At 47.6% G+C, this 60,948-nt stretch overlaps 3 protein-coding genes across 3 annotated transcripts; 1 reads left to right on the plus strand and 2 right to left on the minus strand.

Annotated features, from left to right (window-relative positions):
* Nucleotides 1–9,364: 9,364 nt before the first annotated feature.
* Nucleotides 9,365–9,733, minus strand: LOC135877791 (large ribosomal subunit protein eL20-like). The gene has a single exon (XM_065403343.1). It carries the CDS (start codon nt 9,731–9,733, stop codon nt 9,365–9,367), a length of 369 nt encoding a protein of 122 aa, XP_065259415.1.
* A 45-nt stretch (nt 9,734–9,778) lies between these two features.
* Nucleotides 9,779–10,385, plus strand: LOC135877792 (large ribosomal subunit protein eL20-like). The gene has a single exon (XM_065403344.1). It carries the CDS (start codon nt 9,852–9,854, stop codon nt 10,383–10,385), a length of 534 nt encoding a protein of 177 aa, XP_065259416.1. The 5' UTR covers nt 9,779–9,851.
* An 18,253-nt stretch (nt 10,386–28,638) lies between these two features.
* LOC135878314 (p53-induced death domain-containing protein 1-like) lies at nt 28,639–54,413 on the minus strand. The gene is made up of 15 exons (XM_065403943.1): nt 54,149–54,413; nt 51,679–52,092; nt 50,522–50,725; nt 49,632–49,686; nt 48,806–49,007; nt 47,366–47,494; nt 44,951–45,130; nt 41,723–41,870; nt 35,382–35,517; nt 34,524–34,674; nt 32,886–33,009; nt 31,503–31,621; nt 30,904–31,011; nt 29,492–29,697; nt 28,639–28,876 (listed from the first exon to the last, which is right to left on the minus strand). Exons 1-15 carry the CDS (start codon nt 54,411–54,413, stop codon nt 28,639–28,641), a joined length of 2,679 nt encoding a protein of 892 aa, XP_065260015.1.
* Nucleotides 54,414–60,948: the final 6,535 nt, after the last annotated feature.

Here is a 60,948-nt window from a genome sequence, read left to right on the forward strand (position 1 = left end):
CCCCTTCTGCCTTTAAACTCTATTAATGAATCATAAGAACGGCCACACCGGGTCAGACCAAAGGTCCATCTAGCCCAGTATCCTGTCTTCCGGCAGTGGCCAATGCCAGGTGCCCCAGAGGGAATGAACAGAACAGGTAATCAAGTGATCCATCCCCTGTCGCCCATTCCCAGCTTCTGGCAAACAGAGTTTAGGGACACCATCCCTGTCCATCCTGGCTAATAGCCATTCATGGACCTATCCTCCATGAACTTACCTAGGTATTTTTTTAATCATAGATATTAATACCTATTTAATTCAAAAGCCTAACAGACTAGAAAAAATCTCTCTCTGTTAAAGATTGAACAGAAACCCTCATTCAATTAAGGGATGAGAAACTTCCTCTTCTTTCCAGCCAAAACAGGGAAACAAGACTGGATATCCAAGAAATTAGAACAAAATAAAATGCAAGAAAAACTCTTTCAGGCCTCCTTTATTAATCATAAAGCAGCAAAAAAGGGCATGGACTCTCAATGTTCTCCCCTTTGTAGGTGACCTTTAAAACTGAACCAGCAAGATCCAAATTCACTGTGGGTGCCCTATGAATCTGCATGATACCACCACAAAAGTAGCACCCAAGTTGGCCTGTAAAATGGGCAGCTCCCTCTGAAGGAGCAATATGCACACTACAAATACCCAAGTAAACATTTAAGATGTAACCATAATCTCCAGGACTGTATATATTGTGGAAGCATCAATAGGTCCAGTTACAGACCAGGGCCCCCGTTGTACTAGACCCTCCCCTTATCTTTATTGAATTTCATCTTGTTCATTTCAGACCAAACTCTCCAATTTGTCAAGGCCATTTTGAATTGTGTATCTAGTATCTATAGTGACTGCCTTGCATGGGACTCCTGGGTTCCCATAGAAATTTTGATGGGCAGCAAAAGGGTTGATTTTTTCCCCTCTTTTGATATTCTCAAGTATTGCTCCACATGCAGAGAGATGCCAACAAGGAGTCCCACATGCAGGTTAGAAAGAGAAATAAACAGTGTTCTCCACTGTGCTCTTATCTCCCCATCCCAGATAAAGAAGTTAAGCAGTTTGTTTTATTGAGTGCTGATGAATGGAGTTGTCTTGGCTGAGAATTTGGGCTCAGGTTCCCATTCCCAAAGCATGGAGTTGGAAGCAGTGTACTGCCACCTATTGTCAAGAGGGTGTTAGTTCAAGCCTAATCCTTTGATGCATCCATTTGGTTTATTACTTTGAAGAGGGATAGGAGGTCCAAGTTAGGCCCAATACGGAGATCACTGAAGTGCAAGCCTTTGACTTTTGCTGAGTGGAGCAGCAGAGGGAATCCTGCCCTCTTTAGCTGTTGTCATTGTGTACCAGAAAGGAAAGAAAGGAATTCATTAGCGATTCACAGGCCACGTTTCCACCACAGCTGCAGTCCAAAACACTCTCCTCTTGCCCAGACTTTGTCTTGTCCCGACCCTACTTGACCCCAGAGAGAGGGAGTCAAGTGTTGCAACATTTCACTCAGCAGGAGAGATGATAGGAGGGCATCACAGCGCTGAAGGGAAACCGGACGTCCTTGCCACTCCTCAGAAGTGCTGTAGCAGGTGAGGGGAAGGATGGTTCTGAAAAGGAGATCCGGGCCCTCTAGCCAGCATGGAGACCGCCATGAAACCACAGCTGGAGGTGGCTCCCAGAAGGGGAAGGAACAGAGATAAATTCCTTTTGGGAGAAAACAAGCTGTGAGTTCCACTGTGGTTAGTGCAAGAGAGAGGATTTTCAAAGGTAGAACGCCCATTGACTTCAAAAGGAGCGGGGTTAGGCCAACAGTGAGCGCTTTTGAAACACTCCCCCACCCCATAGGTCCTAATCCTAAACCCACAGAGTGAGCCTTTAACTACCCTCTCGTATGGCCCCAAATGAAGCAACACTGAGTACCAGTCTGGAAAGCACACATTAAAGAACTCCATGCATGTCCACATATTTATCCACAGAGCTTGAAAAGCATTCTGGGTAGAGCTATGCAAACAGGCATTCCAAGCCACCCACTTGGCTTTAGGACGTCCAGATCCCGATCTCCATCCCTTTCTGGAGCTTGTTTGTGGATCTCTCATTCAAGCAGCTGGTAAGTAATGAGGGAAATTTGTATTCAAAATGAACGTTATTAATGGCACAGGGAGGTGAGTTTGCTCCACTGCTGTTAAAACAGGAGTCCCAGAAGCAGAAGTTTAAAGCACCCTCTGAAAGTGAAATAGTGTAACCCGTACCTTTGTGGGGCTAAGCTACACCTGATGCTCCAAGCCAGCCTTGGTCCCAGTGAGCCCAGGAGTGAGACAGAAGGGGTGCCCACAGTTATTTCCATGCCCTCTTAGTTTGAGCTCCCAAGCCCCTGCTTTTAGAAGCTAATGGATTCATTTGTGACCATCTTGGTCCTCAAGCCATTGCTGATACTCAGCAGCTGTCCATTGCACCATGTACTGTTTAAGCAGCAACATCCTCATTTCTGTGCTTGGGCTATTATTGTAAGGGATATTTGGTTAGGAGCTACTGTACAGTTGCTTGGCTCAGTACCCACTGAGCTATACGGAGAGGGGGAATAAAGCATGGCCGGGGGATCAAAGGATTTCTTCTCTCCCTCTCCCCCACAAACTCCTATATCAGCACAGCAAGGCTGCACTGGGAGTCCAAAAGAGAGTCTTCCACAGGGGCTAGAGACATATGAGGCAGCAGGTGCTACCACCGCCAGTAGTGCAACAAACTGTTTTCACTTTCAGCCCAAACTACAGGACAACCCAACCTCATCCCAGTGCAGAAAATAAAAAACACACGTTTTTCTTTTTCTCCAGACTGCACCCTAGAACATTGCAGGTAAGTCAAAACCATGGAGACCTGGGTGAAGGGTTGGAATCTGGGGGAAGCACGAGCAGTTATAGCAGGGACAAAGGAGAGGCAAGAGGGAACATTGGGGGGAAATCAAAGCAGTATGTTAGATGTCTGTATACTAATACAAAATGTATGGGGAATAAACAGGAAGAACTAGAAATACTAGTGAATAATCACAATTACGGCATAATTGGCATCACAGAGACATGGTAGGATAATTCACATGACTGGATTATTGGTATAGAAGGGTACAGCTTGTTCAGGAAGGACAGCCAGAGAAAAAAGGGAGGAGGCGTGGCCTTGTATGTCAAAGATCTATACACTTGCACTGAGGTTGAGATGGAAATAGGAGATAGTCTTGTTGAAAATCTCTGGATAAGGATAAAAAAGGTAAAAAAAACAAGGGTGATGTCATGATAGGGATTGTCACGGAGTTTGGGGGGAGACAAGGCCCTGGACCCCCGGCTTCCTGCGATTCACTGTGACTCTCAGCCAGGCAGTAGAACAGAAGGTTTATTAGATGACAGGAACACAGTCCACACCAGAGCTTGTAGGCATAAACAGGACCCCCTTAGTCAGGTCCTTCTGGGTAGTAGGGAACTTAGCCCCCAACCTCAGGGTTCTCTACGATTCCCCAGCCAGCCCAAGACTGAAACTCTCCAGTCCCTCCTTACTGGCCTTTTCCTCTTTCCCGGGCCAGGAGGTCACCTGATCTCTTTGTTCTCCAACACCTTTAGCTATCCCCTTCCAGGGGGGGAAGGGCCCTGGCCATTAGTTGCCAGGAGACAGAGTGCCAGCCATTTATGCACACTGGCCCTTTGCTCTGCAACAATCTCACCCCCTAGAGACTTAAGAAATGCATAGGGGAAACTGAGGTACCCACACAGTATTCAGAGGAAACATTAAGAACAGTCCCACTTCGTCACAAGGGGTCTACTCCAGACCATAGGCACTGACTCCGTGGGTGCTCCAGTCCTGGAGCACCCACGGGGAAAAATTGGTGGGTGCTTAGCACCCACCGGCAGCTCTCCCCCCCCAGCTCACCTCCGCCCCTGCTCTGCCTCCACCTGCTCCCCTGAGCGCACTGCATGCCAACTTTTCCCCCCTGGCTCCCAGTGCTTGCGCCGCAAAACAGTTGTTTCGCGTGGCTGGGAGGGAGCGGGGAGATGGGGAAATGTGGCACGCTTGGGGAAGAGGCAGGGCCGGGGCACTGATTTGGGGAAGGGGTTCAATGGGGCAGGGAGGGGGCGGAGTTGGGGCAGGGACTTTGGGGAAAGGGTTGGAATGGGGGTGGGGCAGGGGTGGGGAAAGGGTGGAGTCGGGGCGGGGGGGCACGGGCACCCACCGGCGCCGGGGAAAGTTGGTGCCTATGCTCCAGACCACCTAACTAGGAAGAAGAGATGGATGAGGCTTTTAAAAAACAAAACAAACTAACAATCATCCAAAGCACAGGACTTGGTGGTGAGGGGGGACTTCAACTACCCAGACCTCTGTTGGGAAAATAACACAGCAGGGTACAGATTATCCAACAAGTTTGTGGAATGCATTGGAGACAATTTTTTATTTCAGAAGGTGGAGAAAGCAACTAGGGGAGAGGCTCTTTTAGATTTGATTTTGACAAACAGGCAGGAGCTGTTGAGAATTTGAAAGTGGAAAGGCCCTTGGGTAGAAGTGTTCATGAAATGGTAGAGTTCACAGTTCTAAGGAATGGTAGGAGGGAAAAACAGCTGAATAAAGATAATGGATTTCAAAAAGGCAGACTTTAGCAAACTAAGCAGTTGCTAGGTAGCATCCCATGGGAAGCAAGTCCAAGGGGGAAAACTGTTTTAGAGTTTGAAAAACTGCCACGAGACATTATTAAGGGCACAAGAGCAAACTATCCCACTGCGTATGGAAGTATGGCAAGAGACCACCCCGGCTTAACCAGGAGATCTTTAATGATCTGAAACTCAAAGAAGAGTCCCACAAAAAGTGGAAGATTAAGCTAGCTAGAGACATGAAGGGTAACGAGAAAACATTCTACAAACACATTACAAACAAGAGAAAGACCAACGACAGGGTAGGCCCATTACTCAATGAGGGGAGAAAGATAATAATAGAAAATGGAAAAATGGCAGAAGTGCAAAATGACTTTTTTGTTTCAGTTTTTACCAAAAGGGTTAGTAGAGATTGGACATCTGACATAGATCCTACCTCATTTTCACTGGCATTCACTGAGGCTAAAATAGAGAAAGAACAAGTTAAAAATTACTTAGACAAGTTTGATGTCTTCAAGTCCACAGGACCTGATGAAATACACCCTGGAATACTCAAGGATCTGACTGAGAAGCTATCTGAGCCATTAGCAATTATCTTCGAGAACTCATGGAAGATGGAAGAATTCCACAGGAGTGGGAGAGGGTAAATATAGGGCCAATCTATAAAAAGGTAAATAAGTGCAACCTGGGGAATTACAGATCAGTCCGCGTAATTTCAGTATCCAAGAAAGAAAATGGAGCAAATAATCAAACCACCAATTTGCAAACATCTAGAAGATAATAAAGGTGATCAGTAACAGTCAGCACGGATTTGTCAAGAACAAATCATGTCAAACCAACCAAACAGCTTTCTTTGACAGGGTAACAAGCCTTGTGGATAGGGGGGAAGCAGTAGATGTGATATATCTTGACTTTAGAGTAAAGCTTTTGATACGGTCTCCCATGACCTTCTCATAAGCAAACTAGGGAAATATAACCTGGATGGAACTACTATAAGGTGGATGCATAACTGGCTGGAAATCCGTTATCAGTGGTTCATAGTCATGGTGGAAACGCATAATGAGTGGGGTCCCACACGGATCAGTCCTAGGCCCAGTTCTGTTTGATATCTTCATAAATGATTTAGATAATGGCATAGAGAGTACACTGATAAAGTTGGCAGATGACACCAAGATGGGAGGGATTGCAAGTGCTTTGGAGGACAGGATTAAAATTCAAAATGATCTGGACAAACTGGAGAAATGGTCTGAAGTAAATAGGATGAAATTCAATAAGGACAAATACAAAGTACTCCACTTAGGAAAGAACAATCAGTTGCACACATACAAAATGGGAAATGACTGGGAAGGAGTACTGTGGAAAGGGATCTGGGGTCATAGTGGCTCACAAGCTACATATGAGTCAACAGGGTAACACTGTTGCAAAAAAAGCAAAATCAGTCTGGTATGTATCAGGAGTGTAGTAAACAAGACACAAGAAGTAATTCTTCCACTGTACTCCGTGCTGATTAGGCCTCAACTGGAGTATTGTGTCTAGTTCTGGGTGCCACATTTCAGGAAAGATGTGGACAAATTGGAGAAAGTCCAGAGGAGAGCAACAAAAATGATTAAGGGTCTAGAAAACAGGACCTATGAGGAAAGCTTGAAAAAGCTGGGTATGTTTAGTCTGGAGAAGGGAAAACAGAGGGGACACGATAACAGTTTTCAAGTACAGAAAAGGTTATTACAAGTGTGACGGTGCCCCCCATAAGGCTTTATGGAAATATGCTTATGAATGTATATATAACATAACTAGAAAATGTTTTATGCTACATATGCCATGTAACATATCTCTGTAAAGGTTAAGATCTACTGAATCTATTAATCCTATTTGTATGCATGTATCATTTTTGTATTCGAAGTTATGAATATTGGCTGTGTACTGGCTTGATTTTTAAGTAGCCTTTGTAAAGCATTTGGTCAGCTTCGTGAGAAAGGAATGTGCAAATTAAGTGCCCAATCAAGAAGCACTTAAGGGACAATGGATCTTGGAAGGCTCCAATCAACATAAGAAGTCTACATGAGGATGTTCAAAGTAGCAGGTAAGCAATGGCTGCTGACTGTAAAAACTGAGTCATGCATGGACATGTGACTTCCCATGTGACTCCAAAACTCCCTCTTGGAGCTGGACTTTGCATAGGAGAGAGGAGGGGGTCTCCACCCACAAGAGAAAGTCTATTTAAGCCCGTGGGAGACTCCTCCATTTTGTCTTCAGCTGGCTAAAGAGATAGCCTCTCCACCCCCCAAGGATACCTGAAAGAAACTGGAACAAAGGACAGTAACCACAGGGGGTGTGAGTGATTGCTGGACCCAGACTAGAAGGAGACTAGTCTGTAAAAGGAAGCTTACTGGAATTCCTCTAAGGGTGAGGTTTTTATCTGTACTCAGTTTTCTTACTGTATTAGACTCAGACTTGTGTGTTTTATTTTATTTTATTTTACTTGGTAATTCACTTTGTTCTGTCTGCTATTACTTGGAACCAGTTAAATCCTACTTTCTGTATTTAATAAAATCACTTTTTACTTATTAATTAACCCAGAGTATGTATTAATATGGGGGGGGGGGGCGCAAACAGCTGTGCATATCTCTCTATCAGTGTTATAGAGGGCGAACAATTTATGAGTTTACCCTGTATAAGCTTTATACAGGGTAAAATGGATGTATTTGGGGTTGGGACCCTATTGGAAGTTGGGCATCTGAGTGTTAAAGACAGGAACACTTCTTAAGTGGTTTTCTGTTAAGTCTGCAGCTTTGGGGCATGTGGTTCGGACCCTGGGTCTGTGTTGGAGCAGACTGGTGTGTCTGGCTCAACAAGACAGAGTGCTGGAGTCCCAAGCTGGCAGGGAAAGCAGGGGCTGAAGTAGTCTTGGCAAATCAGTTGGCAATTCCCAAGGGGGTTTCTGTGCTCCAACCTGTCATAACAAGGAGGAGAGTGAAAAATTGTTCTTGTTAACCTCTGAGGAAAAGACAAGAAGCAATGGGCTTAAATTGCAAGGAGGTTTAGGTTGAACATTAGGAAAAACTTAACTGTCAGGGTAGTTAAGCCCTAGAACAAATTGCTTAGGGAGGTTATAGAATCTCCATCATTGGAGGTTTTAAAGAACAGTTTAGACAAACACCTGTCAGGAATGGTCTAGTTATTACTTAGTCCTGCCTCAGTGCAGGGGACTGGACTAGATGACCTACTGACGTCTCTTCCAGTCCTACACTTCTATGATTAATGTTCATTAAGGCACCACTGCTTAGAACTGGCTGTAGTCAAACTTATTCCTTCCTCTGCTCCCATTACCCTGTATTCATAAGTGAATATAGCAGTGATCCGATTGTCTCTGGATTCCCGATCACCATAGAAGCTAGGCTATTGGGGGTGCAGAAAAGTAAGGTGCCAATCTATTGGACCTCAGAGAAGAAGAGGGGGCCCTGGAAAGTGCTCACTCACAGGAACATCATTGGTTACCCCTCAGAAGAGGGACAGGACAAAGGTACAGGAATGGGCATGGGGTCAAAGGGACAATACAAGGGAACCACTGGGGTCTCCAAGCATGGAACTCTCCAAGCCTGGCCTATCTGAGCTCTAGTAAATGGGCAGAGCCCCCAAAGAAAAAAATCCAACCACCTCCCTCTTGACAGAGGGGCAGGGCCATAACACAGAATTCAGCTAAATGCAGGGGACAAAGAGAAACAGCACAGGGATGAGCGGGCCGGTCAAAGGGCCAAGGCAAGGGAATGAGAAGAGGGCCCTTAGCAGAGTATCCAGGATGGGGAAAGGTGCCAGACTGAGGGCCCCAGAAGGCCTGTATTCATCTACAGCATGTGTAGTGTCAGCCAGCATGACCCATGACCTCTAGGGGGCAGAGGAGAGTTCAGCAATTGTAACGGTAAGTTTAATGACTGGGATGCCTGTTCACTCCGAACTGCACCCAGGGCACCAGCTCCTCACACACTGACCCCCCAAAACAGGCATCAGTTGGGGATTTCCCGTCAGTACAATCAGGGGCTGAATGCAAAGGCACTACACGGCGCTGAAGGGCTCCATCTCCACCATCCTTGCTTCCAGTGAATACCACAGTAGTAACACCGCCATTATTCTGAGGCACTTAACTCTCTCTGGGGGAATTGCCTTTCCATAGCCATACCTTCATGAGCCCATTGTTTTCCTCCTCAGCCCACACCCTAATTCCAGCAGTTTTTCCACCAGGCATCAACTAAATGGGGGGATTTTGTTGTTGAAAGTTTAATGGTAAAAATCATGGCAGAAGGAAACCCACATGGAGCCCAGCTGAGTGATGGGTGCCAGAGAACCCATCTCTGCCCCATCTTTCCATTTGGTGGGGATTCCCTTTCTCCTCTCCCAGAACCTACAGATCTATCTTTCCACTCCCTGCAGTCATACAGTACAACGGCTAAAAGGCCAGCAGAGGCTCCTCGGGGCATGAGCCCAATCTGCTCCTTGGAGCATCTGACCTGCACGTGGAAGATGTCCAGCTAACATGGTAGATTCCATGGATGTCCAGAGATGAGGGTGCAATGGAACCTAAATCAGAGTTAGCTGGACACAAGGCAGTTTCCATAGGAAGGGTTGGTTGGGAGCATATGGGCCTCACTGGAATAGTAACAGACTGCTGGGGGCAGGGAAACAAGCATCCAGAAGCAAGAAGCAGGATGTCATTCCTGCATGCAGAGTTACTATGGTCACTGGATTTTCGAATCATGGAATTGCTTGACTGCAGGTCTACGGCACTTGCTAGCAGCAATCTCCTCAACCTTCATGATCTGAATAGAGTGAGCACGGGCACGATGGCGGGCACCCATATCACGGTAGCACTGTGTAACAGCACCAGGAGTTGTCAAGTCCCTGTATTCCCTGTACATGTTGTGGGTTCCACTACGAGAATCATAGCGTAGCCAGATACCAAAGTTTTTCACCCGCAAAGGGGACTTTTCAAATACCTGTCCACAGTACACAATTTCTCCAGAAGACTTCTTCATCTTCTTCAGCTGAGACACAAAGTACCAGAAATGGGACTTGGCAACAACATGATTAGGAGCAAAGATACGCATCCGATAGAGGGGTGGTGTTGGACATTTAGGAGTAGGAAGGCATCGCCCAACAACTTTGTACTCCCTCAGGGTGCCCGACGCCTTCATAGTGCTGCCTCGCTCGCTGCCACCCAGCACTATGAAGGCGTCGGGCACCCTGAGGGAGTACAAAGTTGTTGGGCGATGCCTTCCTACTCCTAAATGTCCAACACCACCCCTCTATCGGATGCGTATCTTTGCTCCTAATCATGTTGTTGCCAAGTCCCGTTTCTGGTACTTTGTGTCTCAGCTGAAGAAGATGAAGAAGTCTTCTGGAGAAATTGTGTACTGTGGACAGGTATCTGAAAAGTCCCCTTTGCGGGTGAAAAACTTTGGTATCTGGCTACGCTATGATTCTCGTAGTGGAACCCACAACATGTACAGGGAATACAGGGACTTGACAACTGCTGGTGCTGTTACACAGTGCTACCGTGATATGGGTGCCCGCCATCGTGCCCGTGCTCACTCTATTCAGATCATGAAGGTTGAGGAGATTGCTGCTAGCAAGTGCCGTAGACCTGCAGTCAAGCAATTCCATGATTCGAAAATCAAGTTCCCTCTGCCACACAGAGTTCTGTGTCGTCAGCACAAACCACGTTTCACCACCAAGAGACCAAATATGGTCACTGGGTGAGGGATAGGGACCCAGAGCCCACAGTGGAAGCTTGACAGAATGGAAATGGCAGAATTATCAATAGTAATAATATAGAAAAGGCAAAAGTGATCCATAAATATTTCTGTAATGGATCTGGGGAAAAACAGATGATAGTCTCATCATGTGATGATGATGATGATGATAACACTTTCCATTCCACTGGTATTTCTGGAGGATGTTAAACAGCAGCTATTACAGTTAGACATTTATAAATCATTTATAAATCAACGGTGTGATGTTGCACTCCATATGTTTTATGGAAATATGTTTATAAGTGTGAATATGATGTAACTGGAATATGCTTCATGCAAAAAGTCTCTTGTAAGGTATCATTACAAAGCTTATAATCTACTGAGTGTATTCGTCCTATTTGTATGAATGTATCATTCTTGTATCTAAAACTAGAAATAGGAAGTATTACTCTGAGGTCCTATTGTAATTATGCAAAGCATTAATGGTGGCTTAGGATCTTGATGGCTCCCATTATCTATAACAATTGGTTGTAAATGGCTCTATTTACTTGTAAGCCTTCCTGTGTTTGTGAGAGTCAGGCCGGAAAGAATGGAGGCTTGGGGTCTCACAGGATATGTGACTATGTCACCTGGTACTGTAATACATCTTAAACCTGGTATTTTTCCATTTAGGAGGAGGGGTGGGGACCCAGAGAGACAAAAGATTCCTAAAGCTATAAAAGGGTGTGGAACAGAACAAAGGGGGCTGCAGTCATGAGAAAACCCCTAGTTACCACCTGAACTGGAACTAACAAGAACTGTACCAGAGGAAAGGATTGGACTTAGACTAAGAAGGAGTCTAGTCTGTGAAAGAAGCTTATTGGAACACCTCTGAGGGTGAGATTTACCTGTATTCAGTTTCTTAACTGTATTAGGCTTAGACTTGCATGTTTTGTTTTATCTTGCTTCGTAACTTACTTTGTTTTGGTTCCAGAGTGGTAGCCATGTTAGTCTGTATCAGCAAAAAGAACGAGGAGTACTTGTGGCACCTTAGAGACTAACAAATTTGCCACAAGTACTCCTCATTCTTTTTACTTTGTTCTGTCTGTTATTACTTGGAACCACTTAAATCCTACTTTTTTATACTTAATACAATTACTTTTGTTTATTAATTAACCCAAAGTAAGTAATTAATACCTAGGGGAGCAAACAGCTGTGCATCTCTCTCTCTCAGTGTTATAGAGGGTGGACAATTTATGAGTTTGTCCTCTATAAGCTTTATACAGAGTACAACAGATTTATTTGGGGTTTGGATCCCATTGGGAACTGGGTGTCGGAGATAGGTAACCTGCTGAGTGGTTTTCAGTTAAAGCCTGCAGCTTTGGGGGCGTGGTTCAGACCTGGGTCTGTGTTGCAGCAGACTAGTGTGTCTGGCTCAACAAGGCAGGGTTCTGGAGTCCCAAGCCATCAGGGAAAATGGGCTCAGAGGTAATTTCAGCATATCAGGTGACAGTCCCAAGGGGGTCTCTGTGACCGAAGACATCACAAACAGGTCTGGATAACTTGCATCCAAGAGTTTTAAAAGAGCTGGCTGAGGAGCTTGCTGGACTGTAAATGTTGATTTTCAGTAAGTCTTGGAACACTGAGGAAGTTCCAGAAGAATGGAGGAAAGCTAATGTTCTGTTCTATTCATTTGCTCTGAAGCATCGGGCACTGGCCACTGTCAGAAGAAAGGATACTGGGTTAGACTGAGCATTGTTCTGACCAAGTATGACCAGGCTTATGTTCTTAATGTTTTACCAATATTTAAAAAAAAGGGAAAATGGGATGACCTGGGTAATTATAGGTCTGCCATTCGGACATCAATCCTGGGCAAGATAGTGGAGCAGATGATAACAAGACTCAATTAATAAAGAATTGAAGGAGGATAATATAATTAATAATCAACATGGGTTTATGAAAAACAGATTCTGTCAAATTAACTTGATATCTTTTTCTATGGGATTACAAGTTTGGTTGATAAAGGTAATAGTGGTAATGTAATATACTTAGACTTCCATAAGGCATTTTACTTGGTACCACATGACATGTTGATGAAAAAAAAAGCTAGAATATAAAATTAACATGGCACATATTAAATGGAGTAAAATTTGGCTAACTGACCGATCTCAAAATGTAATTGTTAACTGGGTAATCATCATTGAGATGGTATGTTTCTAGTGGGGTCCCATAGAGATCTGTTCTTGGTCCTATAACATTTTTACCAATGAGCTGGAAGAAGACAAAATCATCACTGATAAAGTTTGCAGAGGACACAAAAATTGGGGGAATGGTAAATAATGAGGAGGCTGGTCACTAATTCAGAGCAATCTGGATCACTTGATAACCTGGACACAAGCAAACAATATGCATTTTAATATGACTAAATGTAAATGTCTACATCTAGGAATAAAGAATATCGGCCATACTTACATGATGGGGGACTCTATCCTGGGAAGCAGTGACTCTGAAAAAAATCTGGGGGTTGTGGTGGATAATCAGCTGAACACGAGCTCCCAGTGCGACGCTGGGGCCAAAAGGGCTAACATGATCCTGGGATGCATAAATAGGGGAATCTCAAATAGGAGTAAAGCAGCTATTTTATCTCTATATTTGGCACTGGCGTAACCACTGCTGGAACACGGTGTCCTGTTCTGGGGTCCACAATTCAAGAAGGATGTTGATAAATTGGAGAGAGTTCAGAGAAGAGCCGCAAGAAAAGGATTAGAAAAACTGCCTTATAAATGATAGACTTAAGGAGCTCAATCTATTTAGCTTAACAAAGAGAAAGTTAAGGGGTGATTTGATTACAGTCTATAAGTAACTACATGGGGAACAAATATTTAATAATGGGCTCTTTTGTCTAGCAGAGAAAGGTATCGCACGATTCAATGACTGGAAATGGAAACTAGACAAACTCAGACTAGATACAAGACAAATTTTTAATGGTGGGCGTAATTACCCAATGGAACAATTTATCAAGGATAGTGGTGGATTCTTCATCGCTGACCATTTTGTATCAGAATTGGATGTTTCTCTAAAAAGACAGGAATTATTTTGGGGAACTTCTATGGCCTGCAGTATACAGGCCTGACTAGATGGTCGCGATGTTCTCTGCTGGCATTGGAATCTACGAATCTAGTCCCACTACAGCTACCAGTGATAGAGTAAGAGGTTATCCTTAGCTGAACAATGATACCAGAGACATTTTTTGGTGAGTGCATTTAATGCTCTTGGAACTGAAGTTGAGCAGCTCAATCATAGGCGCCAACTTCCCCGCTTTCCGGTAGGTGCTCAACCCCTGCTCTGCCCCCAGCCCCCCCCACCTCTTTCCCCTCTTCCCACCCCTTCCCCCAAGTCCCTGCCCCAACTCCCCCTGCCTGCCAATATTCCAACTCCTTCCCCAAATCCCCACCCCAGCCCCGCCTCCTCCCCTGAGCACGCCACATTCCCACTCCTCCCCCTCCCTCCCAGAGCATGCTAACGCTGCCAAACAGCGTTTGGCAGCGGCCGGGTGGGAAACGCTGGGAGGTAGGTGGAGGAGTGGGGACATGGTGCGCTCGGGGGGGGGGGGGGGAGGAAGAAGTGGGGCGGAGGAGGAGGGGAGCTTGGCTGCCGGTGGGTGTAGGGCACCCACTAATTTTTCCCTGTGGGTGCGCCAGCCCGGAGCACCCACGGAGTCAGCGTCTATGAGCTCAATCCAATACCAGAACGGGGTTGACCCAAAGCCCTGGGGACAGTGAAGGTGGCTTCATGCCACCATTGAATCTCCTGAATTGGCTGAAGGCCACTTTAGTTTTTGGCAGCCCTCTTAGCATTATTAATGATTTCACATCAAGGATGCCTTCCATCCTATACTCCCATTTCATTGAGTAGAAGTTATTGTATGCCTGGTGACAGTCCCAATGAATACAATAGTTTATATAGAACCTCACTAGATGGCATTGTTGCGCTAGCAAAATAAAAGCTCTTCAGCAAGTGATATCAGCCTTCAGCCAATGCGATGAGAGCTGGTCAACAGTTTGCGAGAGGAGCAGTTTGTAGAAAGCTTTGCTGCTCCAAAAATGAGCTTTTTGGTAAAACTAAAATTATTTGTGGAAAAATTTCAAGTCCTAGGACAAAAATATCCCCCCCATGGGAATTTCTAAATAGAAATTTTTGTTTCAACTGTGACAAAGTTCCTCCTCTACCTTGGTGTGTCCTGCGCTTATTGGCGGATTTTCTCGCCTCACAGATTCACCATGTGGGTCGGGAAACAGCCCAGAGACCTTCCCCTCTGGTAGAAGCCACAGTCCAGGTCAATTCCTCCTGTCTGATCAGGAGTTGGGAGGAACCCGGGCCCGCCCTCTACTCCGGGTTCCATCCCAGAGCCCTGTGGACTGCAGCTGTCTAGAGTGCCTCCTGATACAGCTGCGCGACAGCTACAACTCCTGGGCTACTTCTCCATAGCCTCCTCCCAACACCTTCTTCATCCTCAGCACAGGACCTTTCTCCTGGTGTTTGATAATGCTTGTACTCCTCAAGGTATGTCTACATTATGAAATTAGATCGAATTTATAGAAGCCGGTTTTATAGAAATAGGTTTTATACAGTCGATTGTGTGTGTCCCCACATAAAATGCTCTAAGTGCATTAAGTCGGCGGACCGCGTCCACCGTACCGAGGCTAGCGTCGACTTCCGGAGCGTTGCACTGTGGGTAGCTATCCCACAGTTCCCACAGTCTCCGCCGCCCATTGGAATTCTGGGTTGAGATCCCAATGCCTGAATGATGCAAAAACAGTGTCGCAGGGGGTTCTGGGTACATGTCGTCAGGCCCCTCCCCCTCCATCAGAGCAACGGCAAACAATCGATTCGCGCCTTTTTACCTGGGTTACCTGTGCAGACAACATACCACGGCAAGCATGGAGCCCGCTCAGCTCAGCTCACCGTCACCATATGTCATCTGGGTGCCGGCAGATGTAGTACTGCATTGCTACACAGCAGCAGCTAATTGCCTTTTGGCAGTAGACGGTGCAGTATGACTGGTAGCCGTCATCAGCTATCTGGGTGCTGGCAGATGTGGGGCTGCATTGCTACACAGCAGCAGCTCCTTGCCTTTTGGCAGTAGATGGTGTATTACGATTGATATCCGTCATCGTCGTATTCCTCAGTGAGTTCAATCAGAGGCACCTGGGCAGACATGTTTTGTCTCCTGGAGACCCTATTGAACTGTCTTGACGATGATGGCTAGCAGTCGTAGTACATCATTTTCTGCCAAGCACCCAGAAGATGCCGATGGCTATCAGTCATGCTGCACCGTCTGCTGCCAGCTTAAGATGTAAAAAATAGATGGACCAGATTTGTTCTTTATTCATTTGCTTCCCCTCCCTCTGTGAAATCAACGGCCTGCTAAACCCAGGGTTTTGAGTTCAATCTTTGGGGGGGCCATTCTGTGTGACAGTTGTTTGTGTTTCTCCCTGATGCACAGCCACCTTTGTTGATTTAATTCCCTGTACCTGTAAGCCATGTCGTCACTCGCCCCTCCCTCCCTCCGTCAGACAATAGTTTCGCGCCTTTTTTCAGCCCAGACGCCATAGCACTGGGATCATGGAGCCCGCTCAGATCAGCGCGGCAATTATGAGCATTATGAACACCACGCGCATTGTCCTGGAGTATATGCAGAGCCAGAACATGCCAAAGCAAAACCAGGCGAGGAGGCGATTGCAGCGCGGCGACGAGAGTGATGAGGAAATTGACATGGACATAGACCTCTCACAAAGTACAGGCCCCAGCAATGTGCAAATCATGGTGTTACTGGGGCAGGTTCATGCCGTGGAACGCCAATTCTGGGCCCGGGAAACAAGCACAGACTGGTGGGACCGCATCGTGTTGCAGGTGTGGGACGATTCCCAGTGGCTGCGAAACTTTCACATGCGTAAGGACACTTTCATGGAACTTTGTGACTTGCTTTCCCCTGCCCTGAAGTGCCAGAATACCAGGATGAGAGCAGCCCTCACAGTTGAGAAGCGAGTGGCGATAGCCCTGTGGAAGCTTGCAACGCCAGACAGCTACCGGTCAGTCGGGAATCAATTTGGAGTGGGCAAATCTACTGTGGGGGCTGCTGTGATCCAAGTTGCCAGGGCAATCAAAGACCTGCTGATATCAAGGGTAGTGACTCTGGGAAACGTGCAGGTCATAGTGGATGGCTTTGCTGCAATGGGATTCCCTAAGTGTGGTGGGGCGATAGACGGAACCCATATCCCTATCTTGTCACCAGAGCACCAAAGCACCGAGTACATAAACCGCAAGGGGTACTTTTCAATGCTGCTGCAAGCCCTGGTGGATCACAAGGGACGTTTCACCAACATCAACGTGGGATGGCCGGGAAAGGTACATGATGCTCGCGTGTTCAGGCACTCTGGTCTGTTTTGAAAGCTGGAGGAAGGGACTTTCTTCCCGGACCAGAAAATAACCGTTGGGGATGTTGAAATGCCTATCGTGATCCTTGGGGACCCAGCCTACCCCTTAATGCCATGGCTCATGAAGCCGTACACAGGCAGCCTGGACAGTAGTCAGGACCTGTTCAACTACAGGCTGAGCAAGTGCTGAATGGTGGTGGAATGTGCATTTGGACGTTTAAAAGCGCGCTGGCGCAGCTTACTGACTCACTCAGACCTCAGCGAAAAGAATATCCCCATTGTTATTGCTGTTTGCTGTGCGCTCCACAATATCTGTGAGAGTAAGGGGGAGACATTTATGGCGGGGTGGGAGGTTGAGGCAAATCGCCTGGCCGCTGATTACGCGCAGCCAGACACCAGGGCGGTTAGAATAGTACAGCAGGGCGCGTTGCGCATCAGAGAAGCTTTGAAAACGAGTTTTGTGACTGGCCAGGCTACAGTGTGAAACTTCTGTTTGTTTCTCCTTGATGAACCCTCCCCCCCCCCCCCCCGGTTCACTCTACTTCCCTGTAAACTAACCACCCCACCCTCCCCTCCCCACTTCGAGCACCGCTTTCAGAGGCAATAAAGTCATTGTTACTTCACATTCATGCATTCTTTATTAATTCATCACACAACTAGGGGGATAACTGCCAAGGTAGCCCGGGAGGGGTGGGGGAGGAGGGAAGGACAAGGACACACTGCAGTTTAAAACTTTAAAACTTTAACTCTTATTGACGGCCAGCCTTCTGATGCTCGGGCAATCATCTGGGGTGGAGTGACTGGGTGGCCGGAGGCCCCCCCACCGCGTTCTTGGGCGTCTGGGTGAAGAGGCTATGGAACTTGGGGAGGAGGGCTGTTGGTTACACAGGGGCTGTAGCGGCGGTCTCTGCTCCTGCTGCCTTTCCTGCAGCTCAACCATACGCTGGAGCATATCTGTTTGATGCTCCAGCAGCCGGAGCATCGACTCTTGCCTTCTGTCAGCAAGCTGATGCCACCTATCCTCTTCAGCCCGCCACTTGCTCTCTTCAGCCCGCGATTCAGCCCGCCACCTCTCCTCTCGTTCATATTGTGCTTTTCTGTAGTCTGACATTGACTGCCTCCACGCATTCTGCTGTGCTCTGTCAGTGTGGGAGGACATCTGGAGCTCCGAGAACATATCATCCCGAGTCCGCCGTTTTCTCCTTCTAATCTTCACTAGCCTCTGTGAAGGAGAAACATTTGCAGCTGGTGGAGGAGAAGGGAGAGGTGGTTAAAAAAGACACATTTTAGAGAACAATGGGTACACTCTTTCACGTTAAATTTTGCTGTTCACATTACACAGCACATGTGCTTTCGTTACAAGGTCGCATTTTTCCTCTTATATAGAGGGCCTGCCGGTTTGGTGTGAGAGATCACTCACGCAGTGCCAGGCAACAGATTTCGGCTTGCAGGCAGCCATGATAAGCCACAGTCTTTTGGCTTTTTTAACCTTCTTAACATGTGGGAATGGTTCAAACAGTAGCGCCCTCATTTCCCATACCAAGCACCCGTTGGGTTGGCCATTTAAAATGGGTTTGCAATGTAAAAGGAAGGGCTGCGGTTTCCTGGTTAACATGCAGCACAAACCCAACTACCCCCAGCCACACACACACCCAATTCTCTGGGATGATCACTTCACCCCTCCCCCCTACCGCGTGGCTAACAGCGGGCAACATTTCTGTTCAGCCGAGCAGGAACGGGCACCTCTGAATGTCCCCTTAATAAAATCACCCCATTTCAACCAGGTGATCGTGAATGATATCACTCTCCTGAGGATAACAAAGAGAGATAAGGAATGGATGTTGTCTGCATGCCAGCAAACACCGGGACCATACGCTGCCATGCTTTGTTATGCAATGATTCCAGACTACGTGCTACTGGCCTGGCATGGTAAAGTGTCCTACCATGGCGGACGGGATAAGGCAGCCCTCCCCGGAAACCTTTTGCAAAGGCTTTGGGAGTACATGAAAGAGAGCTTTCTGGAGATGTCCCTGGAGGATTTCCGCTCCATCCCCATACACGTTAACAGACTTTTCCAGTAGCTGTACTGGCCGCGATTGCCAGGGCAAATTAATCATTAATCATTAAACACGCTTGCTTTTAAACCATGTGTAATATTTACAAAGCTACACTCACCAGAGGTCCCTTGTGTGCCCTCAGGATCTGGGAGCACGCCTTGGGTAAGTTCGGGGGTTACTGGTTCCAGGTCCAGGGTGATAAACATATCCTGGCTGTTGGGGAAACCGGTTTCTCCACTTCCTTGCTGTGAGCTATCTTCATTGTCTTCATCATCATCTTCCTCGTACCCCGAACCCGCTTCCCTGTTGCGTGATTCTCCATTGATGGAGTCAAAGCTCACGGTTGGGGTAGTGGTGGCTGCACCCCCTAGCATAGCATGCAGCTCCGCGTAGAAGCGGCATGTTTGCGGCTCTGCCCCGAACCTTCCGTTTGCCTCTCTGGCTTTGTGGTAGGCTTGCCTTAGCTCCTTAATTTTCACGCGGCATTGCTGTGCGTCCCTGTTATGGCCTCTGTCCTTCATGGCCTTGGAGACTTTTTCTAATATTTTGCCATTTCGTTTACTGCTACGGAGTTCAGCTAGCACTGATTCATCTCCCTATATGGCGAGCAGATCCCGTACCTCCCGTTCTGTCCATGATGGAGCTCTTTTGCGATCCTGGGACTCCATCATGGTTACCTGTGCTGATGAGCTCTGCGTGGTCACCTGTGCTCTCCACGCTGGGCAAACAGGAAATGAAATTCAAAAGTTCGCGGGGCTTTTCCTGTCTACCTGGTCAGTGCATCTGAGTTGAGAGTGCTGTCCAGAGCGGTCACAATGAAGCACTGTGGGATAGCTCCCGGAGGCCAATAACGTCGAATTCCGTCCACACTACCCCAAATCCAACCCGCAAAGGCCGATTTTATCGCTAATCCCCTCGTCGGAGGTGGAGTAAAGAAACCGGTTTAAAGGACCCTTTAAGTCGAAAAAAAGGGCTTCGTTGTGTGGACGTGTCCAGGCTTAATTCGATTTAATGCTGCTAAATTCGACCTAAACTCGTAGTGTAGACCAGGCCTCAGTCTTCCAGCAATAGGTCTTCGCACTCTCAGCTCCTCGTGCCTCTTGCTCCCAGCTCCTCGCATGCACACCACAAACTGAAGTGAGGTCCTTTTTAAACTCAGGTGCTCTGATTAGCTAGCCTGTCCTAATTGATTCTAGCAGTTTCTTAATTGGCTCCAGGTGTCTTAATTATCCTGCCTGTCTTAATTGGTTCTAGCAGGTTCCTGATTACTCTAGTGCAGCCCCTGCTCTGGTCATTCGGGGAACAGAAAACTACTCATCCAGTGACCAGTATATTTGCCCTTTACCAGACTCCTGTACCCCACTGGTCTGGGTCTGTCACACAACTTAAAATATTGTTTTGGGTTTTAGAAGTTGAAAATTTTCCTTTTCTTGTTTCGGGGATTTCCTCCCTTTCTCCCCTTTGTACACCCCATTTTTCTCCACTGGAAAGAGGTGGAGAAAGGTTAAAAGAGTGTCAGAAAAGGGGTGAATAAAACTCAGCAAAAATCCCAAACCTAAATATTCTGTTTTAAAATTTCCTGTGTATAACCATTTTTTACTACAGGAAAAAGAGGTGGGTTGTTTCACGAGCTCTCAGTGCAGCCTTGATTACACAAACCTTGCTTTTTGGAAGCAGAGCTACGGTCCCCAATTTGAAGCTGCAGACTTCAAAGAGGTGATGCTCGGTAACTAATCAGGGAGGCTCAAGGACCCACCTGTTCCTGATGCTCCTCCCAAGCTCAGATGTACCATAGCAGCATCCCAGACTCCGCTGGTCCCAGTCACGTGAATGTTCTGGGTGGTGGATATCACAGACGTACTGTATGCAGTTTGTATATGGAACACTGCACACTTGCTCTGCGCTAGTCATCTGCAGCAGAGCACTTTACAAAAGGCCAGATGATGCTGACGATCACGTTAGAGCACAGGAGTTACAAGTGCATTGCCAATACATAATTCTAACTGGAGCTGGCTGTCGTATTTCCGTTCAGAAGGTGGGGAGGGAGTTAAGTGAAAAATAGCTTTTATGAAAAATGGTTCAAGGAAAGCTTGTGTGTTTTCAAAAATTGACCTCAAATTATACAATTTTAATTTTGGTTTGTTTCTAAACAAACAAAACATTTTTGTAGGATTCCCTTCCTTCCCCCGCAATTCTCTCTTTTTTTCCTTTGTCCTCTCCTTTATCAGTGGAAAAATAAATTGGGAGGTGGAGGGAGATGGGGATCAGAATTTTTCATTTAGATTAGAATCAAAATGATTTTTTTTTGTTTGAAAACAAACAAAAAAAATTCAAAAAGAATAAAAAGTTTTCATTTCATGCAATAGTTTTCCTGGAGAATATTTACTATTTTTCGAGCAGTCTCACTTGTAATGGCTTTTGTCATTTTAAGGGATTTGCTATAGCGGTGGTTCTCAAAGTTCTGCATTGGTGACTCCTTTCACGCAGCAAGCCTCTGAGTGTGACCCCCACCCCCCATAAATTAAAAAAAACCACTTTAAAAAAATATTTAACATTATAAATGCTGGAGGCAAAGCGAGATTCGAGGGTGGAGGCTGACAGCTCGCAACCCCCACGTAATAACTCACGACCTAATAGTCCCCCAATATGGTTCAGTTCTTATAGGGGATGATTTCATTAGAGTTAACCCAGGCTCTTGCTTGAAGATTACTTCTAACTCCACCTCCCATCCACATACACAGCCTCTCACCTGAATTTAGTGGTGATTTAAACCTGGAAAGGCTGGCATGTGGGGGGAGGGTCTTGGTTCATTAGACCTCAGGTTCTGTTTTCCCTCAAGCTAGCAACCCACCTGTTTTGCAACGAGGACGCAGGCTGTCACCTGAGTGCCAATAATCCTCCGGTGCCCTTCACATGATTCCCGTGTGCCCAATACGACAGACACGTTCTCCCACAATTCACTGGGAAAGTATCATAGGAACAGCTCAGCTCACTGCAGCACAAAAAACATGGGATGTGACTCCGAAAGTCCTAGCAACACACAGGGGTGAGTGCAGCACCAAGGATGACACAAATAACTCAGGTTGTGGGGATGGGAGACAGAATGAACCACACATGACAGATGTTAATCATGGTGGTTAGTGCACGACCGGAAGGTGCTCAGATACTACAGGGAAAAGGTGGTATAAGAACCTAAATAGAATATATTTACAATCAGCGTACACAAGGAGGAGTTTGGTTTAACCTTGTTTCAGCAGGGTTTACTCACCACAACTCAGCCCGGTCTATACTGACTGCTAAGAGGGATTTAGCATCATGCGGGTTACCACAACTCATCAAAATCATGTTCTAACACTACCTAATTTTCCTCGTGAAGACAAGCCCATTACAGGGATGGGGACTGAATAATACTTAACAGGGTTCCTGAAACATGTGCCAGCCTTTGGGCTGTAATGCAGACCAGGAACATAGTCAAAGCACAGCTCACTCACCTCTACAAGACAAAGACATGTCGTAACCAGATCCCACAATGCAACTGTCTATAGCAGGGGTCTCCAAAGTGGGGTGCGTGCGCAAGAAGATCCTTCGGGATGCGCAGCAGGAGGAGTGCCGCCGGAGCAGCGCCGCTTTTTTTTTTTTTTTCCCCTTCGACAGTTCGGCCGGGAGTCCGAGCGGCTTTTTTTTTTTCCCCCTCCCTCGGCAGTTCGGCTACATTTGGACTACATTTCTGCAGTGCTGACAGTTTATTGCCACATCATGCAGTATATTTAGATTCAAACCCCATAAAGGAAATACCTGAGAAAGGAACACAGCTTCTAAGAATACAATTCTACTTGATAGTACAAAATGGTGAATTTCAGAAGTAAACTATTCATCATAAATCTGTTCTGTTGTCCTTTTGTTAATGATATGGTTAAAACAAAAGCTAGTATGTCCTAATTTTGACACCCTCACTCATGTTGCTTATCACCTTACTCTAAGAACAGTCCCATTGCAATCAGTGATGCTACAAAACATAAGAGCTGAATAAGGGGATCAGTATCTAATCCTCAATAAACATCAGTACGATAGTTTTGTATTCAATTTTGATTAAAATTAATTAGATAAATTTAAGAAATTACAAAAAACCACCATAAATTCTTAAGATTTTTCTTTTTTTTTTGTTTAAACTAAAAACAAGAGGATCCTTCGGGGTGCGTGGCAGGAGGAGCGCCGCAGGACCAGTGCCGCTTCCCCCCCTCCCCCCTCGACAGTTCGGCCGGGAGTCCGAGCGCCTTTCCCCCCTCCCCCCCCCCCGGCAGTTCGGCTGGGAGTCCAAGCAGCCTTTTTTTTTTTGCTTCAACAGTTCGACCGGGAGCAGGAGGTGCGTGCTCAAAATTTTTTTACTGATGGGGTGTGCGATCAAAAAAGTTTGGAGACCACTGGTCTATAGCACAGACGGCCTTAGCGTGCCTTCTCTAGAACAGACTTGTGAGCTAGACTTGGGTAAGTCCTTACGTGATTAGCTGCTATATATACTGCAGCCCATGCTGAGTTGTTACCCATCATGTACTTACAAGATACAACATGATTAAAGTTTCTTTTATTACAAATTAGGGCAACATGCCCAAGTGCATCACTCCAAAGCTGGAGCAAAGAACAGTAACTCCCCAGACCAGACAGAAATGACACACGACATATTACAAAACTAACAGGAAGAAGAGGTTAGTCATTTTGTGCAGTAACTGCAGTTCTTCAAGTTGTCTCCCTCAGTGGGTGCTTCACTTGAAGTGTGCTTGCGGCTCTCGAGCCCTTGATCGGAGAGTTTCAGTTAGCAGTGTCCATTCAGCCCACGCATGTGCCCTATGCCTCCTCATACTGTATACCGAGGCTATACAGGGGTGTGCGAGTGAACTGCCCTCGATTCCTTCTCCACCCAGACATCACCTAAAGAACAGTTCAAAGAAGAGGGAAAGGGGCAGGGGAGGCGGGTAGTGGAGCACCCATAGAGAGTGACATCTCAAAGAACCATAATTACTGCACAAAGTGAGTGACCTCTTCTTTGAGGCGTGTCCTTATGGGTGCTCCACTCCAGGTGACTTCCGAGCAGTCTCGCCAGATGGAGGAGGGAGTCCCCCTAGCCCAGTATCCTGTCTTACGAAAATGGCCAATGCCAAGTGCTTCAGAGGGAATGAACTGAACAGGGCAATTATCCAGTGATCCATCCCCTGTCATCCACTCCCAGCCTCTGGCAATCAGAGGCTAGGGATGCCCCAGAGCATGGGGTTGCATCCCTGACCGTCTTGGCTAATAACCATTGATGGACCTTTCCTCCAAGAACTTATCTAGTTCTTTTTTGAATCCCATTATAGTTTTGGCCTTCACAACATCCCCTGGCAACGAGTTCCAGAGGTTCATGGGGCATTGTGTGAAGAAATACTTCCTTTAGTTTGTTTTAAACCTACTCCCTATTAATTTCTTTGGGTGACCCCTGGTTTTTGTGTTATGTGAAGGGATAAACAACACTTCCTTATTCACTTTCTCCACATCAGTCATGATTGTATAGACCTCTATTATATCGCTCTTAGTTTCCCCTTTTCTTAGCTGAAAAGTCCCAGTCTTTTTTAATCTCTCCTCATACGGAAGCTGTTCCATACCCCTAATAATTTTTGTTGCCATTCTCTGTATCTTTTCCAATTCTAATATATCAGTTTTGAGATGGGGTGACCAGAACTGCACACAGTATTCAAGGTGTGGGTGAACCATTTGTTAGCTTTTTTGACTGCTGCTGCACATTGAGTGGATGTTTTCAGAGACCTATCCACAATGACTCCAAGATTTCTTTTTTGAGTGGTAACAGCTAAGTTAGATCCCATCATTTTGTATGAGTAGTTGGGATTGTGTTTTCCAATGTGCATTACTTGGCAGATGAAATTCAATGTTGATAAATGCAAATTTGTTGCCCAGTCACCCAGTTTTGTGAGATCCCTTTGTAACTCTTTGCAGTCTGCTTTGGACTTAACTATCTTGAGTAATTTTGTATTGTAGGCAAAATTTGCCACCTCACTGCTTGCCACTTTTTCCAAATCATTTATGAATATGTTGAATAGCACTGGTCCTAGTACAGATTCCTGGGAGTGGCATGCAAGGTTGGTTCCACCACCCTTGATAATGAGCTCAATCTTCCCTATGCCTTTCAGAAAATGGGTTCCTGAAGGAATATGCTAGAACTCTGAACAGAAATAGAAGAAACTGACTGGAAGTCTCCTTCATCCTCCTCCATCTCATCCAGAGGAGGAGTACCTGCACAAAACGGTGGAGAGTCCTGAGGTGCCAGAGGATGGTAGTCCAGAGATCAGGGTCTCTGTACCGGGAGATGCTTGGTACCCATAAGGAGTGGAGACTCCAGTTCTTCTGTTATCAAGAGGTCTTTATTATATCTGAACTCTTGTGCTATCGAATAGGGGATCACTACCAATGCAGTAGCTATGGCCATGGTTGCTGAAGCCAACAGTACTGCTGATGGTGGGCATTCCAAAGTAGACGTGGATGGTATCTGGTGCTGCCCCTTGCTCAGTGCCGAGGGTGCTGCATGCATGGGTCCCAAAGGCTGGGCTGACTTCAATGGTGCCAGTCCCAAGTGTCTATTCTTGCTCTCCTTGCTGTAGAAGGTACCGAAGCCCTAACACAGCAATGTCTCTCCTTCGTGCTCTGGGACTTTTCCTCGAGTACTCGCAGTGCTGCAGAGTCCTTCGACTTAACGGTATCAAGTAAAGAGGTTGAAGCTTCAGAGACCATATATCTCACCAGGGACGTGGACTTTTTTGGAGCTGGCTCCTTGAGGAGAGAGTCCACGCTCCTCTTTTTGAAAGCCTTCCCTGAAGCCTCCAAAGTCTTCCCTTTCTTAGGGGAAGCCTGTGCTGGTAGAAGAGGTAGAAGCAGTGCCAGACCTGTCCGGAGACAGATGTATGTTGGTGGGGGAGGGGGTGACTCCTGACCTGACTCAGAAGCTAGCTGAAGGGAGCGATCCATCATTAACAGTCTGAGTTTAATCTTTCTGGTTTTCCGTGCCCTGCATTCGAGGGCCAGGCAGAAGTTGTATTTCTGGGAGACGTGGGACTCCCCCAAGCAATGGACACCCTTAGAGCGGCCGTCACTCACAGGGATAGCCTCTCAGCAGGAGAGGCAACATTTGAAACCTGGCAAGCCAGCTATGCCCTGCCAGGAAAAAATAAGTCTCCCCAAAGGGTAAGAAAGGAGTAAAACAATCCTCTACTGACTATCTATAACTATGCTAACAACTAACTAACTAGATAAACTATCTTAATCACTACAGAAATATTAGAAGAGCCAAGGCACACTCAAGGTGGGCAGACCAGGCTCCCTCTCAGGGCAAGGCGATTGAGAAGGAACTGAGGGCAGTTCACCTCCTCCCCCTCTCCCCTCCCACATAGCCTCAGTTTCTGGCATGAGGAGGCATAGGGCGCATGCACGGGCCGAACGGACACTGCTAACTGAAAATCTCCAATCAAGGGCTCAGGAGGCACATGTGCACCTGAAGTGACGCACGCACAGGGACACTACTCGAAGAAGAAATAAGTTTTAAAGCGGCACTGTAAACCTGAACTTAGCTAATGAGAACTTGCAGGCAGTGTTGTCTAGCAGATAGTGCCCAGCCTAGTACCCTGATACCTGGGTTCTATTCCCATGTCTCCCACTGTCCAGCTGTGTGACCTTGGGCAAATCACTTCCTCTCTCTATGCCTGTTTCCTCTCCCGCCTCTTGTCTGTGTAGATTGTAAGCTCTTCTTATGAGTTTGTACAGTGATTGATCTCAGATGGGGCCTAAGTGCTACTTAATACAAATAACACCAAACAATAACAAAATTCCAATTTCAATAGAATAAAGTAGCATTGACTATATCACATCAAGCCACTGGTCTACCTAGCCCACCATCCGGTCTCTGACACTGGCTAGTATCAGCTGCTTCAGAAAAAGATACAAGAAACCCAAGTGGACAATTATGGACTAACTTCGCTATAGGGGAAGTTTCCTAAAAAAAATTTCCTTCAAAAAAAGATCAAGGGTTTTTCTGCTTCCTTGTCAATATTTATAAGTCTTCTCAGCAAATCAAACTGACTCCGAGGTGGAATCAGTGAAAGTGATGATGCACAAGGTAAAGAGGCTAAAAACCTACCCCCAGAGAAATCAGTGGTTTTTGCTAACTTCTTCCAGCTGCAATGGTCATAGTAGGTATAAGAATTTTAGATAGAACTGTGATTTTTCAAGTTGACGGTATCCCTTCAAGTATTGCTCCCAGGATTCAGTATATGTCATTCAAGTCGGTCTCCTAAGGAGCACCCTTAATAAAAGAGGGATCCAGTGGCTTTTGGGGGAGTCCATGGAAAGACTCCTATTGTCTTTAGTTCAGGCCCATTATGAGATGGATTGGAGACCTGGGGAAGTCAATAGAGAATTCTCATTTGCAGGATACTCAGATTAGGAAGGTTAAAGGTGAGGTCAGCACCATTCCATCCAGATCCCACAATGCTCTGCTCTGTCCTGCAGCTGACCTGATCAGCCATTAAAATGCCACATGAATATTGTGCTTTTCATCCCACAGTGCTTTGAAACCTATACACAGGAGTGAGTGCTGTGACCTCTGAGCTGAGCCTCACCTGCTGCTCAGTACTGCAGAGTCCCACCGCACAAACAGTGTAAGAGAGGAAGTGAAGGATACAGTATTCACTTGAAACTGCTGGGAAAGTTTAAAGAGGCAACTTGAATCCAAATTGGCATTTGGCCAGGACAGTGGGTTCAACCTCCTAATTTATTGCAGAAAGTAAAATGGAACCTACTGTCAAGAGCTGCCAGGTTTTAGGTCTTGTCCAAAAGACCTCCAGCCTCACAGAGCCCTAGAGTTGGGCAAAAAAAATAACTGAGACTTTTTAAAAAATAATAATTGCAAAATGGTTTTTGAACAAAACAAGAAGTTGGAAAAACTGGAAAATTTCTACCAATGGAAAAACAAACAAAAACTACCCAAACACCAAAATTCCCCTCCCTCCCCCCAAAAACAATTCTTTTTCAGGGTTTGGTTGTTTGTGGAAGGAAAAAGACAAAAATGTTTTCACAGGAAATGAAGGGGAAATGAAAATGTTGCTAAATTTCCCACTCTAAAAACTGTGAAGTGCTCAGATATTATGGTAATGGGGACCATATTGGTACCTAAAATAGATAGCTGGAGGTCCCCCATCCAACTACTGACCCAACCTTTGCTTGGAGATCTGGGAGGATCACAGCACAAGCTAGTATAGTGGGATTCCCCCATTAAGTTTTACATCAAACACCAGAACACAAATGAATCTGTCCCTACAGAAATGCTGAAGGAAGAGATGTGGTGAGGAATGTTCAGGTCCCAGATCATTAGCAGAACGTAGGTTTAGGCGTAAGTTATATATACATATCTATTACAGCAACGTTATTAAAAGCAGTGTTCTCCATTATTTAACTTCTCTGAATTTCTCCACGTCCCTAACACCTAAAGCCAGAGGGCCTGAACGCAGGACTCACCAGCCTTTCCCATACACTGGGAAGTTGGCACGTATGGACTTAACAGAAGTCACTAGCATACCCTTCGCAGAGCACAGTGGGTTAGTAGTGGATGATCATAATCCAGCTGGTGCCCCCCAGCTTGCATGGCAGATGGTGGTATGTGGATCAGTTGGGAGTTCCCCATGCAGCCATGCCACCTTGTGCACAGGGAAGGGGTCACCACAGTAAGAAGCAGAGTTCCTTCTGCTGGCTGCTACACCATGGCTATCGCAGAGTCTTCAGCGCTGCTCTCCTGGTCCAGGCCCACCCGGCGGATGGACGCCCTGTATTTCTGCCTTCCCAGCTCAATGACAGTTTCAATCTCGTCTGCAATGTCCTGGCGGCCACTCTCCTTCATGGCTGTGATCAGCTTCTCCACGCAGTTTTGGTCCTCAGAGTTTTGCTGGGCCCAGGAGAAGAGCATGTTCAGGATCTGACTATCCAGGTCCTCCCTGAGGAGAGCAAGAAGCACAGAAATAACAAACCCACCATCCCTCACGGCATTTACTTGAGCTTGTGACCGGGTCCAGACCCCAGAAAGTGCCATCATGCCACAGTAAGATGACTCAGTGGGACTATCTTCTCACTACCCAACCCTTAGTTTTCGGCTGAAAACCAAACTATTTTGATTTGACAATGCTGCCTCAATCTCCCATTCTTGTCAACAGTCTCAACTCCCTGGTCAGACTACATCTCCCAGGATGCACCAGAGTCTCCCTTCTTAAGAGAGATGGGGCAGTGCACCATGGGAGTCCCTAACCATGGTGCATGATGGGAGATATAATCCTGCCTGGGAGACCTGCCCATAGAGATAGGGCATAGGAGGCACCCAAACTACAACTCCCATGAGACACTATAGGAGCATTTCCAAACAGACATATTTCAGTTTTCAGACAAAATATTTTAGGTTTTTGATATTAAAAAAAAAAAAAAAAAAAGTCACGTGTTTTGTTTTTGTTTTAAAGTCAAAACCCCAATTTTTCCATCAGCCCTAGTGGAGATACTCCTACCCTGGAGATGTGTTAGTCCCTGGGGCCACCATATCAACCTCTGCACACACGGCTCACCTGTGGTTGTATCCTATTCGTTTGATCTGCTGATAGGGCAGCCCCAGGTTCAAGCCAATAGTTTGCCAGTCGGCTCCAATGCGCCCGGCGATGCCAAGCAGATTAGCTTGTGTCAGGTAGCCGGTCTCGGCATTCCCCAGGTTCAGAGGAGGGAAGGAGAAGCCGTTCTTGGGCTCTGAATGCTCACCCGAGCGGGATTTCAGTTTCTGTTTGATGGAAGAGAGAGTGACAGAAGTACTCCTGGCTGAAATGATTTCCTTTTAAAGGGGCAGTGCCAAGTCATTTAGTTGAACTTTACTTCCCCAAGGTGCAAAGAGGTAGATTTAACGTGGGCTCTAGGGACCCAGTTGGGAGAAGTGCTGACCACCCACTGTTTAATGGACTCCAGTGAGAGCTATGGGTGCTCAGCACCTCTGCCAATCTGTCCCGGAGCACCCACAATCACAGCCTGAAGCAGGAAATCCCTCCTTGCTCTGTCTTTGGAGATTCACTTTTCATTACCAGTTGTTTCCGCAAGCATATGTCCCTCAGCGTTCAGAGAGCTCTTATTCTAGGCCCCAAACCGAGGCTGTGCATGTACCAGAAGTGGGACCGCAGTCCACAGCGCTTACTGTGGGGTAAGCCTTACGGTGATGTTCAAAGAAAGACAACAATATTTACTGGTTCGAGCCTGCTCAAGAGAAATAAAACTTGCCATGACCCAGCTTGGCCAGCCAGGTCCCTTTAAGGCACCCTTGGCTCGTTCCAGCACACTTCAACACAATGGTTTCATCAAAACGCCTTTGAGCTGCCATGCACTGGACAATCCACCTTCCCAACAATACCCATCACCAGGGTATTCATACGCAAGACAGAAACTGTGCTCAGTTCTAACCAGCTTCCTCCTCCTCGAGCGCCCTCGTTCACTCAGAGCAACAATCTGTCCTCTGAGACATTTCATCACATCCGTGCCAGCTCAGAACGGTGCAAAATGGAACAGGACAGGAAGGTGGATAAACTAGAGAGAGATGGGGAACATTTCCAGTTACACACTTCCTTGGGGAGGAGGGGAGCAATCTCTCAGTGGTGGGAAAGTGCCAATGGCTGTTTACAAGAGCTTTAGAAAGCTGGTGCAATTGTGCCTGGTCACCTTCAAGTGATCTCACCACCTTACTCCACACACTTAAGACACGTGAAAGCACATGTACAGCTATTCTCTCCTTCCCCCATACACTCACATGGCTGCATGCGCACACACTCCCCCTTTACAAAGGAAAAGAAATTCATTTTCCATCGTGCAGTTTCTGACACCTCCGGCTGTAGTCCATCCCACTCTTTTCGGGGCTAAGTATGGGAGACTTCAGCTTAGCAGACAGACACAAATGTTTCCCCCATCCATGTTCGGCTTCCCCTTAGGTGACCAAGTAACTCACAGGCAGTTTGATTGGCAGAGTAGCCAGCCAGTGGGAGTCGGGCCCTTTCCTCTTCTTGGTGGCATCTTCAGGGACATTGTCTGGAACTTCGCCACGATAGAAGGAGACCTTCACAAGCAGGGGAGATCACAGAGTAAGACCTAGATGGCATTTCAATGGCCATGTCTATCTATGCGGCTTGTTTTCCATTTGGCAAGGATTATGTAGGACGTTTCCCACCCAGTCCCTACAGGAGACCACACAGTCCCCACTTGGAGTGCTATCTGCAGTTTGATTGAGTGGGTGCCATTGGCAATAATACAAGGATCCACCATAGAGTCCAGCCCCTTCTCCCTTACTGCTAACAGACCAAGGGTTAATGGCAGGCAGATAGCCCTGGGCACCAGCCTGGGTGATGGGTGACGGTTAGTATTCAAGCCACTCTCTCTCCTGTGGGCATATTTTACAGGTCAGTCTCTGGGTGAGGAAAAGCAGAAACTCGATTCACTGACATACTCAAGGCTGAGGCGCTGCGGCAAGGGCTGCCACAGGAAAGTCAATGACTGCAGAAAAAGAAAATGAGGCTCTTGGGCCGGTGAGCACTATCCCCAGAAACTCACCTGCCCTCTCACAGCTTGGCCTTTCCTGTCCACTTCAGCAGTCACATAGATTTCCTTCATGTTCTTCAAGTGGGAGTAAAAGATGAATGAGATCCGTCCGTCCACACAGTCTGGGCGGTCTTAGCGGAGCCAGGGAAAACCAATCAATCAATCAATCAATCGATGCACAGAAAACCTTCCTGCTCCTAGGCAAGGGCTACATCAGCAGCTTCCCAGACCAAAACCCACTTCTCCCCATTTTCTGGCTCATCCCCTTCTGGGACAGGACTGCCACCCGTGACCGCAGAGGAAGCAGATCATGCAGGAGCAAAAGGAAACCAGCCACCGGAGGAAGAGGAGTTGCAAGGAGTGTGAAGGGGGGGTGAAGATGTTGAGGTTAAATATTGCATCTGTCCTTCCCAGGAACGGGTCACTAATGAGCAGGGAGAACCAGCTGGAAAGTTACTCCTGTTTACACAAAAGAAACCATCTGTCTTTTTTACATTTCCTTAATGGGGGGGAGGGATATATGCGTAGGGATAAAGGAAAAAATAATGCTGCATATGTTGCCTTAGGATTCCTATACTGTACCACCCTGCCAAATGCCCGTGACAAAGGGTAGGTGAGGGCTTCTGGTGCCCTGAGACTAGGCTACAGAGTCCTGTGTGAGTTAGTGGTAAAGGGTCCGATTTTGGAATCATCTACCCCAGGGCCAATCGAGAGTGACTCTATTGTCTTTGATGTGTCACAGTGGAATTACACCAGGGTATCAGAGATCAGGAGCGGGCTCAGAGTGCAGCTCTGATACCCCTTCCCACCTGGCTGCCCCAGGATACAGTCTTGTAGTTTTAGTCCCCCGTAAGTGGAGTTAGTGAGAGAGGGAGATAAAATGAGGACGGCCAGCAAGACAGATAGGCATTTCAACTCCACACAGGGAGTTCTCTGGGCTGGACTGTTCCAAGGATTTTCTCTCCATAGAAATGGCTTTGTATGTAGACTACATCAGAAATGGATTAAACTTGTTAGATCAGCTAGCGTGTGCTAGTATACAGGTCATGTACACCGCTTACCTATGGAATAAATACACTGTACTAGACTGTAGCCCTCTGGGGCTTGTTGTGGTTTGCTATGAGGAGAGCAGAGTTCAGCATGGTCCTGGAAGCAGCACTGGAAGCAGTGATTCCCTAGGGAGAATTGACTACCAAAAGCATGTCCTGCAGTCCTCTCACTCTGTCTCCAGAGAGCAGAAGGACCGCTGCATTGCCCATTGGTGGATCAGCACAGGCAGCAGTGCTAAGCTCCGTTTGCCAGACCAGCTAAGCGAATACAGAGTGGGAGGGAGCTGAAGGTGAAAGGGACGGAGGAAAGAAGGAGAGCAGATTGGACAAGAAGGCTCCGCCATACCAGCATCGATGTTGATGCCTCCCTCGAAGGCTGCAAAGAACTGCTCTCCCTCAAACAACTCCACAATGTCAGAGGGCTCCGGGCCCTGGTAGCGGTCATGAAGCTTTCCCAGAACAGGATCGACCTACCAGGGATGAAAGCGACATGGGTGTTTGTTTTGGCTTTGCACATTCACAGCTCCCACCTCACCCCCCGAAATGGGTCCAAGACATTTTTCTCTTGCACTTTCAATGGAAAGAGCTTATTTTTCAAAGAGAAAATTAAAAACAAAAAATCACCATTCCCCTAAAGGTCTAATCTGTCATTAAAAAAGTGACTGTAGCTAAGAATCACACGGCTCCCTTGGCATGCTTATAAAACACATGGCGTCCATGCACACAAGTATGCTCCACGGTTTGTGGTGGGGGAGAAACAACTATTTATGTTTGCCTTGCTGTCAGCAGGACTAAATACCGGCATGGTCTGAACTGTTCCAGCCCACACTGGACTAGTGCCAGAGTGGATGGTACTGCCCAAGTCTAGCTGGCCCTCCTTTTCTTACACTAGCAGGGTGCTGAAGCATATCAGTTGTAACCTGGCTGGTCTAATTCCATTTTCAGCTCTGGGGAAGGAAGCAGAGTGTCTAAGCCAAATACAAGTTGGGCCAAACTTCTATTTAGCTCAGACTCTCTCGACTTTCTTCCCCAGACCTGAAGAAGAACTCTGTGTAGCTCAAATGCTTGTACCTTTCACCCACAGAAGTTGGTCCAATAAAGGATATTACCACGCCTACTTTGTCTCTCATATATCCTGGGACCAATGTGACTACAACAATGCTGCAATCAGAGGTTGAAAAGTCCTTCAGCATCATTAGCAACTGTAGTGTCTGGGTGTTAGAGCAGATTAATTTTAACCTGTCAGTAACCCTTCAAAACCAAGAAGTTATTCACTCTCCTTTTCCCCGAACGTTTAGTCGTGGGGCGATCTTTTCCACACATAACTCCTGTGCTGCAATGCCACTTAGCTGAGGCCAGGATTGTTGTCCCTCTGCTGAAAGCCTCATCCTGGGGTAGCAGCATGCAAATACACAAAGATTATAAGCTCTTACTTCTCAAAGACAGGTTGAGTTAGACTGACGCTGTATAGCATATCTCATCCTGCACATGGATTTGTAGTATCCTACCAGTGAACCCTCTGGGACCAACTTCCTTGTTAGGAAAACAGACTCCTGGCGCCACTGAAGTCAAACGGGAGTCTTGCTATTTTAGCTTCACTGAAGCCAGGATTTCACCCCTGACGCCCAAGGCTTGATGTTTCCCTTCCGGTGTTTATCAATGTGTTTTATTTCAATACTGGAGCCCAATGCACAAGAATTATACATAAGTGGGACCAGCCCAGGGGATTATAATGGGACAGCACAGCTTTCACCATTAAGTCGTCAGGCTGAACTAGACTGGTGATCGTTGCACCAGACAGCTGTGTGAAATATGCTGGTGTCCCCGGCACAAAAACCACCATTGCAACAAGAACCCTCTATCAAACAGCCGAGGGCTAAATGGGCAGAGACATTTGGTGAATATACCAGGCACAATTGCTCCCATCACCCCCTCTCCAACAGCTCTGGATTGAGGCCCCTTGGCAGGGCGGCGCGTGCAGTACCTTGTGCTTGGGGACACACTGCAGCAAGACTTGCTCAGGGTCCTTCTTCCTCTGCAGCGCTATGAAGTTCACCTGGTACAGGCGCAGCCTCTCGTACACCTTCCTGGCGATGCCGCCGATGTAGGTCTTGGTGGTATACCACAGCCAGTACCTGGGGAAGGGAGCAAATGAGGGAGGGATTCCTCTGCCAGCAGAGAAGCCAAGGGCAAGGATGGGAACCTGAGGGGGTGGATCTTAAAGTGACGCTTCCTTTTTATCAAAGGGGAAAGACAAAAATTAGGAAAATCTGGATTTCAAGGGAGCTTAGTCACAGGCACCATCCTGTCCCCTTGACACAGGTTATCCTCCAAAAAGCAGATTCCCAGCCCAAGAGTGAGTGAGAGAACTTACAAATGAGGGGCAAAGGTTGCATCAGCAGCCTATGGACGAGGGAAGGATTCAGGCAGCTGGGAGGAGTGGTGACCAGGAACCTCACTATTGAATGGATATTGGTTCTGAGTGGGAATGTACTAGCTTGAGCATGGCCCCTTCAAAGAAACCTGGCCTACAAGGGCAACCACGAATCTGCTCACTGCAATCTGGTGGGACGTGAAGTGAGGAGAAATAGAACCCTGCCAGGACACAAAACCAGCTTTTTTCCCCAGTGCGGCTGTACTGTGTGCCAAGGAATTGGGACCATTAACTGGAGGTATAAAGCTACGGCATTCCATCTTTCTTAAGGGGAAAGAGCAACCCTGGCAAGTCGCTGGAAGGGAAACTGGCAACAGCGGCAGCATGGCCCCTGGTCTGGAGAAAGGCGCAGCTATACACCTTCTAGCCTCTCCTTCAAACATTGTCCGTGAGTGGGTCAGAGCTCACCAGGAGAAGTGGGTGACTTCAAACCGTGCGTAGAGGTGGGTGAACTCCAGCACCACCTGACTGGTGATATCATCCCAGGTTTGGGCTTGCAGGTTGCCGTGAAGAAGATGCAGCCTGGAGCGATCTAGGGTGAGACCTAAAATCAAGAGACACAAGCCTGTTTAGTTTTAGATGAACGTGGATTTTTTTGCCTTGCCTGTTGCTTTACAAATCCAAGTGCAAAGCAGCTGGAGCCTTAGGTAAGTTTTTGTTTGTTTGTTTTTTTAAGCCACAATTGCTTACATTTGGGAAATGCCAAATTCCGGCTCATCCAGGGCACTTCTTTGAAAAATATCCTGAATATCTGATTTGCTATTCCAGTGGGACTCCTAGCCTTAACATGTCAGCCACTTGATTACCTCCTAAGCAGATGGATTGCATGACCTAAGAGGTATTTTTCTACCTCTGACTCCTTTATGTTTGTACAGCACCTGGCACAAAGAGGCCCCAATCCTGATGGGGGCCCCCATGTGTCTCAGGGGCCTCTTGATGCCAACTGGCAGGGGGCACAGGAGGTGCCTAGGATTTTAAAAGGGCTTCCCTGGGCCCGATGTCTACATAATAGAGTGCCAAAGGGTGGCATGTGAAGTCTCTACCAACAACCAGTAACACAGTGGTCATCCTAATCACTGTGAGATGTATGTACAAATACTATTTAAGGAGTTATGTATCCATACTGAAAAATACATTCCTAAGGTATGCAAGTTACGACAGGTCACCAGAAGGTGATAAACGTGCTCCTATCAGGCAGGAGGGAAGAGACATGTATCAGTCTAGTCATGTGTGTATTGTCTGTGTCCTAGTGGAGAACTAATTACAGACTGAACCAAATGTTAAGAGATTGTGAAGTTGACAAGAAAAAAAAAATCTCACGGGGGAAAAAACAAAAAAAATCAGTCAGCATGGGGAGCATCCTGTTTATAAGTGGATTATAAGTGAAGTCGTGGAGGTATCACTGGGGGTACAAAGGTGCACCCAGGATTTTTCACTGAGAGGGCAAATTGAAGGGCGCAGCCAAGCCTGGCTGAAATACACTGGAAGGATTTGGGGTGAGCCTAGCTCTAGAAGACATAAAAGTAACTAGTTAAATAAGTCTAGGCTCTAGAATGCAAGTTATGATTTTACTGTATAGGCAACCTTTTGTTTCTAATACGCTGAAACTTGCTATCATGTGATTCTTCTTTGTGTTAAATACACTTGTACTTGTTTTCACTGTAATCATCGGTACAGTGCTGTGTGGTAAGTGGAGCTGTGAGGTGAGGTGGAACTGGCAAGCTGGAGGACGGGGGGTACTGTTCCTTTGGGAGCAGTGGATCTGTGAATTCTGTGAGTCTCCAGTGGAACAGGGGTTGGACACTGCAGGGGGACGCTTGGAGGACTCAGGGGCTGGCGTGTGCCTATTGTTACAGATTTGTCCGTTACTTTGGGATATGCTCATTTATTCGGGTTACTCTTGGGGGTGGGGGGTGTCTGTAATTCTATCAAGGTACTGCTTGTATCACTTGTGTTCTCATACGGAGCTCTACTTCTCCCTTCTGCAAGTCCCCTCCCAATGGAGCTATCCTGCAGGACCTAGGTTCCCTAGGGCTGGGTTTCTCCAGCCCCAGAACCGGATGAACACACCCACACACATTAACAGAGCAAGTCTGAGCAGACCGGGTCAATCAGCAGTGTCAAGCTGACCCCTTATGTGTCTCTGGACTCACTGGGCTGGATGAAGCAGCATTTTCAAGCTGCCTCTCCTTATATGCCCCTGGGCTCCATGGACTGGGTCAAGCAGCACTTTCAAGCTGTTACCCTTATGCATCCCAGATTCAGCCCATCCCTATCCCCACTCTCTCATCACAATTGTACTGGCAGTAACCTACTTGATGAGCAAACCCCACAGTATTTTGGGCGCTGCAGGGATCTTTAGCTTAGGTAAAAGAAGCGTTGCTGTAGAGTGAATGGGGGAAGCTAAAAACACAAGAGTAAAGTTCAGCAAGAGAGAGAGAGAAGCAACCAACTTAACCATAAAAGTTATTTATTAAATAATAGTGATAACTACACAAGGAGGGCTAAACCAACATAACATACATTATTAAAAGGTTAATACCTAAGGTAGAAAGGAAAACAGGGGGTGGGGGAGATCTCATGCACTCCATGAGGCTTGAACTGGTCGGGGTTCCCAGGTGATTGTGGTAGCTCAGGGTCCTGAATGCTGGAGACAGGCAGAGCCCCCAGCACGATCAGTCAGGAGAAGATGGAGTCCCAGTGGAACTGATGCAGAGTTTGGATCTAAGCATCAGAACACTTATTGGAGGGTGAGTAGGAATTTTTGTAGAGAAAATAACACTAGATTTGTTTCTAGGTAAACTGATGACTCAAGGGTTTTCTTTAGGCTAGACAATAAGAGCTGATCACTCTTGGCTATGGGTGGTGTTTTCTTCCAGGGAGCTCACAATGCAACTAGGCTGCTTCAGGATTTTGGATATCAATCAAGGATTCCTTACTAGAATTGGTCTGATAACTGCTGAGCTGAGCGTGGGCAGGCATAGGTTCAATAACATCTGGAGCAGAGATTCCCATGATGCAGTGCGTCCCTGCTTTTCTGGTCCCAGAGTTCAGTGCGGTTCTCTGTTCTCCATTCTGTATGCAAATTGAGATGTCTCCCTGTCCCATCTTTCATGCAGATGAGGCTAGGGGAGTGGTCTCTGTTCTTCATTCTGTATGCAAATGGAGATGTCTTAATCTTGTCACCCTTGTCAGGAGGGGTCTAGGTGTGTCTCCCAATGCCCTTCACTGCTCTCTGCAAGTTTTTTCCTCTGATGGATTTTGGTTTAAGCAGAGGCTGGGGGGGGGAGGGGAGGGTGTCTTTCATGAGTCAGGCTGGATACTGCACCCTGGTTCCCCAAGAATACAGGGCTGACTGGTATCACTATCGCTAACCTGCAGAGGGACAGCAGAGCCCACATGGGCTGAGAGGGAAGTGCTTGTGTTGCCCGTGGCTGGCAGAGTTGGGGAGCTGACCCATGGCAAATACAGACAAGGTTTCCTCACACTAAGGGCAGGGGAAAGCGAGGTGCCTCACAACCCTGAGTACCCCTGGGAAGCGTCACAGCCTGTTGTGCGCTATGCTAATAGAAACAACAAGAAAGCCAAGGGAGATCAAAGGAAAACCAGAATTAATAGGCTTAGGCAAGCAAAACGTCTCCATTTGCCAGCATCCCCTCCTACGCACCACCCCCATCTCATCCTGAAAAATGTCTCTGTGAGCAGGAAATCAATTTAACCAAAGATAAATTAAATTGTCAAGGCAATTGTCTTTGTGTGCCATTTCAGTTGGCTGCATTAGGCCTCACTTCCTGTCCTAAGCTACATGAAGTGAAGTTCGAGCCTCGATGAATAGTGACCACGTTATACCCCCATGCAGACAGCAACAGGCACTCTGGGAAAACCTGCAAATTGGCTTCTAGCTAGGTTGTTAATGCTCTGGGGCAAGAACAGTCTCTCCTATTACTCATCTGGACAGTGCCTAGCACAATCTCAATTGGGGTCCTTGTGTGATACTGTAATAATAATAATTCTAGACTGGGGGAATGGTGGCTGCATAGCTTTACAGCTCCCCCCCTCACCTCCTAAAGTCCACAACCATCGGCAATTGAATCACTTCCCCTCCCCCCATCTAATATTCATCAGAGATTATTCTACAACTCTTTGCTTTTAATTTAATACCATTATGGATGCTGCTCCATCTCCAGATTTTCTATAAAATCCCCAAGAGCAGAAGCTGTCAGACAACCCTCTGGCAGCCAAGATGGCTGAGCAAGGAGATGCTGCCCCTCCAAGACTAGCAACACCACGGGATTCAAGGGATCAAATCAGGGACTCAGGAGACAAAACAATAAATAAAAAATATTTCTATATGCCGATGACATTCTCCTGGTTATTAAACATTCCAGATCCATTCCAAACATCCTACAAATGATCAATTTTAGCAAATCCTATGGCTCCAGTAAAAATTGGGATAAGTCTGAAGCAGAGAAGACCCCAGGAGATCTAGTTGTAAGTGGCTTCTCCTATAGGGACATGTAGATGTTAACAGACAAACCTCAGATCTCTTGGCATCCTATTCCCAAAGGAAATTAAAAACAGTCAAGGATAACCTCGCCCCATTAGCCATGTAAATAATAAGCAATTTAAATAGATGACAGGCACTACCTCTCCCCCTTGGGGGGAAACTAAACAATTAAAATGGACGCCCTTCTCAGGAGCCTTTTTATTTTGAATTCCCTCCTTATCCATAGTCCTCCCTTTTATTTTACCAAAATCGACATGGTCAGGTCCTTTCTGTGGGGTGCTGGTAACAAACTAAAGTAGCCTTGCAAAGAGTACAACTCCCTGTCAAAACACGTGGTTTGAGATTTCCCAACTTTAAACTTTACCATCAGGCAAACATTCTTAGCCACGCAGCACTGTGGCTCCTTCCCTCACGCTGTCGAGTCCCAGACTGGATCCAGCTGGAAGCAGAATTGGTTGCTCCTTTCCCTCTTTCCCTTTCCCATGGTGCTGCACACACATTACTACCGATTTGCTAAAGAACAATTACCAGCTATTGGGGAGGCAAAAATACCCGGCGTAGCAAGTCTACTGAATTTAAAAACAACCCCCTTCTACATACCCGGGTCTCTATCTAACCTGAAACTCTAGCAGGCAACCCCATCATTTGGAAAGTCTGGATTAGGAAAGGGATTTTGACTATCAATATTATAAGAAAGGTTCAATCTAGAGTCTAAGAAGGAGTGGCAATATATCCAACTTAAACACACCATCTCCCATCTGTTTGGCCTTTGATACCTGCGATGCCTCTGACCCACCTGAACTGCTTTCATATCTCCAAATATTACTCCAATTGCCAAGACCTATGGCACAACACTATATGCACACTTGGCCAGCAAATTTGAATTCAATATAGATTGGAGGAGGAACTAGGCCAATTACTGTCTGCTCATCAATGGAAACGAATTTTAGCCAGTGCTTCAAACTGTTCCTTGGACCTTCATTTAAGATTAATCCAGCAGAAAATCATACAGAGGATGCTTTGGATCACTCTCCCACTGTTCAAAACAGGTGCCACTAAGTCAGACAAATGCTGGTGCTGTGATTCAACAGGTGCTAATTTAACCCGTGTGCTCTGGGAATGTGTATGTTTTGGGTAGAACTTAATTGCAGAGTTAATTTTTTCCAATGAAATAAAATTGGGTTACCAGCTAAACATGTACTTTTAAACCTAATGGATGTTAACTAGAAGCACCTGAAAAACTGTGGCTAAGCAGAGCACTAATAATTGCTCAAAGGCTAGTACTACAAAAATGCAAATCCAAAAAAATGACCAACAATTGAAGACTGGAGCATAGACATTGTAAGCCTGGCTACTATGATGGGCTGAGATTTTCAAAACAGATTAAAGCACTGCTTAAAATCAATGGGAACTGGGAATCCAAAACAGCCATAATATTTTTGATGAATACATTGTGAAATGTACCAGAGATCACCCTTATTGGTCTAGATCCTGTATTAAAAAAGACCACTTCCCAAGCATCACCAGGATGTACCCAGTCCAGTTTTGCTTCACCTTTATTAGGCGAATGTTGCAGCTAAAGAGCAGCTTGTCAGTCCCTGATGTTGGTTCACAATATAATCAATCCATATTCTGTGCACTGCTGGAACCTACATCTTTACATTTCCTGAATTGCTAGTGTTGGAAAGCCCGATTCTACTTGCAACTCCAATGGAGTCACTCATGATTCACACCGAGATCAGAATCAGGCACCAAATTTACAACCTTACCGTTGCTTTCATTTACTCTTGTGCATTTAAACAGCATGTAATATTTGTGAAGCATTTGGGGAGCCAGAAGGCATTAAATCAAAAGAGAGCATTTTCTGTAGATGGCAAAGTATAAGTGTTTTCCCACCTCCCCAACCTCTTTTGATCTGTTACTCTGGAATAAGGGAGGAATATCTTGTTTCCATGGGATGGCATTGGTGTCAGTATTCCTTTATGATGAAAGAGGACCTAATCCCACCAACACTCTTCAGAAAGCAGTGGGAAATATTAGCAGCCTATTACAGTTCTTCTACTACTGATGTACTAAGCTTTGTGGTTAGGAACATCAGGGTCCAATGCACAAACCCTGAAAGGTGCCGTTTGTTCACAGTTTAGTTTATTACATCAATTCCCTGGGGGAAATTGAAAAATAACCTACCAAGTAGTATGATTTTAGCACAGCTTTCCATTGCCATTTCTGGGCATATACTAACCTGTGACCCCTGGAGGTAGCGGGAGCTGAATTTTAACTGGCCTGAGGAAATCCACAGTGGAATTCTGGGAGAGGCAGAGCAGAGGACCGGCTCTGGACTCTGGATCATCTGTGATCTCTGCCAGCTCCTCTGCCGACACTGGCAACACCTGGCGGTTGAACAATAATCAAATCAGCTTAACGTCTGATGCCTGAATACCTGAGTTCATTGAGGCAGAAAGAGGGCAATGGCCTTGTGACGTTATCTGATTAAAATATGACCACATCGATCATTGTTGCAACCACTGTTATATATTTGTAACAAATCTTGTACAAAGGTCATCAAGTGAGGCGTCTATGAAAAGGTTATGATTTGCTGGTTCTGATTATGCTATCTGTATGCATGTATCACTTTTGTATTTGAAGTTATGAGTATTGGCTCTATACCTGGATTTCAAATGTTTGCTCCTGGGGTTAAGCCCACAAGGTATTTAACCAGCACATCTTGGAGGGACTATTCAAATTAAGTGGCTCATCAAGAAACACTTAACTGACAATGGACCATGGGAGACACCCATCTACACTGAATGGACTGTCCTGGGGATGTTCCATCTGAAGTATAGGTAATGGCTTCCTGCAATGACTAGGTGAAATGCATGGACATGTGACTTGTCCATATGACTCCAACCACCATCTTGTTACTGTACTTTTCAAGAGTAAGAACAAGGAGATTCCAGGGCCTTTTATCTCTTCTGCCATGTGGCGGGAAACTCCTCCATTGTGCCTCTTTCCTGCCCAAACCTCTGGACTATGCCAATGGGAGCATTCTAACCAATGGACGGAGGACTTTCCAATGATTTGGAAGCAGCCAGAGACTTGACTTACCAAGCCAGTAGTTTATTCCATCACTGCTGCAAGCCTGAACCAAGGAGGTTCATTTATTATATGTATTTGATTCCTCTAACCAATGTTATCTCTCACCTTTCTTTCTTTTTATGAATAAACCTTTAGATACTAAAGGACTGGAACCAGCATGATTTTTGGGTAAGATCTAAGTTATATATTGACCTGGGTGTGTGGCTGGTCCTTTGGGATCAGAAGAACCTTTTATTTGCAGAGATTGGTTTTAAAGAACCACTCATCTCTAAGTCTAGTGTTTTCGGTGGTAATACAAGGACTGGAATGCCTGAGGAAACTGCTTTTATGACTTCTTGTTAGCCAGGGTGGTGAAACAGAAGTTTACTTTTGTTGTCAGTTTGGTATATCCTATGAGAGATTAGCCACCAGTCTTGGAGTGTATCTGCCGTATTTCTCAGCAGTTTGTCCTGAATTTGGCACTCTCAGTTGTGACCCAAGAAGGCACGGTTACAAGCCCCAACGGCTCAAATGCCAGGCCTGACTCAGTGGCACTGGCTGGCTGCCAAGTGGGAGTGTGAATCCTAATCACTGAACCATATTCTGCTCAGAGTTATACTTGTGTAAACTTGGCAAACAGGGCCCTGATCCAGATTGAGTCTTCTTGGTGCTACTGTCACACATTTAATTATACAGCTACCACGACCACCCCCCTAACTTTAATGGGGCTGCTTCAGAGTTAGAACAGCATGAATAAGAGTAAAGTTTAACCCTCTGAATCTCACTCGCTGAGCTGGTCTGTCATGCTTTTCGTTCTTGGAGACTAAGCAAGAGGCTAAAGCTGCACGTCCCTTGACAGTGCTGCCTGCTGGCTTATCAAGAGCCTTGGTAGCAGGGCTCTGAGCAGAACCCCCTTCAGCCTTCCCCACAGAAGGACAGAGGGGCCAGGACTGTATCAAGGACGGTTGTATGGGAGAGGGGAAAGAGACAGGTTTGTTTGTGTTTTTTTAAACAGGGTACAGGATTGGTCTTGCCAACTTCCCTGTCCCACAAGTCCCAGACTGTGACCCGCCCAGATATATTTATAGCCTGGAAAGGTCAAAGCCTTGGGGAATGTGGCAAGAGGTGGGGGACACAAAGGGAAGAACATTGCAAATTATTGCCATAATGCATGAGTGCAGAACTCCTCAGCACCCAGCACACCAGCTGAGGTGAGTGGCAGCTGCAGGCATTCAGCACTCTGAGAAGTGAGGTACTCAGGGCCCAACCTAACACCTATTGACTCCACTGGGTATTAAACCAGGGCCTACCTCAGCAAGACGTGCTACGTTTCTGAAATGCAGTCACCACAGGCTTTTCTTGCCATCACAGCCGCCTGGGCGATAACGAGGCGGGAGGGGATGGGAAGCTCTGCAAGGAGGGGACGGGCCCTTCCCCCCTCTGGAATCACAAACACCGGAGGAGCAGACAGTCAGCATGAGTTCCCCATCTTCCTGTGGGCGGTGGGGCTCAGGCTTCTGGCTTCAGCCCTGTGGTGGCAGGCGGCAGGCTCCGGCCGCTGGTCTTTGGGCTCACCAACCCCCTCATCACCCTTGGCCCCCACTGCCTCCCTACCCACCTCCGCATCCAAGGCTTAATTTGTCCCCCAGCTTGCCAGGGCTGAGTAAGTCTGCTGTGAAAAGTGATATTTGTATGTTTGTTAATATCACTTTTCACTGCTCCCAGCTAGCTAACAAGTCTGCTGCTGTGAAAATTGATAAACAATCATACAAATATCACTTTTCACAGAAGCAGACCTACTAGTTAGCAATTCTTAAACACACAAAAAACAGCAACCAAAAAAGCAAAAGAAACAACAGCAACAAAAAGAGAAGCACCTTCTTTGTGTTTCTATTCTGTTTAGGTCCAGTAAAGAATAGAGACAACTGTACGTTATTATTATTATTATTATTATTATTATTGAGTCTGCAAAAAAACCACCTTATTATTTCAATGATTTGGACTTGTATGTGCGCATATTTATTTGTTTTTCCTAAAGTTAACTAAGTTTTTCGGAAAAATTGTCAAGCGGCCACCAGCAAGAGTAGGTGGCTGCATTCTGAGGCCACCAAAAATTTGTTGGGAGAAACCTAACAAGTTACAATGCTTCACATATGGCCTATGTGAGTGCTAACCCCTGCCAGACATCTAATGACCCAGCCCATTTCACAGTGGGGGAAACTGAGGCAGGGAGGCTCTGTGATGTGCCTAAAGCCAAGTCAGACCCAGTTCCCAGGCTGATACTTGGCCCATCCTTCTCTCATTTAGTGCATGTATCCTATTGCCTACTCTCATCTCCAGCACAGGCCAGCAGTAATACCAGAGCTTGTGTTTTAGTTTTAACATGCACACACACCTGCAATGTGACGCTCCGAGTCTCCTCTGTGACTCCAGGAGGGAAGGTCACTTTGATGCTTGGATCCACTGTGGAAAAGAGCAACGTCCCCTCTGATGGGACACTACATTTATTCTCCACGAGCCGAGAGACGACCAGGAACCAGGAGAAGTGGGGGATGCTACAGCAAGCCATGTGCTTCTGTTACAAAAAGGTGGGGAACAAAGAAAACACAGCTGAGTGACACGTTACAGTATCTTTCAGACACATTGAGTGACACCAGTTGAAGTCAATGGAGTCACTGAAGAAAAAAAAATTAAAAAAATCAATGGCTCATAATGTTTCATCGCTATATATGCAGATATATTGCACACATTTAAATGCAAAGCAGCACCACCAATAAAGCCTATTTTCTTAAACACCTGAGAAGATATTTTCACCATCAGAGCTGGCATTTGAGGTGACTTTTCATACCCCACTCCTGGTATAAGTCACACTGCACAGACTGCAGAAGCAGCCTAGACATTTTGGACACGAAAGCCTGCAGCACATGTGCTCCCGGGATTGATTGCTGGTAGGGTGGTAGGGAGAGCACAGATTGAATTTAGCCCGGTACCCCGCAGCACTTCACAAAACATGGAGTAAGATGAGGTCCCAGCCCAGCAGATCTTTCAGTCCAATGCCAAATTGAGATGGAAAATTGCATTCCGGAGCTTGTAGTCTCTAGGACAACATTTCTCAAATGCAGCCACCAGGGGCTTTTCATGCGGCCGCGACAGCCTCCTGGGTGGTGAGTTCTTGACCCATCTTGGGTGGAGGGGATTTGAGCAGCAGGCTCCAGTGGTGGGACTTCAGGAACCTGGCCATGAGGCCCTGGCCTCCGACCGCAGGTATTGACCCCGCCCCGGCTCTGGCCACGCAGCCCTGGCCTCCAGGTGCGGGGCTTCAGCCTCCAGCCCCCAGTTCCAGCTGCGCGGCGGCAGGCGCTGGCTCCCGGCTTCAGCCACGCAGTGGCTGGCGCTGGCCACAAGTGCCAACTCCCAGCCCCCGACGCAGGGCAACAGGGCTCCAAGCATGGGGATTTGGGCGCCAATCCCTGGCTCTGTCCACAAGGCAGCAGGTGCTGACCCCTAGCTCCAGCCGCGGAGCTTCAGTTGGCCTCTAGCCCCCAGTTCCAGCCGTGTGGTGGCAGGCGCTGGCCCCGGGCTCCAGCGATGCGGCCCTGGCCCCTGGTGCTGATCCCCTGCCCCAGCTGCACGGATCAGGCGCCAACCCACAGCTCCAGCCACGTGGCTCCAGCCCCTGGTGCTGATCCCCTGCTCCAGCTGCAAGGCAGCAAACGCCGACCCATAGCTCTGTTCTCGGGCTCCAGCCACGCGGTGGCGGGAGCTGACCCTAGGTGCCAACCCCTGGCCACATAGCAGCGAGCGCTGTCTCCAGCCACGCAGCATTGGGTGCTGACTCCTGGCTCCAGCCACGCTCTCCTAGGCTCCGGCACCCAGTTCCGGGCTCTGGCCGTGCCGTGCAGACACTAGCCCTGGGCGCTCACCCACAGCTCCGGCTGCGTGGCAGCAGGCTGTGATCCCTGGCTCCAGCCATGCAGTTCCTGTCCCCAGCTCCGGGTTCTGGCCACGGGCACTGAGCCCCAGCCCTGGCCGTAGGGCAGCAGACACCAGGCCCTGGCCATGCAACAGTGGGGTTCATCACCTACCCTCATCGCCTCTGGCCCCCACTACCTCCCATGGCCCTGTATCCATTCCCCCCACACCCTGGACCCTTCTGCTTTCCTGGCCTTGCATCCATCCCCGCCCCATTGCCTTGGACCCCCACTGCCTCCCCCTTCGGCCTCTCCATCCGGGGCTTTATGGGTCCTGGGGCTTGCTGTGAAAAGTGATACTTGTATGTTTGTTAATATCACTGATCACTTTTCATAGCCTTCCAGGTAGCTACTAAGTGTGCTGTGATATTAACAAATATCACTTTTCACAGCAAGCCCCAGGACCCACTAAGCCCTGGATGGGGCGGGAGGGCCGAAAGGGGAGGCAGCATTATTTTGGTTATTGAGTCTGCCAAAAAACCCTACAAATACGCATTACGATGATTTGGCTGTGAATCTGTGCATATTTAATTGTTTTTCCTAAAGTTAATGAAGTATTTTAGGTAAAAAAAGTGTCAGTGTGGCCACCAGTGAGAGTCGGTGGCCGCACTCTGAGGCCATCAAAAAATGTGTTGTGAGAACCCCGGCTCTAGTAGCCACGCCTCTGTATTAGAGAGGAGGGCTGCAGGTGCAATCCCTTTATACCAACTGGACACATCTCAGGTTCATGAGAGGCTTCCAAGCTAGCCCTGGGGACTGGACAAAGTCAAGTCCTGCCCCCTGCTGCAGGGCAAGTCAGATCTCCTGCCTATGACCAGGAGTTAATCCAACCTGCTCACCTTCGGCTTTCCTCTCTGCTCCACCTTGGTTTGCAGGTCGCTCCAGCTCTGCCCATTGAAGGTCCGAACTACCACTTCTCGCTCACGCAGCGTCTGAGGGGAGGTGTAAGGCATCCAGATCTGCACCTCCTGGGAGGGGACAACAGGGCATTGCCATGAGACACCAACAGAACGGCACCCCTACTCTAGAGACACTTTTACCTGGGCAAGCAGGGGAGGCCAATGTGACGGGGTGTGGCAAGCCTCCGTGCTCCCCACTCCCCGCTGGAGGCCCCACTGCTCTGCTACCCACCACCCCGGAAACAGCTTTCTGAGAGGAAAAGAGCAGTGAGCACTAGATCTCTAGGCTTACCTAGGGAAGCATCGCAGGAGCAGGCATTGTGGGAACCATGGAGAGCTTCTTCTCCAGCAACACCCAAACAAGGCCAAAAGAAAAGGAGCTGCCTGCTGCTAGCAAGGTAGTTCCTGGCTGGAGACGGTGGTGTGAGGAGAGATGCTCCCTAGGCTACAGACAAAGGAACCACACTGGGCCAGGGCCCATTGCTGGCCACAAATCGGCGGGCGGAGCTCAGGAAGAACCCTGCTGATTTAATTCTGGGGAGGGAATTAAGCACCAGAAGGGTAAGAAACCATTTGATTTATGATTGGCCCTGAAGGGCAAGGGACTGCTTCTATCCAATTTGGCTGTACCCTAGAAGGGGTCTGAGCTGTGTGACCTGGCCAAGCCACAGAAGACCCACAGAGGTAGGCAACACCACACCCAGACACTGGGGGACGCTCACAGGGGTAAGTGCAATCCACCACAGGCAGATTTTAGGCAGAGAGTGGGGGGTGAGTCTGAAAACTTCTCTCTCCTGCAGCCCACCAGCCCCAGAGTCCGCCAGAACCGCTGCCCCCAGTTCCCTGGCTATGCTCCAGGCAATGCTCAGGTGGGGATGTTGTGCAATGGCTTCCCAGAAAGGCCAGTGAGCTCCTGTTGGCCATGACTACCTTCACTGGACTACTCATGTAAGCGTCCATCAATGGGTCCTTTTCCTGGCAGACGGAGATCACCCCCAGGGGCCGGCTCTCCCCCTAGGAGGAGTTCATGAGCTGGGAGGGAGGAGGTTCTCATTGAGAGAACAGCCTGCATCGTAGCAGAAGGGATGGGGAAGGTGCGGGGACAGCGTGCTGCTGGAGGGAAGACACTGCCCTTTTGGGGATTTGCCCTGGTGCTGAGAATCCCTTTCAAGTTTGATCCTTGGGGCTATTTACAAGCAGTGATTTGTGGTTCACGGATCCCAGCAGTCAACATATTGAGGCCTGGCAGCCCCACAACATGATCCTTTCAGGCCACAAACAAGGATTTTCTGGCCCATCATAATTGCACATATGGACCCATGATGGGCTATAACACACAGAGTTCTGCCCAGCCCCGTCCTGCCCCTCACGTGTTCTTACCTGCTGGAATACAACCCCATGAGGCCGCAGCTCCAGGACTTCACTCAGCAGGATATCATGGTGCCTCAGTTTCACCCACTGCGGGTCAGGCGAGAGCGTTTGGAAATGGATCGTTACTGAGGAGGTGGCAGCGCCCGGGGGGAAGTAAAACTGGATGCCGCAGGCCAGGATGACTTTGCAGCCATCGGGGGTCACAGTAAAGCTTATGAAAAAGAAGAGATGCATGAATGACTTCTTGCAATGACTCGCATTGGTGTATACAGTGTTGCTGTAGCCGTGTGGGTCCCAGGATACTAGAGAGACCAAGTGCGTGAGGTCATATCTTTTATTGGATCAACTTAATCTGTAACGCACTAACCCCCCTTTTTATCCTATGACTATAGGAGTGTTAATGGGCCACTTCAACGTGACTGGTCCCTTAGAATATGCACTAACTACTTTTGCTAAAAAGCTATCTGTTCCATCTTGCATGTAGCTGTGACACTCCCCAGACCTGAGGAAGAGCTCTGTGTAGCGTGAAAGCTTGTTGCTCTCACCAACAGACGCTGGTCCAATAAAAGATATTACCTCACCCACCTTGTCTTCCAGTGACATCACACGCCATTCAACTTTTGCTTTCCTGTGTCTTGTGACCTGCATGTAATGGAGTAAAACTCTGACTTGTCTATTTGGACTGGAAACAAGTTGGGGCAGAGACTATCCCTAATAATGTATATGTACAGCACCTAGCAAAATGAGACCCTAATCTTGACTGAGGCATCTAAGTGCTACTGCAATACAAAATAATAAATAGTAACAAAAACAACAGAGACACTGCGTGAAATACCTGTCCCCACTGGGTACAAGGAACACTCTTCCTAGCTCTCCTGAGCTGGATTCATCTGCAGTGAATCAGAAGAAGAGAAGTGAACAGGGGTGGGCAGCAGGCAGGCTGGAGGCAGACAGTCCATTGATTTGAGGGGTGCAGGTGATAAAGGAGCATTCCTCTTGCAACACTGTGCTCATCAGGGGCTGGATCCAAATTCCAGTGAAGTCAGTGCGAGATTTTCCATATCCCCCCCATGGGCTTTGTATCGGGTTCCACAGGAGGATGGACAGAGGTCAGTGAACTTTTGATGCATCTCTTTTCCTGCACTTAGCAGCTGTTGGCTGGGCTGTACTGGCATCGCTGACTCTTCCCTACCCCTGCCTGTTTATGATCTAAATAGCAGATGCTTTTTGGGATCTTTTTGCTTGCAGCTTGAGGACTTTCCCAAGAGGCTGACTTCCTTTTGCCCAGTGACTCCCCCACAACCCCACCTCTGCATCACCAGCAAGACCTTTCCAATGATCAGGCTGAGCAAAAGCATCTCCAGAGATTTTTTTATACCTTAGAACTGACTCAAAAAATTAGAATCCCTCCCACAGAACTAGCACAGCCTGTAATTGAAGACACAGGCAACCTAGTGTGGGAACTTCTGGATAGCCGTCCTCTCCCTTATACACCCTCTAGTACAATGAAGCCCACATCTAACTTAGATTGTAAACTCTTTGAGCGAGGCGCTCACTCTTCTGTGTGTCTGTGCAGTGCAAAATACACCTGCAATGATGCCATATCAATAATGGTCCATTTTCTCCCCCTCATCTCCAACAATCACATTCACACACCACCTTGTGACACTTGCTAGAGCCTGGGAGCAGCTGTCTGAGATGCAGTCAAGCCAGAGACGCAATTACCAGATTGCAGGGGGATCTCAGGTTCTCCTAGCGGATTGCCCCGCAGGTGCACGAAGGGAGAGCGCTGGATCTCAGGGGGGATGGAGCGGAGCCAGTTGTTCTGCAAGTCAAGCCTGGACAAGTTGGGAAGGCTGGCAAGGGATGCGGGGACAGTCAACAGGAGATTGCTGTGAAGACGCAGCTGCTGCAGAGACCGCAAATTGGCTGCAAGTTAGAACAAGAAGAAAAATTGCCCCCCCCCCAACTCGGTAAATACATGAGTAGTGATTCTAACAACCCCCAACATACACATCCCTCCCCAATTCCCCTCAGCAAGCACCCAGAGCACCACCCCAGCCTGCCTGCACCAGACCCCCAAACACACACACAAATCATGGATATATTTAAATCATGAGAGAGGCACAAAGCTCGTGGGTTCAGAGAATTAGCAGGTTGGGAGAGCAGTAAGTTCTTTGGAACAGGGACTGTCCTTTTGTTCTGTTTGTTCAGACCCTAGCTCAATGGGGTTCCGGTCCATGCGTGGGGCTTCTAGATGCTACGGCAATATAACAACCACGGCAGAAACCTGGGCATAGTAATACAAAAATCAAAGCTGTGGAAATAGGCCCATTCAGAATACAGGTTTGAGATCTCAGAGTCCAGCACTGAACGGCTTTCTGGATTGGTCTGGACTCAACACAGATGTCATTTAAAACCGAACAACCCATCAATATAATTAGCCCTCAGTGTGTTGCCTCACATCAGCAACTGCAGAGAAGCTGGGATCCTGTCAGGAGCCAGTGCCCTAGCCTGCCAAAGGGCTAGATCCTCAGCTGGTGTATGTCAGTTTGAAGGCAATGGCGTTATCCTGATTTATAACAACTCAGGATCTGGACCAGAGTCTTCTGTATCTTCAAAGTGCCCGGTTTGCTCACTGACTAAATTGACAGGGCTCCATATAGACAATATCCTGCTCCTAGCAAGTCGTGTAAGAGATACCTCCCGATCCACAGCCCTGCTTGGGGGTGATGAAGCAAGCGGGGCAGTGACAGACACCGAATCTCATTTAAAGGCTAGGTGTTACATGCCTTCCTGTTCAAAGATTCCCTAAAACCCACCCATTCCATGTCAGGAGCTAGGGATGTTCATTCTCTCTTTCTTCTGGGTGCACCTCTTACCAAGTGAGTCTGGGACGCCCATCAATTGATTCCCTGAGAGATCCAGCTCCATGCAGTTATACAGACACCCGATCTCGTCGGGAAGTGATTGCAGGGTGTTTTCAGACAGGTCCAGTCTCTGCAGCGCTGCCAGCTCCCCGATGCTCCGTGGTAGATCCCGGAGCTGGTTTTTCATGGCAGAGAAGAAAGTCAGCTTACTGAGCCGGCCAAAGACTTCGGGCAGCTCCACCAAGCTGTTGTGGCACACCAAGAGCACACGGAGGCTGGCAAGGTCAGTGATGCAGCTGGGCAACCTGGAGAAGCTATTAAAGCTGAGATCCAGATGAGTGAGACATAGCAGACTCCCAAAATCTTGTGGCAAGGTTGTCAGGGAACCCTGCTGACAAGCACCGAATTCATCCTGGGCATGCCCACCTGGGGGCACGAAAAACAGAGAAAAAGGAGTCCATGTTACATGGATTCTGCTAAACTAGCATCAGATAGGCATGTACAGCTCCCTCTGAAATCGACAGCACGGCAAACTGGAAGTTTGGACAATGTTAACGGGGGCTGGAGGGATTGGTGCGTGCACGCAGATTACAAGAGCAAGATGTATGCATGGCCTAAGGGCTAGTGCACTAAAGTGTGACTCAGGAGACCTGGGTTCTATTCCCAGCACTGTCACTGGGTGGGTGAGTCACCTGTATGACTTCACCTCTCTGTGTCTCAGTCTCTCCATCTGTAAAATGGGCTGTATCAATTGTGGAGGGCTCTGTATGGGGCGGGGGGGGGGATTCTGTGGAGCAGGGCATCTGCACTGTATGTATGAGGGGTCTGTTTTAGCAGTCATTCTTTTTTTCGGTCCAATCTGACCCCTGGATGTTGGACACTTAAAATTTTGGTGTTTTAACAGCCGAGGAGGAGAGGAGAGATTTATCTGGTACACAGTGGGAGAAGGGAGAACTAGGAGTTATAGGATGCACTTATGAAAGAGGCAATTTTAGCTGAAGATGGGGACATTTCCCTGAGAGGGAGGCATATTTGGCTGTGGCACAGTTTCCCCAAGAGAAATGATAGAAGTTTCACTGCTTGGGACATTTAAAACTAGCCTGGACAGCAGCACATCAGTGATAACCCGTACTGGCAGGGAGGGGGACTGCATGGTCTAATAGCTTTCCCCATCTCTAACTTCAACAAGTCTAGGTTTGATGGGAGCTGTGTTCCAAATAACAAATCCAGCATATTCAAAGGATTTCTGGCCTGCTTGAGACTACCAGGACAAGTGACTCATGTGGGAGAGGAAAACAAAAAAAAATGTGGCAGCCACATGATTTAAATTCACACTTCCAGAAATGTACCAATATCCTCCCTCCCTCCTACTCACCACCCTCCTGCAGTGCAATTTTAAATGCTTACATTAAAGGATACCACAGGATTTTTTGTTGTACAATAGAGGAAAGATTAATATTTGAGAAACCCTGGATTAGCAAATAGTAGGGCTTAAATAAGGAATTCTTAGCGAACCAACTTTTTCTACTTTTTTCAGGATACTCAGAGTATCTGAGCACTTCACAACATAAATCTATGGAAGTAGGGAAGTATTAATATGCCCATTCTACAGATGGGAAAACTGAGGCCCAAATCTACAAAGGTATTTAGACTTCTAACTTCCCTTGATTTCAAATACCTTTGTGGCTCTGGGTCAGAGATACTTGCCTAAGGTCGCATTCTGGTGGCGCAGGGGAAATGAACCAGGTCTCCTGACTCTCAGGTTAGTGTCCCAACCACTAGACCATCCTTCCTCTCTGACATGCACATACAGTTCCCCCCAGAAAACTGGGGGGGTTCAACATTTTTCCAAGATTACTAAAGACACATCATTTGTATTCACAACCTCCTAGCATACAAAAACCGGGAAGCCAAAGAAGCAATACAATGGTCAACAGGTATTTATTGAATGTCATCATACCATGCGCTACAAGTCATAGGCCTATCCACTCCAATACTTTTTGTGCTCCTGATAAGTTAGTTTCTTTGCTGTTCATTCTCGAACCAGGTTCCCAGCCTGTGCTGCAGGGCACAGGACGAGGAGTCTGTTCAGAAAGCTACAGCAGAAGGAAATGCAGTGAAAGGAATCATTACATCTCATAAGGTGGAGGAGGGGAAATAATCACCAAAAATAATTTCAATCAGACTCTCCACAACTAAAGATCCAACCAGTCTCCATTCAAGTGACATTCAAATAAAAGGCTGCACCTGTCAGACTGAATCAAGTGAGGAAATTGGTCCCCAGCAGCTGTGGAAACAAAGGATGGTCCCTGTGCTGGATCTTGCTGAATCTGCATGCTGCTCCCCGTAAGGCTAACGGACCCAAAGCCGCTGCAAGGGGCGCTAGTGCACAATGGAAACCATAAAGCGCATCCATCCTGTAGGAGCAGATGGAAAGAGCCAAGCCCAGACGAATGTGCAGGGATGCTTTTCCATGTCTTACCTTTGAGCACCAGGGACTTCAGGCACTTCAGGACAGGAAGGCTGCTCAGCGTGGAGTCTATGAGGGCCTCGTTGCAGTTCAGCCGCAGGAATTCCACCTGGGTCACCTCTTCCCTTCGTTTCTCAAACAGCTCGAGGAACTGGCGACAGCCGTCAGGGTACACATCTAGGTTCAGCCTGTTGCCTGCAAGGCGGCAGCCCTCAAGTGTGGCAGTCACCAAACTGCCCTCCCCCAAAGCCTCCCCAACCTCCGGCAGCTCTGCCATCTTCTGCTGTTAGTCCACTGGGGCCGGAGCATGTTTTGACTTGCCAGGCAGGCAGGCACTAGCAGCACCACAAGGCAGCCGTGATGACGAGAAAGGAGGCTCTGAAAGGGGACATGAGCACACAGTGAAGCCCTATTGCCTTTGCAGAGCCTGGCTAGAAGAAGCTTATAAACACAGCATCTTCCAGCCGCAACAAGATACATGGGGATTGTACACACAGCATGTCACTACAGATTTTAGGGGCAGTTGGTATAGACTTTAAGGCCAGAAGGGACCATCATGATCATCTACTCTGACCTCCTGTATATCGCAGGCCACAGAACCTCACCCGCCCACTTCTGTAATAGGCCCCTGAACTCTGACTGAGTTACTGAAGTCCTCAAATCATGATTTAAAAGACTTCAAGTTACAGAGAATCCACCATTTACACTAATTTAAACCAGCAAATGACTGTACCCCATGCTGCAGAGTAGGGTGACCAGACAGCAAGTGTGAAAAATCGGGACAGGAGGTAGAGGGTAATAGGAGCCTATATAAGACAAAGCCCCAAATAACAGGACTGTCCCTATAAAATTGGGACATCTGGTCACCCTACTGCAGAGGAAAGTGAAACCCCCGCAGAATCTCTGCCAATCTGACCCAGGGGAAAATTCCTTCCTGACCCCAAATATGGTGATCAGTTAGACTCTGAGCATGTGGGCAAGACCTACCAGCCAGACATTGAGAAAGAATTCTCTGTAGTAACTTAGAGCCCTCCCCATCTAGTGTCTCATCACTGGCCATTGGAGATATTTGCTGCTAGCAGTGGCAGATCAGCTATATGCCAGATATAGCAATGAGGTAGAACAGCCACCTTGGTGCATCCCCTCGATCTAACCAGAAAACAGAGTCATCTCCAGAAATGTAAAGGGTATAATCAAAGGAGAAGGCTTGCTTAAGATAATAATACCTAGTTCTTCTATAGCACCTTTCATCAGTAGGTCTCAAAGTGCCTTACAAAGGAGATCAGTATCATTATTCCCATTTTATAGACGGGGAAACAAAGGCACAGAGAGGCAAAGCAACTTGCCCAAGGTCACCCAGCAGGTCAAGGGCTAAGCCAGGAGACCTGAGTTCTGTGCCTAAGTCCTAGGCCAGTACATGATCCAACAGGCCATACTGACTGTGTAATTAGGAGCAATGGGATGAAATTGCAGAGAAGAGAAAGGCAGAGGTGGGTTGGCTCACATCAACACAAGGACTAGGAAACACAACTTGTGATGTAACTATGTAGTGATGTAATGGGGGGGAATCACCACATTTATGCACTAGCTGGGACCAGGAGTGCCATGGGGGAAGCACACACAGCCTTCCACATTATGGGGGTGGGAGAAGAGGGAAAGACCAATGTGGGATAAATTCTCCCTTGCCCCCTTCACCTTGTGTGGTCATCTATACCACTAGTTTTCAACCTTTTTTCAATTGCAAACCCCTACAAAAGGAGGTGCAGACTGTGCTTGAAATGTTAGACATAGTTTGCAAGCCCAGCCAGAGTTGCATGGACCACAGGTTGAAAACCACTGATATACCCATGTAATTTGAATGCAAAATGCAATTAGTCATTCTACTTTGCTAGCAGTTACACAGGTGTTAACATTAAGCCCTAAATTTCAAAGGAAGTCAGTACCATTAGCCCCATTTTACAGAAGGGGAAAGTGAGGCACAGGGAGGAAAGCAACTTGCCCAAGATCATCCAGCAGGTCGATAGCAGAGCCAGGAATAGAATGTGACTCTCCCTAGGCCAGGGGTTCTCAAACTGGGGGTCAGGACCCCTCAGTGGGTCATAAGGCTATTACATGGGGGAGGGGGGTGTCACAAGCTGTCAGCCACCACACCAAACCTCACTTTGCCTTCAGCATTTATAATGGTATTAAATATATTGAAAAGTGTTTTTAATTTATAAAGGGGGGGGGTGTCACACTCAGAGGCTTGCTATGTGAAAGGTTTGAGTACAAAACCTTTACAACCAGTACAAAAGTTTGAGAATCACTGCCCTAGGCAAGGCCCATAGCCATGGGGAGTTTAGCCCCATAGAGCTGGTTGGTAACACTCTGGCAAGCCCAGAAGCTGCAGCGATGGGGTCTTGAGGGAGGAGCACCCAGCGCTGCTTCACCTAAGGCTAAGGGGCCGCAGGCTGCTGGGAGAGGCACGGCAAATTTCGGAAGGAGGGAACTAAACTAGCTCAGCCATGAGCCCCAGCAGGGCGGGACGGGACGTGGCCCCATCTGCTCCGCGGACACAGGAAACGCCAAGCGGCCGAGAACAGGGCCCTTGTACCCCCCGCCGCCCGGCCCGGCTGCGGGGATCGGGGGCAAAGCCAGAGCCCGGGGGGAGTTAACGCTGCCCCACTTCACCCCGCCTCCCGACGCTGCCTGGGGCAGGGGAGCGGGCTCCTGCTCCGGGGCTGCCGCGAGCCCCGCTTCCCCCGCGCACTTGGTGGAAGTTGGGAGGCGGCGCGGAGCAGCATCTCCTGCCCCCTTAGCCCCGCCACAGCCCCACGTGGCCGCGGTCAGGGAGCGGGGCCCCGCGCAGCTCTTACCCAGCTAGAGAAGACGGGGCCGGGACAGGGCTCGCCCCGGCCGGGACCCCCAGCGCGGGAAGGGGCCGGGACTGCACCCGGCAGCGCCGCGAGCTCGAGCCCGCCCCGCTCTTAAAGGGACAGTCCCCGGGGGGCGATCTGCAGCCCAGTGTGGAGCGTCCCGGGGACCGGCCCCTCCAGGCGGCTGCTCGCGGCTTGACGAAGCGGGAAACAGGCAGCTTTGCTTGGCCACATGTGCAGACACGCTGGTGCACCGTGCACGGACCTGTTGGCTCACCCCCTCCTAAAGCAGCCCCCACACGGGGGTTTATTTATATTTGTGGGAGGTGGGGTACCACTGGAGTTACACTTCCAAACCAAACCGATTTAGCCAGCAATGAGTTTGCATCCTCCTCCTTTCTGCCAGTGATTAGACTGAAGTGTAAGGTCCCAGAGCCTGGGCTCCAGTCCCAGCGTGAACAGCTACACTGCAATTTACAGCCTGAGGCTACATCTACACTACAGGGGGGGGTCGATTTAAGATACGCAAATTCAGCTACGCGAATAGCGTAGCTGAATTCGGCGTATCGCAGCCGACTTACCCCGCTGTGAGGACGGCGGCAAAATCGACCTCCGCGGCTTCCCATCGACGGCTCTTACTACCACCTTCGCTGGTGGAGTAAGAGCGTCGATTCGGGGATCGATTGTCGCGTCCTGACGGGACGCGATAAATCGATCCCCGAGAGGTCGATTTCTACCCGCCGATTCCGGCGGGTAGTGTAGACCAGGCCTCAGTCAGCTAACATGGACAAACAGGCATTTTATTATTGTCCGTGTAGACATACTCCAATTGCAGTAGCAGGGAGAGGGTGCTGAGGCAACGTCATGTGTAACTCTCTTACATTCCCACTTTTCCTGTACTTCAGCTTCACTCTGTACTGCAGCACAAGTCAGAGTTATGCCTGTTCAGAAAGCGTTAATGGAATTCAGCTGTTACAATTTGCAATCAGCAAAGAGTGGGTGGCATACAATTCCTTAGTAAACAAATCTTAGCACACAAAAACATTGTAAATAGTATTTGGAGTACTCACGCATAATTTTTAAACAAAAGCTGCTAAGTAGTAAGTCTACCAGGCCTTATACAGGGCATGTCTACACTTAAAACGTTGCATCTGTAATGCTTTAATGAAGATTCTGTACACTGGGGCAAAGAGCACTGTCCAGACAGAGGAGAAAAGGGTTAGGTTGGTTACTCAGAGGTGTGGATTTTTCACACCCCGAGTGACATAGCTATCCCAATATAGGTCTGTAGTGTAGATCAGATCACAAACTTCCCCCACTTTGTTGCTGTTACATGTATTTAAATGCATGGTTCCAATGTAAGTTAAAGTTCTCTACTTTAAAACACACATCTCCTATGAACTTCTTTCAGAGATGATTTCAGTCTCTATAGTCACCTGCATGCTTCTGAGCTTGAGAAAAAACAGCAACATCTGTGTTTTTTACCAAACACTTAAGAGGCAAACAAAATTCTGGTACTCCACATAGTGTGCTTGCATTCTCCACACTTCTCTCTTTCTTTAGGCCACAAACAAACAAAAAATCAAATGCTGCAGTATGAATAGGCTTGGTAGGATTTGATTTTTATTGGTAAATGTCAGTAAACATTGATTTCACTGTACACACACAAACCAACAAAACATATTGCTATTGATAATAATCAAAATTTACAGATAGGCAAATTTAAAAAAACCCAGTGTTTGAGAAGAGGAGGTTAATCACCCTGTGCAGTAACTGACGTTCTTCGAGATGAATGTCCCTGTGGGTGCTCCACTCCAGGTGTTGGTGCGTCCCTGCGCCTTCGCTCGGAGATTTTTCGCAGCAGTACTCATACTGGCCACGCATGCGCAGAGGCTGCCCCCGCTGTGAGTCTAGGATAATAGTACACATGCGTGGCCAATCTCCTCAGTTCCTTCTCTACAACGGAGGCTACCCCAACTCCGAAGTAGAGGGGAGGAGGGTGGGTAGTGGAGCACCCACAGGGACACTCATCTCGAAGAACATCAGTTACTGCACAGGGTGAGTAACCTCCTCTTCTTCTTCGAGAGATGTCCCTGTGGGTGCTCCACTCCAGGTGACTTAAAAGCCGTGTGCCTCAAGGAGGTAGGGACTTCGGATCTGATAGGAATGCCGTAGATAGTACCGCCCTGCCCAAGCGTATATCAGATAGAGGGCATTGAATAAAGGCATGGTGTTTAACAAATGTGTGTTCAGAGGACCAAGTGGCTGCTTTACAGATATCAGACAGGGGAACTTTGCGTAAGAATGCAACAGAGGCAGCCAGAGATCTCGTGGAGTGCGTTCTGATGCCGTCTGGAGGTGTAACCTTCTTCATCTGATAGCACAGCCGGATGCATTGAGAAATCCAGCTTGAAAGTCTCTGGGTAGAAATAGGGGTACCTTTGGAACGCTCAGCGATCGAGACAAAAAGTTTAGGAGAATTTCTAAAGGGTTTGGTTCTATCCAAATAGAAGGACAATGCCCTGCGGACATCTAGTGTATGCATTGAGGCTTCGAACGAGTTCGCATGTGGCTTCAGGAAAAAGGTCGGTAAGTGTATCGGCTCATTAATGTGGAATGACGAGTGTACCTTTGGAAGAAAATTGGGGTGTAACCTGAGGGTAACCTTGTCTTTGAAAAATAGCGTATATGATGGGTCTGCCATAAGAGCTGCTATTTCTCCTGCCCATCTGGCAGAGGTAATTGCCACTGAAAATGCTGTTTTCATCGAGAGGTGTAAAAGGGAGCACGTGGCTAGGGGTTCAAATGGTTGTTGAGTTAGGCAAGATAGTACTAGATGAAGGTCAAGTATGAGCGGAAGAGATGCTGACGTGGGACCAAGTTGTTTAGCTGAACACCAGTGTGTGAATCGTTTCCACTTGCGTAGATAGGTGGTGCGAGTAGATTGTGTTCTGCTATGTAGGAGCACTCTTTGAACTTGTTCAGAGCAATCTAGTTCGCTTTGGGAGAACCATGTAGGAACCATGCTTTGAGGTGAAGCATGGACAGGTTGGGGTGGAGAAAACGGCCGTGTTGTTGTGATAGGAGGTTCGGGACGAGAGGCAAGGGGATTGGTGGTCGAATCGACATTTTGGTGAGAAACGGAAACCACGGCTGTCTGGGCCATGACGGGGCAATTAGGATCACCTTGGCCCGATCTGTTCGTATTTTTATCAGGACCCTGTTGAGAACCGGTATTGGGGGAAACGCATAGAGTAAGTTTTGGTGCCATGGGATCATGAATGCGTCTCCCAGGGAATGTTTGCCCAGTCCTGCTCTGGAGCAAAAATTGGGACATTTCTTGTTTTTTGCAGTTGCAAAGAGGTCTATTGCTGGGTAGCCCCAAATGCGGAATACGTTGTGAATGGTGTGCTCGTTTATTTCCCATTCGTGATCCCAGGGGAAACGTCTGCTTAGTTCGTCCGCTGTGGTATTCATCACTCCGGGAAGATTGGCCGCTGATACCCGGATGTTGTTCGCAATGACCCAGTTCCAGAGTTTCATAGCCTCTGTGCACAGCGAATTGGATCGAGCTCCTCCCTGCCTGTTCACATAGAACATGCATGCAATATTGTCTGTCATTATGCGTACGTGTTGATTCTTGATTAGTGGCAGGAAGTGACGGCACGCATTGCGAATGGCTCGAAGTTCTAGGACATTTATATGGAGAGAGGTCTTGGTTGAAGACCAAAGTCCCTGGACTGTGTGGTGAGACATGTGTGCACCCCAGACTGTCAGAGATGCATCGGTCGTCAGTATGAGGGATGGAGCCTGCTGAAGAAAGGGGACTCCAGAGCAGAGGTTGGAGTGAATTGTCCACCACTGTAGGGAATCTTTGACTCGGACAGGTAGTGGGAGAGTCTTGTTTAGAGGGTGCACATTCGGTCTGTACACCGTGGCCAACCACACTTGGAAGCA

This window comes from Emys orbicularis, chromosome 4 (assembly GCF_028017835.1).
Source record: "Emys orbicularis isolate rEmyOrb1 chromosome 4, rEmyOrb1.hap1, whole genome shotgun sequence".
In the NCBI taxonomy this organism is placed as follows: Eukaryota; Metazoa; Chordata; order Testudines; family Emydidae; genus Emys; species Emys orbicularis.

What these genes read in the sequence shown, in the direction of transcription:
- LOC135878314 (XM_065403943.1), bottom strand. Translation starts at nt 54,413, where the DNA reads ATGGCAGAGCTGCCGGAGGTTGGGGAGGCTTTGGGGGAGGGCAGTTTG. An exon ending in CTCGGAGCGTCACATTGCAG is followed by an intron (nt 41,871 to 44,950) that starts GTGTGTGTGCAT and finishes TTCAACCGCCAG; the next exon opens with GTGTTGCCAGTGTCGGCAGA. An exon ending in AGTGTGTCCCCAAGCACAAG is followed by an intron (nt 33,010 to 34,523) that starts GTACTGCACGCG and finishes CATCCCTGGTAG; the next exon opens with GTCGATCCTGTTCTGGGAAA.
- LOC135877792 (XM_065403344.1), top strand. Translation starts at nt 9,852, where the DNA reads ATGAAGGCGTCGGGCACCCTGAGGGAGTACAAAGTTGTTGGGCGATGC.
- LOC135877791 (XM_065403343.1), bottom strand. Translation starts at nt 9,733, where the DNA reads ATGCGTATCTTTGCTCCTAATCATGTTGTTGCCAAGTCCCATTTCTGG.